The 72089-nt window shown below is 34.7% G+C and overlaps 7 protein-coding genes and 2 pseudogenes across 9 annotated transcripts; 3 read left to right on the forward strand and 6 right to left on the reverse strand.

Moving 5' to 3' along the window:
• Positions 1-275: 275 nt before the first annotated feature.
• On the forward strand, positions 276-8490 carry LOC143561061 (beta-glucosidase 40-like; annotated as a pseudogene). The gene is made up of 14 exons (XR_013140226.1): positions 276-455; positions 2065-2149; positions 3382-3448; positions 4343-4401; positions 4516-4591; positions 5953-6024; positions 6109-6196; positions 6285-6539; positions 6612-6727; positions 6820-7055; positions 7246-7277; positions 7748-7850; positions 7931-8039; positions 8123-8490. The product of XR_013140226.1 is annotated as a beta-glucosidase 40-like (transcript).
• Positions 8491-27238: 18748 nt separating this feature from the next.
• On the forward strand, positions 27239-28021 carry LOC143561043 (beta-glucosidase 40-like). Its single transcript, XM_077049200.1, has 4 exons — positions 27239-27372; positions 27454-27677; positions 27845-27876; positions 28004-28021. Exons 1-4 carry the CDS (start codon positions 27239-27241, stop codon positions 28019-28021), a joined length of 408 nt encoding a protein of 135 aa, XP_076905315.1.
• Positions 28022-28107: 86 nt separating this feature from the next.
• LOC143561044 (putative mitochondrial-processing peptidase subunit beta, mitochondrial) lies at positions 28108-31775 on the reverse strand (annotated as a pseudogene). The gene is made up of 4 exons (XR_013140223.1): positions 31047-31775; positions 29055-29217; positions 28835-28971; positions 28108-28116 (listed from the first exon to the last, which is right to left on the reverse strand). The product of XR_013140223.1 is annotated as a putative mitochondrial-processing peptidase subunit beta, mitochondrial (transcript).
• Positions 31776-33011: 1236 nt separating this feature from the next.
• Positions 33012-34787, reverse strand: LOC143561045 (uncharacterized). The gene has a single exon (XM_077049201.1). The coding sequence runs from the start codon at positions 34785-34787 to the stop codon at positions 33012-33014; it is 1776 nt and encodes a 591-aa protein (XP_076905316.1).
• A 1915-nt stretch (positions 34788-36702) lies between these two features.
• LOC143561032 (putative mitochondrial-processing peptidase subunit beta, mitochondrial) lies at positions 36703-40480 on the reverse strand. Its single transcript, XM_077049192.1, has 9 exons — positions 39904-40480; positions 39154-39318; positions 38946-39083; positions 38716-38867; positions 37985-38093; positions 37734-37832; positions 37593-37646; positions 37291-37398; positions 36703-37096 (listed from the first exon to the last, which is right to left on the reverse strand). The coding sequence occupies exons 1-9, from the start codon at positions 40477-40479 to the stop codon at positions 37010-37012; spliced, it is 1488 nt and encodes a 495-aa protein (XP_076905307.1). The 5' UTR covers position 40480; the 3' UTR covers positions 36703-37009.
• Positions 40481-42114: 1634 nt separating this feature from the next.
• LOC143561046 (uncharacterized) lies at positions 42115-45526 on the forward strand. Its single transcript, XM_077049202.1, has 3 exons — positions 42115-42449; positions 44178-44322; positions 44463-45526. Exons 1-3 carry the CDS (start codon positions 42120-42122, stop codon positions 45524-45526), a joined length of 1539 nt encoding a protein of 512 aa, XP_076905317.1. The 5' UTR covers positions 42115-42119.
• A 1304-nt stretch (positions 45527-46830) lies between these two features.
• Positions 46831-50048, reverse strand: LOC143561062 (NF-X1-type zinc finger protein NFXL1-like). The gene is made up of 2 exons (XM_077049215.1): positions 49997-50048; positions 46831-49849 (listed from the first exon to the last, which is right to left on the reverse strand). Exon 2 carries the CDS (start codon positions 49837-49839, stop codon positions 46855-46857), a length of 2985 nt encoding a protein of 994 aa, XP_076905330.1. The 5' UTR covers positions 49840-49849; positions 49997-50048; the 3' UTR covers positions 46831-46854.
• Positions 50049-60538: 10490 nt separating this feature from the next.
• Positions 60539-61951, reverse strand: LOC143561047 (uncharacterized). The gene is made up of 2 exons (XM_077049203.1): positions 61631-61951; positions 60539-61534 (listed from the first exon to the last, which is right to left on the reverse strand). The coding sequence occupies exons 1-2, from the start codon at positions 61949-61951 to the stop codon at positions 60539-60541; spliced, it is 1317 nt and encodes a 438-aa protein (XP_076905318.1).
• Positions 61952-71355: 9404 nt separating this feature from the next.
• Positions 71356-71979, reverse strand: LOC143561048 (uncharacterized). The gene has a single exon (XM_077049204.1). It carries the CDS (start codon positions 71977-71979, stop codon positions 71356-71358), a length of 624 nt encoding a protein of 207 aa, XP_076905319.1.
• Between the last annotated feature and the right edge of the window lie 110 nt (positions 71980-72089).

The raw sequence follows: 72089 nt of genomic DNA on the forward strand, positions 1-72089 counted from the left end.
GTTTTGTATGCGCCATGCGCATAGGTTTTGGCTTTGTGCCTTCATAATGTGTTTCTCTTGTGGGTTGACCCGCCTTGCTCGGTGTTGAGGCGGGTACATACCTCTTCAATATCTATTTTGGACTTTGTTTAATATATTTGTATATTTTTTCTTTTTTTTGGTTGCCGTATCGTTGCCGTACCCGTATCTTGGATATTTTGTTTTTGCTGTTTCCCGTAACCCTAACGTCCTCGTATTCTGGTTCTGTACCCGTTCTTGTGCTACTTATATGAACAATCTTGTTGTTCATTTATAATTTAATATTTTTTTCTTTATTTCCGTAAAGAACTCAACTGTCTATAAATTCTCACAAAACTCGGTGGAAACACACTACAATATCTTATTCATCGTAGTGTTGCACAAATGGTGTTAAGAATGAAAACTGTTGTACTATTCATCGTATAGATCACCCTATAACTTCCCCCTTAAACGTTGGTTTTTTTTATTGTATTTAAACAATTAAAATTTTAAATTGGCTTAATTGGACGGTGCAATTTTTTTTTAATTTTTTTAAATAAATAATGGGTTTTAAATTGGGTAATTGGGTTTAAATATTATAATACAGATTTTTCGAATATTTAATAATTTCGGGACTGCGTGGGTGATTGTGTCAGACGGTCCCCTCCAACCCCCCTCCCCAGTGCCAGCCCGACTTGTTGTTTGATAAGGAAACAACCGATGCCCGGCTACAATCTTACTCAGAAAAAGTTTGAAAACACTCAAAATTAGCATGTTTGTAAACATGCCAAACCCGAGCGGTGGTAAGCTCGCTCGGTTGACTCATTTAAATAATAAAGGACCAACTTTTAATGTTTACACAAAGTTATAGCGTATCATACGTCCAAATTTTTTTTATTTTATGAATTATTCATTTTAAAATAAACAAACAAACGGACGTATCTAGTAAGATACTATTCATACCAAAAGCGACTATTGTTACCTGCTTTTATTGAGACTCCCAACTCTAAAGATAAATTCTACATTCCGTGAATTTTAAAAATATGCATATTTTTTTTGTTGATATCAATTGATAAAAAATACAAAATTTTAAAAAACAAGTTAACTCGACACAACATCTTAACTCTTTAAGATAAATGAGCCGAGCCTGAACCCAAGCTAACTCGGCTTGGGCCGGCTGGCTCATTTAAAACCTTAAGTACTTAGCATCATGTGTTCATATAACGTGTACTAACTTGATTATGTAACAGAATTCGAGGACTACATGAGTTTCTTATGCTCGGTACCAAACACTAATCCAGAAGTCATCAAGACCGCAATTGGTGAAACATGTGCGCATTCCTTCAACGCACCATCGGACCTAAACACCCCTTCACTAACCATTTCATCACTCACCGGGACACGGTTAGTAAGGAGAACTGTCAAGAACGTTGCTAACGAGCTAGAGACGTACATGTGTGCAGTGTTTCCGCCTACTGGGGTGGCGGTGGCGGTGAATCCACCATGGTTCACTATAGCCCCACAGAGTACCCAAGATTTGGAAGTGATAATGTTACACAAGTACAAGATTCATTTAGACATGGTGAGATTGTGTTAACAGGAAGTATGAAACATGTTGTCAGGATACCCCTATCTATATTCACTGTCTCGGTTTCCTAATCGTATCAACTCAAATATGTTATGATTTATCGACGGGCGCATTTGGTCCAATGATATCCTGTTGTGTTATAAGGTTGTTTTGTCGTTTAGAGGTCAAGGATTTGAATCCCTAGTGGACATTGGTGTAATATTATTAAACGTAAATTGGATTGTCATTAAAAAATAAAATAATATAAATTATCATTTTTTTATTAACAAGCAGAAGATATTACTTTTACAATGGTACCTAAGACTAATGACATCTACAACAACAAACTAATACAAACCGTCACTTTATATTTCAAACTTTTTTGAAAAAACACAACTTTTTTTCACAACAAACCACATTAAATAATATTAAACGTGTATTTACATAATATGTGTGTGTGTGTGTGAAGGAGGTTTCCACGTACATCTATACATTGGATGTTTTCATGGATGTTTTGCTGATGGTATTAACAGAAAAAGCTTTCCAGATGGTTTTACTTTTGGAACTGCATCTGCTTCTTACCAGGTTTGTTCTTATCATTATTATCTTTGCTAAATAATTTTAGTATTTGATTTTAAACGTGGCAAATTTCCTTCTGAAAGTATACACATAAAGATCAATCCATTGAATAATTCCTAAAAGCAAATAAACACTCTAAATTAGTTAAATTTTTGGTTCACTTTTTTTTTGATTTTACGTCCCGGAAGTTGTGGAGCTACTTAGCTATTCATTGGGTCATGCATAGTAACGTTTTGATTCCAAGATCCATCAAAGTGGTTTTAAAAGAGGTTTTTTTGCAATTTGAAAAGGGGATAATGTCGTAACTTGTTGTTCGTTTGCTTTCTATAATATATAATGATGATGTTTAAGAAGATGAAATGAATTATAAATGAAACAAAATTGAACTAAAAAATCAAAAAAAAGAAAGAAAAAAGATAAGTTGAAACCGTTATACAAAGGCAAGGTTTAGGAGGAAGTAATCTTGAGCTCAAGTTTCACATACAAGAAGGAAAAAAATTTTAAAAAATATGCGTTTTACAAAAAAAAAAAAAGAAGAGTAAAATTATACATATGTTTATAGTGAATTAAGTATTGACGTTGCGTTTAATGGTTATCCAATCTAACGAATAGAAACCTAACTGTTTTTTTAACTATACATATTATTATGTGGGTAAAAGATTAAAGATCTAATACAATCATCCGTTATCATACATTATGTATTCGACTGTCAACATCCTTCGATGCCAAAAAAACACATGAGCCCTAAACTTCATCATCTTCGTCGTCTCCTCACCTAGGGTTGAAATTCATCATCGTCGTTCAATATTTGAACTAATTCTTCAAGTAATCCATCTGTTTTTCATATCAATTTTTTGTTTCTATGATGTTCTATTCGTGCCTCAATCATCATAATGGTAAATGACATGTTAAACTTTTGAAATTGATTCATGATATCATATCACATAATCTCAAAATCATCAATCTGTGTCCAACTAAAATGGTGAGTCAAGGTTTCCATTTTTTCTATTTTAGAATTTAACCCGTGTAATATTCGTTTAAAACTAGTAAATTATATAAATCTTCTAACTGCGAAAAACTACAAGAAGAAGCTCGCTTCTTAATCAACTAAACGAAAGAAAAATAGTGTTGTCCGCTATCAACCGTACATAAATTAGTACTTTGTGTTTCTTATATGTCTAGAAACCACATCAAAGGGCATCATACATCTAAACTTCATTGCTTTATTTACTTGACAGTATGAAGGAGCCGTGAAGAAAGATGGAAGGGGTTTGTCTATTTGGGACACATTTGCTCATACACCTGGTATTTGTTATTTGATATTATTATTATGCAATTATTCTTATTTATAGTTTGGGTAGCACGAATACAACACGTGTATATAAACATATATACTTTAAATCATGTAACACATTAAATTTAAACGAGTCGAGCTGGTGGCTAGCTTGTAATAAATAGGTTATGTCGTGGTGTAAATGGTGGATGACCTTATAAGATACATTTTTTATTCTGTTAATAGAAGGGTTGATGTATTGACATGTTTAGTTAATATGGTTAAACATGTTAGTCCAGTCAATATTTGTTTATTAAAGGAATAGAAATAATTAACTGAAATTGTTATTATTTTGTGGCGCGTTAGGAATTGTCACACACACACGCACGATGTTTAATGTGGTTTTCGCGAGTTTTAACCCTCCTATAGATATGTGTTCTAATTTGAGTGTCATAGAACAAATAATAGGGTTTTATTTAGTAAAGAAAAACATTTTTAAAGGGTTATAATTAAACAGGGAAAAGATCAAATACAATAATACCTTAACGTACATTACGTACGCGAATCCCGTTTTTCACAAATCGATCCATGAAATCACATCACAGCATCTCGAAATCGTCAATACATATCCAATTAATCAATAATGGTTCACCGAAAAAAACAGTTTTGGATGGTTAATCGATCAATTTTTCACTTTTTTCACGAAAACCGTTTTTGAGCTTTTTATGAGCGTTTAGTGTTTGGGTGAGCGTTTTAGTATTTTTGCCTTGTTATTTGCCTTTGAGCGTCGCATACCTCTCGTACGTTAAACCATTATCGTACAATATCTCTGCCCTAATTAAGCAATACACAAGGATGAATATGATGAATCATTCTTGTATTTACACTCAATGTAGAATTGCATTTTTGACCTTGTAATCTTGCAGGTAAGATAGCTGATTCTAGCACTGGTGATGTTGCAGATGATCAATACCACTTATATAAGGCAAGTACTTTTTAATTTAATTTTGTTTTCTATTTCAAAGGGTTAAGTGTTAATATCTACACTATCTTCCTTTTAAGCTTTTGAAAACCTAGTGTTTGGATGGTTCAAATGCAGGATGACATAAAGTTGATGAAGGATATGGGCATGGATGCATATAGGTTTTCAATCTCTTGGCCAAGGATTTTCCCTAGTAAGGAATTTTCAACTTTTTATAATAATCGTTTTGCACGATTTTGTATATTTTTTTTAAATTTAACGTAAGTTTTTCGGCGTTATATTTCAATTTGCATAGTCAAGTCACCGTCAGAACGAACCGAACACGTGCAAATTTGTATACGCAATTCAATATAAATTTTATCCAAGTCATTTTCATATCTTTACACATGTGGGTTACTATAGCAAATATAGCAAATGAATCAAACACATTGGTTGATTGCATTTTGGTCTAATTTCAATGTTCTTGTCTTATTAGTTTGTTAGATTTTGATAATTATGTATTTCATTATCCCTTTAGAGATATGTTGTACTTTGGTTTATAAATGTCTAATAGGTTTTTTTTTAATGAATAGTTAAATTTATAGTATACATCAAATATCAACTTTTTATTATATATAACACAAACGAGTTATGTCTAGATAATGGGTAAGCGAGCAACAAGCTGCGCCGCTATCCCCTTTTGAATCACAAAGCCTATTTTACTAAATATAAATCCATGGTTCCTCGGGCTCTGCGAGTCACTATGGACCACCTTCTGCACCCGTTCCAAGAAGCGAACCACCTCGGGAGCTAGGGATCCAAATGTGTCGAAGGCAAATGGAATGAACATGTGCTGATTCTCCAAGCACGCTACCTCATGCTTAGCAACCTTCTTAGATTCCGCTCTCAAAACCACATGTCTCGGTACGAAGCCACTGTCTAATAGGTTAAAAAAAGGCACATAAAAACTTAAACACATTTCTTCATCTATCTTCAAATCTAATATTACATTAAAAATTAGGTATATTGGTTTTTATTAGTCACAACTATCTCATGTTGGTCGTTGTCGGTCTCAACTAACGAATTGGTTGCTGAAGGTCCAAACTTTTAACGTATTTGTTTCCAACGGTCCGCGACTAACGGAATCCTACCACCGTTAGTTGTAGGTCACCAGAAAAATGTTTTTGTGTTTTTCTTCCGAAAAGTCCCTTTTTTTCAGAAAACACCGCCACCGCCAACGTGTCTCTGGTAACTTAACATGGGCATCGCGCATCGCGATGGTCTAATGGCTTTGGACATCGAGTAGCGCGACACCAGCCATTATCGGGCTTTGTGAGGTTCCATCGTGTATCGTGATGGATCTAGGGTTTACCCGTCGCGTAGCGCGATTAACTTGAAATTTCAGAATTTTCATTTTAGTCCTTAAACTTTGTAATTTAACACTTTTAACTCAAACTTTAATATGAAAAATTGAACATGTTACACTTTCTATATTGTCAAATCTTGTTATTTGTAGCTTTATTTATTTGTTTATTGTAATTTTTATGATAAGTGTTTATGAACGATTTCCTACAGATGGAAGTGGTCAAATCAACCAAGCTGGAGTCGATCACTACAATGCGCTTATTAATTCTTTATTAGCCAGTCGTATGTATATTTTTAAATATCTTAAATATTTAATATTATTTTATTTTTGTTTTCTTTTATTAAAAGTTTGAAATGAAATGTTAGATATTGAACCATATGTGACACTCTATCATTGGGACCTTCCTCAAGCATTGGAAGACAAATATCATGGCTGGCTTGACACAAGAATCATGTAAATATTAAAAATTTTTATTTTATTATTTAAAAAAATATATATACTTATTATGTTATTTTGCATGTTATTATAATTTATAACACAGAAACGATTATGCGAATTATGCGGAGACATGTTTTGAGAAATTTGGAGATCGGGTCAAGAACTGGGCGACATTTAATGAACCTCGTGCTTTTACATTGCAAGGTTTTGCAGTCGGAATACATGCACCGGGCCGTTGCTGGAACCTTTTGGCTCGTTATGTTTGGGTGGAAACTCGTTTACTGAACCGTATATTGTCGCTCATAATGTCCTTCTTTCACACGCAGCTGCCTTCGATATCTACAAAAGAAAATACAAGGTAAAATCGTTATTAATCAAAATCAGATAATATAATATCATATAATATAAACATGTTTTTATTATTATTCAGGCCACGCAGAACGGACACATTGGGATTGCATTTGATGTCATTTGGTACGTACCGGGTACAGACAAACCCGAGGACATTGAGGCAACACAAAGAGCACAAGATTTTCAATTGTGATGGTACATTTCTAAACCAATATTATTTTTTGAACTTCTCTTACTATATTCTTACCAATAATCATAAGATATATAAAGTTTTTATACAACATTAGGTTTCTTGATCCTATAATGTTTGGAGATTACCCAACATCAATGAGGACAAATGTTGGGAACCTGTTACCAAGATTTTCAAAAGTTCAATCAGATCTTCTTAAAGGTTCACTTGATTATGTCGGTATAAATCACTACACTACATGGTACGCATGGGATAGTTCGGATAATTCGACAAGAAACATTTATGAATTACTCGACATTCCTATATCTCCAGATGCGGGCGCCTTTATCTATCGTAAGTCATTTGAATATATATCTTGTATTTGTGCTATAGTTTATACCTAATTTCGGAAGCCATACCTTTTTAAGGTTATATTGTTGAGTTATACATTTTCAAGAGTATGGGCTATGTAGTATGTTTGTATTTTCGTCTAACACAAATAACAGTATGTCTAAAAGCATGATTTTTTTGTGTCTTTTTTCAGCAATTAGGGACGGGGAAGCTATTGGTGATCGGGTAAGCATATGTTTACTTAGTACGGGCTAACTTGTTTCCGTTACAATATTAATATACTTTATATGTGAGAAAATACCATAAAAACCTACCTACTTTTTGTTTTTTCTTTTTATAGAAACCCCTTAACAACTTTTTGCATTAAAATCTTTCTACATGTCAATGTTGAACATACCAATACGTACATAAATTCAATAAAACACAATATACGACATTACATTCTTACATGTATATGGTCTTAAATTGTACGTAGTTTTTAAAACTAAGGGATAAAAGTTGCAACATGAGCAATAGCGTATTTGATTATAAAAAAATGTTTTAAAGTTTTGTTCAAATTTAACATGTAAGGGATGTTAATGTGAAAAAAAATAATAAAAACAAAAAATCTAACTGTTGAAGAACTTATGTAAGAAAAAGCAAAAAAAAAAAGTACATAGGTTTTTTTTAAGGTATTTGTCCTTGGTACATTAAAGGCGAATTCAGAATGGTTATACATAGTGCCTGAAGGGTTTCGAGACTTATTAAATTATGTCAAAAGCAGATATGGGAAGCCTCCGGTGAAAATCATGGAAAATGGTAACCTATCTACTTTTGAAATAACATTTATGTACAACATGTACAGCATGGTTATTCGATTTTGTTCCCATTTTCGATAGGGATGGACGACCCGAATGACCCATCAATCTCTCTCGACGATGCACTAAAGGATGAAAAACGGGTCAAGTACTATAATGACTATCTCACAAACTTGCTAGCTGCCATAAAGTAAGTCCGTTTGATTTGAATATTGTACTTCGAACCATCTGAAAAAAGAAGATAATGAATGAAGTTCTTGTTTGGTGTAACAGGAAGGATGGGTGCAATGTGGAGGGGTATTTTGCATGGTCATTGCTGGATAATTTTGAATGGGCTGAAGGTTACATTCGGGTTGCATTTTATTGATTATAATGACAAGCTCAAACGATATGCTAAGGATTCCGCTGTTTGGTTCAAGAATTTCTTGACTGCTGGTTAAAGATTATAACTCTTTCATATCATTTGCTGTTGGAGCTGAGATGGAGTTTCTATTTGTATTTTGAATAAGTTTGCTGGTCAAACGCGTGCCTTATGTGTTGTGTTCTGTCTTATGTATTGGTATTTCCGTTTCTTGCGTCGTTCATGTATAATAAACCATCACTTTTCAATTTGTACTAGTGAATTGCACTTTCATTTGGTATCGAGATCGTCCAAGGATACACGAGCCCTTAGTATCGGGATGTTGTCAACGTCTAGTCAAATCCATAAAAGAGGTGTTTTGTTGCTTTTGTTGTTTTTATATTTAGAAAGCATAAATATAAAGTAAATAAATAAAAATGATAAATGGTTTGGAAAACAATTGCAAGAGAGAATCACTAATCCATTACAGAATTTCAAAAGAAATATTTACAACTATTAATTATTTCGGGTTCTAGGAGTTAAAATATTTGAATAAAACATAATAAAATGAAGTTTGGTTGTATAAACTTAACTTCTTATACAAAGTCAAACCAGCCAAAGCCTTGGCTAAGTTGGCTTTATGTTAGCACATAAAGAACCCAAAAAATTAGCTTTATGTATGTGTACCCAACATACAAGACCCCTGGGTTCATGGTGCTTCAAACCGACACCCTAACGAACCTATATAGCCAGAGTTCCTATCATGTGAGGGGGGCTTGTGAATTAGGACTTGGGTTTATTTGGGGAGAAAAGGGACAAAACTGTCCCTCACGTGAGGGGCACGCTGATGGGTTTAACGACCAAACTTAACGGGGTTAGTGAATTCGGGTTTAATTGCAAGTGAAATGAAACCACAGGGGCGAAAATCGCAAATTTGAAACTATCGGACCAAAACCGCAGATTTGGACAAACCACAAGGACGAAAACCGCAGTTCACTCTAAGTAATTTATCTTATAAGACATATTAAATTAAATATATTTGAATGCATATAAAAAGTATAAATCAGGTCATAAAACATATGTTTCTGAAGCATTTTGGTCTGAGTTATGAAAGAAAAATTGAAAACTAAATATTGATCTTCTTATAACTAAAACCCTTTATACTACACAAAAAAGTCATATAAATAAATGACAGATAGTTCATAGAGTAAATCGTTATACATATAGATTATAATTATACTATTCAACTTCAATGATTTAATGTTAAACACCAAGATATATATGTATAACATTTAATGCTAAGTAAATCGTATTCTCCATGTTTGTAATATTTATACAAAATGTTTGCAGAAATTAAGAAAATACATATTTCATGAGTTCAAATGCATATGAGCAAATTTTAAATCCAAATTTGAAACAATCTTATATAAAAAATTATGCACTGTTGTTTGAATCCCTGATTAAAAACAATTTGTAGTTTATCATACAAATTCAAATTCTTCGACAATAATGCACCTTTATTTTTTTTTAATTTGCAATTACTTCTGAATTTCAAATTTTATTCTAACAAGTCTGCAACTTCAATTTTGATATTTCCTTATTTCACCATTAATGTTAACGAATGAATCAGCTATTATTTACATTTAATAAACATAAACTTAGATTCATATATTGAAATAACTTAAAAAATAAGGACCATATATAGAAATTTGTTGAAAAATGGTGAGGATGGATATGAGATTGACAAGTGACAAAAGTTGTAGTCTTTTATTAGAATAGATAGATATTTTATAGTTTATTTCCATAGAGAACTCAACTGTCTATATAAATTTGCACAAAACATGGTGGAAACACACCACAATCTTATCCATCATTGTTACATAAATGGTTATGTTAAGAATAAAAACTATTGTACTATTCATAGTACTTGTTCTTCATGGATGTTTTGCTGATGATATTAACAGAAAAAGCTTTCCAGATGGTTTTACTTTTGGAACTGCATCTTCTGCTTACCAGGTTTGTTCTTATAAGTATAATAGTATATGATCTCAAATGTGACAAATTTCCTTATGAAAGTATACACATAAAAATCAATCCAATGAATAATTCCTCAAAGTAATTACACACTCTAAACTAGTTACATTTTTGGTTCACTTGTTTTCATGATTTTACGTACCGGAAGCTGTGGAGCTGCTTAGCCGTTCATCGGGTCATGCATAGTATTATTATGATTCCAATTTCCAAGAACCATCAAAGTTGTATTTAAAAGACTTTGTTTTGCAATTTAAAAAAGGATAATACGCAACTTGTTGCTCATTTGCTTTCTATATATAATGATGATGTTTAATAAGAAGAAATGAATTTTAACTAAAACGAAATTAAACTTAAAAGAAAAAAAAAAGATAAGTTGAAACCGTAATACAAAGGCTAGGTTTAGGAGGAAGATGTTTTGAGCTGATCAAGTTCCACATACGACAAGAAAAAATTAAAAAGAAATTCTCGGTTGTTTTTATAAAAAATGTAAATTATATATGTGTTATAGTAAATTAAGTATTGCGGTTGCGATTAATGGTTATCCAATCTAACTAATAGAAGCCATTCTGTTTTTTCACTATACTTGTAGCCACATATTATTATGTACTTAGTGTTGAAACTATATTAGAGATTTATGTGTTATGCTGTAAAAAAAATTAACTTCTGTATCATAAGAGTTGAATAAAGTAAAATAGTTAGTATTTTAGAAATCGAGTTATGCTAAACATAGTCTCTTCTCTTGTTAATTGTCATTATCATGGTTGTAAAAATCTCTATTAGGCGCCGATCAATCCCAAATTCCTAGTTAATCGCGATGATACAAAACTATAACAACCTGATGTTAAGCTACAACAACTATATATATGTACAGGGGCGGACCTACATAGTAGCCGTCGGGGTCCCGGGACACCAATGTTTTTTAAAATTTATTTAGAAGCGATATAAAAAAATTTTGAAGGACCCCATATAAATTAACATTTGGACCCCATATCAATATTACCATTCTAGTCTGGTGGAAACCCCCTTCCAATACCACACGAATGACCCGAGTTCGAGCCTTGCTCTTTCCCGTTTTTTTATGTATTTCGTTTTTAAAAAATTACTTTATATTAATTTTAGTTTTGACTTTTGGCCCATGGGTTTTAAGTTTTAACATATCCCAACCCAAGTACCTAACCCAGTAACCCAACTCATCAGACATTCAGACTAACACCCTCCTGGCCTCCACACACATCTCAATTCTATTTCTCAACCCCACTGGCCACTGCTTATCCAGTTATCCCTAACTCACGCCTCTCCTCTCAGTTTTTCCGGCCAGCCTCCGCCCATCTCCGTCCATATCCGCCAGCCTCCGCCTCACTCCAGCCACTGTTCACCCCTCTTTGGTCTTATAAGTCTTTGTTTCCTCTGATTTTGTCTCAAACTAAAGGTAATTTTAGGGCTAATTAGTTGATTGATTTTATATATAATTATACATTTATACTCATGTTGGTTATTGTATGTTGTATATTGTTGTTAGATTGTGACTTAGTTTTCTTAAAAACTTGAACTTTAGGGTTAATTATGCAAGAATCATTGAAAAGAAAGTTTGAGCCCTCGTCTTCTTCAAGTAATACATCTAAGAAAATTGATTTGGAAGACCTTCCATCAGATTACGTTCATGTTTTTCGGGTATGAATTAAAAGTGTATGTTTCATCTAGTTTCTAATTTAGATTCTTTCTACTTACTCGTTTCCAATGACACCATAGTTCCGTGTTTTATTATGTTCCTCGCCTCGACCCGACCCGAATAACGACCGACCCGAAAAATTTTGTAAACCGAAAAATTGGGACCCCATCGACAAAAAATCCTGGGTCCGCCACTGTATATGTATGGTCTTAAGAGGGTGATATTTATTGTTAACCCATATTAGAGATTCATGGTATAAATATTGATCCACACCTTAGCCAAAACCATTTTTTTTCCAATTTGATCTGTTCATCCTTTGATCCGGTTGAACCTTTTGCATTTTTCATTAGCAATCAACCAATATTAACAAAAGTTTCCTAACAAATTATGACAGATACAAGGAAACTATACAATTTATACAAATGCAATATATGGCAAAATAATTGACTAATATTTTTAACATTCTTTATCATTTTTTTTTGTCATAAGTTAAGAACATAAAATGAGTCTAGAACATCAATTTTCACAAGAACACGCGATAATCAATTTTTTAAAACATATTGATTCGATCATCATCTTTATTTATTTGAAAATTATTATTATAACGATCACTTGAGGCATGAATATACAACTTGTTCGTTTAATTAAAAAATAAACTATTGTGGATATATATTGCTTATTGTTTTACTATTAGAGTTTGATAATAAAATAATAATTATTATTATATTATAATAATAATTGTTAATTATTATAAGTAGGAACAAGCTAGGCCTTGTGCAAAGGTTGTTGGTTCGAACCCTGAGTCCACCCGGGTTTTCGTCCCACCGTGTGTTACGACAGAGAGTTGTGCTCTTGTGGTGGCACGACTGTCAAGTGGCAGTCGGCGGTATTTCCCGGGGAACGCTTAAGCCAATGTAGGCTCATTTAAGACAAAATAGTCTGACTAGAGTGGAGCATCAGGACTCCAAATTTGGAAAGTATGTTAGCCTAAATACAAAAAGTTGTCGTTTTAAAAAAATTAAAAAAAATAAAAATTAGAAGGGTTGAAATAATGGTTAAAAACACACATGGAATTAGCCATCTTAAGAAGATTTAGACATAAGGTTGAGATCAAGAAAATAAAAGTAATTTAAATTTTAAGAATTTATTTAACAAAACTACGTAATTTTGATGAGTTTTGCACCTAAGGTTAAACGACTAAGAACGTCGTATTCACTTTTTCTAAAATTTCAAAATTCTACTTTGCCCCTGATTCAATCCCAATTTTAATTATATACAATTTATAAATTAAATTTGTTACAATATAGTTGACTAATAATTTTATCGTTCTTTATCAACAACTAGTTTTAGAGCCTGTGTAACACACAGAATGATCCAAATTATAAAATTACATAACGTATATGGAAAAATGTATTACATATGTATTATGTGTACATAAATTGACTTTATTTATATCACAAAATGATTTTTTTAAATGAACTTAATAAAAAAATGCACGTGCAAAAACATACCCGAGAACGCTCCGTACCCGAGAATGCTCCTTCTATTGAAAATTTCATTCTCAATATCATATATGTGTTCAATTGAAAGAGAACATTAAATTGTAATGACGGATGTTCTTCAATAACTATGTTTTATTAGCTACACCATGAAAAAGATTTTGATATTTTTCAAGGGGCTTCTATACTTTGTCATAATGATAAAATAAAAAATAACATGTTAACCCTTTCAATTTTGTGAATACTTTGCATCACTTGAGCATAGTTTTGCATGACATGTTTCTCATACAACGTTTCGATCACAAATGAAAGAAAAGTTAACGTTGACACAGAGGTTTCAAATTTGATAATAGTTTAAATCATAGATAGACCTGGGGTTGGCATGTCGGAAGTGTTCGCTATCTTTTCTTAAATTTTAATAGTAGATGGAAAAATAGTTAACTTGTCAAATCCCGAACCTTTTGATTATTTCCAAAATGCTCCGTTCAGTGAAAACAGAAGCGACACTTTTCAAACGAACAAATGAATGTCCTAACGAACAAGTGATGACCACGACGAGTAAATGAATAAATGAATGGGGAACTCAACCCCTTAATCATCCCACGAGACCATAATATCCCCGTTTAGTGGGAAAAAAAAAGGCCACGAGTCGTTGCGAGCCCCGTTCAGTGAAAACAGAAACAACACTTTTCAAACGAACAAATGAATGCCCTAACGAACAAATGATGACCATTGCAAGTAAATGAAGAATTGAATGGGGGAACTCAACCCCTTTGTGACATTCGTCAAATTTGAGTCTCAAGTATATATTCGTTTTGTAAATTTTATTTTATAAAACCGATCCAACATTTTTAGAACCTTATTTAATTATCATATAATATTATTATATACCTCGATCATAAATAAATCGATGTTTGTCACACTATAGAATCGTTAAGAAAAAACATAAGGGGTTTAAAATGATTTTCGTAATCTCGTTACAAGCTTTGGAAACCTTTAAACTTGTATTAAACCATTATTAGAACTTGAGGGGCCAAAATGTAACTTTTATATACCATCCATATAAATAGAATAAACCCTAACCCTAAACATAAACCCCCATCTCTTTCTCTTAACTCCGGCCGCCTCCGGCGAGCACCACCATTCCGGCCACCACCTCCAACACACACTCACACAACAACACAGCCGTCACCACCCACCCCCTGCCGTTTTCCGGCGAGCCCGGATTTCCGGCGGGCTCCCGACGCCATATCCGGCCCGTTTTCCGGCAAGACCACCCACCACCTCCAGCCGCACCACTAACACTCTCCCATCTCTCGTCTCGGCTTTTCCGGCAGCCCGCAAACCTCCTCCTCTCCTTCTCCGGTAACCCCATCACCTCCGGCACCCTCTCATTCCCTTTCCCTCGTTTTTCTGGCAACAGTTTCGGTGGCTGCAGGCTACAGCGCTGGTTCAGGGCGGTAACTCTCAGCGACGCGGTCGCGTGGATATATTATTTGCTTGATTTCGAGTTCGTATGACCAAGTTATGAGCAAAACAAGAAAGGGTTCGTATTCCGGCTGTCGGGTCAGTTTTCCTGCTGACTGTTTGGTTTTCCGGCGACGGTGAAGGTGTTTTCCAGTGACGAAAACAGGTACAGATAGTGGAGTTCAATGAGACGGTCGCGTGGATATCTTATTTGCCTAAATCAGAGTTCGTTTGTTATGGTTTCGAGCTATTCGACTATTTCTTTTTGTAAGTATTTTAAAGGTTATAAAACTTATAAAAATTAATATTAAATATAAATAAACTTTTTCGTATTAAAACCGAACACCGTTATAACCTGTTTTCTCGGCTCGACTCGTTAAACTAATATAATATATATATGTATATATCGTAAATATATAAATAACGAACATAACTTATTTAAACACCCGACACCATCTTTTGGGTAAAGTTGTTTACATAAAAGATGTACATTTTTCACATGATAAACGTAAGCCTTAAATAAAAACCTGTTAATTTGGAGCTTTCGGTGGTCAAATCGATCCCGGTCCGTTAAGGGGCATTTTAGTCAATTTTGGAATAATTCGAATACTCTATCTTCTGGTTAGAACTAGCTTTCGGACCAGAAGAACTTTATGCTCGTCATAATATCTTGAGTCTAGTGGTCAGAACCCGACTCCAGACTCGCAGTTCGGATTCTGAACAGTACCAGCTCGCTTAAATATTGTATATTTCATAACTCAAGTGCTAGACATCCGTTAGACCTGTTTCCAGCGGCTACGTTCTCGTTTTTAATTGTATATTATTCCCTCAAAGTTTCAGGTTTATTTATTTTCTGACCAGTCAGCTCGCTTAACCACATCCTTAAATTTCTCGTTAACTTTATAATTTCAAGGTGAGTACTTTCATACCCCCTTTTCCATCTTTCGTTTTGGGGTGACATTTCATACTTATTCAAATCAAATGCTTTAATTACTTGCATCTTAAACCCACAAATGTGATTGTAAACCTTACTTGAATAATTGCTCGATTTGGTGTTGTATGCTTATTTGACTATGTGTTTACAGCTTTTGGATGGTGAAACTATAAATCCTATACCATTTGGCAATGGCAAGGTGTCGTTAATGTATGCTATTAACGATAGCTATAAATCCTAGACTACTCGGCATCCCCTTGTAGCTAGGTGGTGCTAATGTAAGCTTATTAGCAACTGTCATAAAATCCTAGACTAATTGCCAATAGCTAGGTGTCGCTAACTTGTTTAGCGATAACTATTTATTCCAGTTTATAGCTCTTATTTATTGTTTTGTATACAAGTTTTGTGGATTTTAATACTATACACTTATATGCTCAAACTTATGAATTGCTCACCAACCTTTGTGTTGACAAACTTTATTTTATGAAATGTTACAGGTTTGACTTTTGTTGACTCGAGTGCTTGACGGAAAACGTTACCAAGACCTTTAGGATATTAGCAAAACAAACAATATAATTATTACTTGTATTCAGTTTGTTTGTGTAGACGAGAAGTGTTGTTTATCGATTTGTTGAAATAAAATGAGTTAAATGAATATTTTCACTTTAAGTAGTGTCTTGTGTATTTGTCCAATCACGTTGCACCCCGGCATGTTCCGCCTTTGGTCGGGGTGTGACACCCTTAATCATCCCACAAGACCATAATATCCCCATTCAGTGAAAAAAAAAGCCCATGAGTCGTTTCGAGCCTCGTTCGGTGAAAACATAAGCGGCACTTTTCAAATGAACAAATGAATGCCCTAACGAATAAATGATGACCACGGCGAGTAAATGAAGAATTGAATGGGGAACTCAACCCCTTAATCGTCCCACGAGAACATAATATCCTCGTTCAGTGAAAACAAAGGCACGGGTCGTTGCGAGCCCCGTTCAGTGAAAACAGAATCGACACTTTTCTATCGACTTACGCAATCAGTGAACTGTGGTTTTCATCTATGTGGTTTGTCCAAATCTACGGTCTTTGTCCACTATTTTCGTCTCAGTCAAATTTGCGATTTTCGTCATTGTAGTTTCATTTCTCTTGCAATTAAACCTAAATTTATTAACACCGTTAAGTCTGGTCATTAACACATCTGCGTGCCCCTCACGTGACGACCAGTTTTGTCATTTTTCTCCCCAAATAAACCCCAGTCCTAATTCGCAAGTCTCTTCACGTGAGGGCTGGGTTGTATTTGGGGAAAAAGGAAAAAAAAAATATACAGGGAACAAACAGCCCCTCACCTGAAGGGCACACTGATGGGTTTAGCGATCAGACTTAACGATATTAGTGAATTCGGGTTTAATTGCAAGTGAAATGAAACCATATGACGAAAATTGCAAATTTGAAACTACTAGACTATAACCGCAGATTTGGACAAACCACAGGGACAAAAACCAGAGTTCAATAAAATGAGTATTATAATAAAGAAAGAGTGAAAAAACATGTATAACACTGACTTAACGATTAAATTTAACAGAGTTAGTGATTTGAATGTAATTGGCAAAAATTGTGAAACGTGGATGATTCATATGCAAACAATAAACTTTTTAGACTAAATTCCCATTATTTGTCAAACCAAAAGACGAAAATGACAATTTATTCTAAAAAACGTAGAAATTAATTATGCTAAACTTTGTTATATATGATAGTGATTGGTATTTATTATCCTTACAATTTAACATATATATAGTTTACTAAATTAACCGAAAAAATAAATAAATAAATTTAAAGCATGTATTATAATTTATAAATTTATATGACATTTTACAATAATAATAATAACAATAATAGATAAATTGATTGATTTTAAAAAAATGGATCGACTTTTAACCATATATTTATAAGTTAATGATTAAAAAAGGGTTTTTTAAAATGAAATCATATTCGAGTTTTGTTTTTTTACAATATTTAATAATATAGATTATAGTATAACATGTTAATGATAACATTTGAAATTATATTTTTTCAATCTTTAACAAACATGGTTTGTTGTTGAGTTTTTTTAGATTTCACCATGTATTTTGGAATATATTAACATACATAGTATGTTAATATTTGTTTTTATAAAAATATATAAACATAATATAATTATTGTGTAAAAGGAAAGTGAATAATTATTGATTTATGACATATATTATGGTCAATTAATATTTTATTTTTGGGGTGAAAAGAGATATGAGATTTAATCAAAAAGCGACGCATGTCACAATTATTTTCTTTTATTAGAAGAATATGATTTTTTTTCTATAAATCAAGAACCTAGAATGTAGTTTGAAAATCAATCTTAACAAGGACACGCAAATAGAACCAAAAAAATAATCAGTTTTTTTAACATGTTGATTAGATCATGACTCTTTAGTTATTTAGAAAATTTATTATTATAACAATTTATCATTATATATATATTAAAAACCAGTTTTTCAAACACTCACAGATTTTACTATTCATCAAGTTTGATTATGGACCACACATTACCTATCATTGCTTCAATACTAGCCACACACGTCTTTTGTCATAACTCAAGTTGTTGTGTCTTACATCACCCTTACCACTATCATCATAATCACCCTCGATTTCTTCTCGATACAAACACGACTAGAGAGAGAGAGAGATCAGAATCTCTGATTTATCTCCAGTCTCCATCGAAAAGTTTATGTTGGTTCCCAACCACTGATTTATCTTTGATTTGTTTTACTAACTCGATCTGTTGTTATTTTCTAAGATCTCAAAGTTTTTTGGTTTACGATTTGTGGTAATGGCTGTGATTTCTTCAGCTTCGCACGCCGTTGAAAACATCTTACGTTCATCGCTCCAGAATCGTTCAAGCTCTCACCTGCTGTGTGTAAGGTAATTTTCTCCAAAAAATAAAATTTTAATGACTTTTTCCTGTGTTTATAGCTTTTGCCTTCCATAGTTTTCATTATTTGAGTTTTTGCTTTTGTTTTGTCTACAGATGTAGATGAATTTTATGCAACCGCAATCCAGGTTTGTTATGGTGTTCATATGCAATTAGGTTTTGGAAGTTGATTGATTTTGAGTTATTTGAGAAGTTTTGTAATGATAGGTTTGATTTTTGGGAGTTATTTTAACTTTCAAATTTATAAGAATTTTGTCATCTTTGGAAGAAATAATTTACTACTTTAACTGCATACAAACTGAAGCTTTGTTTTTTAATTGAAACGAGCATGTGTTTTTTTTCATATCAAGAGAATTACAACTAGCTTTTCTGCTGCTAAATACTACATATTTGAATTACTGCAACAGCAATGGTGATAAAAACTTTTAAATACTGATCTTCATTTTAAGTTAATAATGGATTATTTTAACTTCTACATCCAGTGTTGAAAATACTAAAATGGCTTTGAATCATTCCAAATGAGAAAAAAAAGACATGGTAATATGTGACTAAACAAGGGCCAAGAATATGTTTAAGCAATTGTTTAAATTTGACCATCTTCTTTTGGGATTCTAATTATGTGACATTCGTCAATTTCAGGTTAACCCTGTTAACTCAACTCCGTCAATTCAAACTTAAAGATCATTGAATCTATAACGCACACCTCATCACATTTAAACTAGGGTTTAAATGACGCTTGACAACAACTACATGTGTAGTCTTTCGGGAATTACACCGAAACGCAAACGAGTTGACGCAAACAATTGGTGAATAAACGAAAAACGTCAAAACAATAATTATGTGATAATTACATGTTAGACATATGTGTTACTTGATTATATTATGTGTGATGCTAGACAAGAAACAAGAACTAGTTAATTAAGCTAGAAAAGTAACAATTAAAAGTTGAGGGACTAAAGTGTAACATCTTGTTATTATTAATAATATGTAAAACCCTAACTCTCTTCTCTCTTTCCCTCACAATCGACGGCAGCCCCCCCCCCCTCTCCTTGCGATTGGCTCACACACACACACACACATATTACTTGATTTTTGATCTTGTCTTTCTCAATTGAAGCATCCTACACCCGTTTCTAGCCATCTTCTACCTTCCTCTTGATTGCTTTGGTGTTTTTGAAGGTATAATTATAAACCCTAGGTCCGAAAATCATATGTATAGTGTTCATATGTTTTGTTTGATTTGATGATGTATTGATTGTGATTTGATAACTAGAATTGGTGTTATTACATGTTAATCGTTGGTGTCTTTGATTTTGAGTTCAAATAAAACCTTAATCATGTATGTAGTGTGTAATTGATGTGCACGGATAGTGGTTATGGTGTCTAGAATGTCATATGAATGGATTATGGTCCATAGATAGTTAATATGTTGAGTTTGGATGCAAACAGTTTCTGGACAGATTGTGTTATTGATGTTCAATTGACTGTAACGGGGTGTGAATGTGAAAATTGGTCGAGATAATTGATACTACAGTGAACTAGGTTGAGTCTAGTTTCTAAAGAATATAAATTTGCAATTTTTGAACGTGAAAAAGTTAACTTTTATGATTTTACAAAAACGTTGTGCAAATCTGAATTGTGAGACCTGCTGTTAGGCTGATTTGTAAATATTATATCTCATGAACTACAAGACCAAATGGGTTGGTTTCACTTCTGGAAGTCAACTTGTTGAGTTAAGAACCTAACCCAATTGGTCTTGCATTTGTTGGATTTTTCATTTAACGGTAATTACAAATAACATTCTGTTGCGCATGAATTTGACTGTTGTGAGTTTGCTGTAATGTTTTGATCATTGTGAGAAGTTTATGTGGAATAAAAATACAATAAAATATGTTTTGGAAACCTAACACATGTGTGCTCTTGTGATGATTTTTGATGAATTAATTGATGAGTTATGATCTGTGAATTAGAGTAATCTTTACTAGTAGTAATCTGTCTCGGTAAAGTTAGCTGCTGAACTTTGTGAAAATACATGAAAAGTGCTAGTTGCTAGTTAATTGTTATGTTTTGACCAAATTGCCCTTGCGGGGAATAATTGCTAGATACGTACGCTATTAACACTTGACACGTAAGTAGTTACTCACACGTGTAACGTATCACAAATATGCTTGTTAATTCACACACGACTCACAAACGAACACGAAACGTATTTTTGTGCTTAGGAGTTATGTGCCGGGTCTAGAGACTCGAAAATAGTTCTGATACTTAGAAAAATCTCATTTTTGTGTCTTAGAACGCGAGTGAGGATTTTTCTGTGACGCACATCTCTCGGACTTTGGTTTTTAGTAATCTTCGCAAACAGTGAGTTTCACTTTCCCCTTTTAAACTTTTTAAACGCTTTTCACTTGGGGGAGATAACATACTCCGAAACGCTTTTAGATTTTGTTATTAGATTATATATCACTTGTAAAGGCTAAGTGGCAAACGAAACAACTGAAGTCCTACACATCGAACCGTTTAATATTGGATAATAGCGAGTCACTGCTAAGTAGTACTACTGGGTTTGACAAACCCCACTCAACGCTAAACTCGACTGGAGGTCGAGTGGGTGTAATTTTGGCTAACACATTACCATGGTCTGGATGACCTGGTGGCAAGGCACTTGATAAACAGTCAGCTTCGGTGTCGAACACTTAGTAATACTTGTTGTATAGGCTAGCTACCTATCGATATATGATTGATTTAACACTATTTGGTAAACGCTAAACGCAAAACGCAAAACGCTGAACGCTGAACGCAAAACGCTAAACGCTTTATTTTATATAAACTTGTGAACTCACCAACCTCGTGTTGACACTTTTAGTATGTTATTCTCAGGTAGCCGAGGCGGGCGCGCGGTATAGGATCATGCATTGCTTGAAAACGCTTTTGTTTATGCAAACTATTTTAAACTGTTATCATTGGGTTTTAAGTCGTCCTGCGTGACGCAACATTTGTTTTATGGTTTTTACGCTTCCGCATTAATTACTTGTAAACGTTTTGTGGTTTGAAAACTTTGTTTTATGGTTTGATTATAACTAATGAATCCGATCCTGTTAGTTCACACCCTCTGACAGTAAAACTCCGTTAGTGGATTTTGAGGGTGTGACAAATTATCACACATCTCAGTCAATCTTTAAAAATCCAAAATGCATTCTTTTGTAAGTTTAAACTTAACATTTGATTTCAGTTTAATCCAATGGCCCACATTGAACTGAAAGTTCAACCGAGAGCTTGAGGTTATGCTTTTATTGAGGTTTGATTCATTTTGTAGCTTTTACTTTTTTTTGTCTTCACTTTTTAACAAACTTGGTATTATTACAAATTAATTTTTTCAACTTTATAGAATTTTTGTTTCGTTTATTATTTTAGGTACAGCTTGGAGAATACGACTTATGTTGGGAAGCATCCAGAGCTTATGGAGAGGTTAGGTGCTTTGACTTTTGTCGATGGCCACATTGTGTACTTGTATAGTGTCTTGATTTGTTCACTTTGAACCATTGGTACAATGGTATCAATAATGAATAACTAATGTGTTTTGTAGTAGTTGGATATCGCTATTATGTTTGGTGTATTCTAAAACTATTGTAATAGTCTATGGTTAATGATTTACTCTAACATGGGTACTCTAACCCGCCGCAGCGCGCGGGTAAAAAAACTAGTTCTTTATCAATAAGCATTTTTTTTTTGTCATAAATCATGAACGTAGAATGAGTCTGAAAACCAATCTTCACAAGAACACGCAAAAAAAACTACAAAATTATAAATAAATTGTTTTTAACATATTGATTCGATCATAATCACTATCTTTAATTATTTAGAAACTGTTATGATAATAATGTATCATTCTTATAAACCAATAAAAAGTATTTTATTTATTTAATTTTTGGTTATTGATAAGGCAAGAACATAGAATGTACGGAAAAAAATCAATGTATGTTATCTTTAATTTTTTAAAAACTATTATTATAATAATCACTTGAAACATGGATATACAAGCTACTTTTTAAATGAAAAAAATATCATCATAAGTACTATTGTGGATATAATTTACTGTTTTATCATCAGAATTTGATAATAATAATAATAATAATAATAATAATTGTTATTATTTTGATAAAAAGACAACAAAGGAACAAAAAGATAACTCAAAGAAAAATAGATACAAGAAGAAACTAAGAGAGAGATAAGTAAACTTATACAATCTATACTTTATAATAAATAAATATTTTATTGTGTCACATGTCATTCTTTGGTGCACTCTTACTCCAACTTTCCGCCTCTCTTCTATTAATTATACATTAAACATACATAATTTTTAATCATTTTGATTTCCATAATTGTGTTTACAAAACGTATTTTATTTAAGAAGAAATTAGGTTTGCCTATTAAAATTCTTTTATAAATTGAAGATTTTTTATTATTTTACTTCTCTAACATGAATTATATCGGTTTTTATATATATAAAAACATTTACAGGTATATGAATCATTTTAGCCCTTAAAACTTACTCGGGTTCATTGTTAAAATTTTTTATATATATAAAAACATTTACAAGTATATGAATCATTTTAGCCCTTAAAACTTACTCGGGTTCATTGTTAAAATTTTTTATATATATAAAAACATTTACAGGTATATGAATCATTTTAGCCCTTAAAACTTTACTCGGGTTCATTGTTAAAAATATGTGGATCTTTAACTGAACCCATCCCACATTCTTTTTTCTCTATAGCCGTAATCTATTTCTTTTTATCCATATATTGCTGATCAAAACCATATCGATTCTCTTTTATTACACATTCTTCGATTAATCAAGAGCTTTCTTCCATTTATGACAGGTTCGTTTTGTTCCAATTGTACGAGTTATGTTCTCATAATACTATCCTACTTTAGTTGTTACCATATTTTTATTGTATCATCTAATGATGTGCCGAAAGAAATACTTAGAGATTTATGATTTATTTTAAGTTCGTGAATTATAGTTGCAATTTAACTTTGTACTAATTAATGTAATACTGAACTTTTTATATCATTCTTTTTAAGTTATTCAACCCGTGCAAGACACGGGTACCTAACCTAGTTTATATAAATATGATATGTTACAAACTATTTGACTATTATTTTTATCTTATCATTCTTTATCAACACATTTTTTGTGATAATATATACACTGGATTTCGAAGTATATATTCAACGTTATTAACTAATGAATAAATGAATGACAAAATTCAAGGTTTCCATTTTTCAGTTTTACAATATAACCCGTGTAATACTCATGTCAAAACTAGTAAATTATATCAATCCACTCTAACCACGGAAAATTACAAGAAGAAGCTCGATTCTTAATCTAATTAACTATACGAAAGAAGCATAACGTTGTCCGCAATCATCATAGAAGAATAAGCCTAACCGTACATAAATTAGTACTTTGTGTTTCTTATATGTCTAGAAACTACATCAAACGGCATCCTATATCTAAACTTCATTGCATTATTTACTTGGCAGTATGAAGGATCCGTGAAGGAAGATGGAAGGGGTTTGTCTAGTATCTACTTGGGACATATTGCTCATACACCTGGTATTTGCTTCTTTGATAACATGCAATTATTCTTATTTATAGCTAGGGTAGCACAAATACGACACGCGTATATATTTGTGTTAAAAAAATATCAACCAAAATCCAAGCATACTTTAAATCGTGTAACACGTTAAATTAAGCGAGTCGAGCTTGTAATAACTAGGTTATACAGGTTACTAGCTTGTAATAAATAGGGTTTTTTTGTGTTGTAAACAATGGATGACCTTATAAAATACATTTTTTATTCTGATAATAAAATGGTTGATGTATCGACATTTTTAGTTAAAGTGGTTAAACATGTCAGTCTAATCAATATATGTTTATTAAATGGACTAGAAATAACAACTGAAAATGTAATTATTTTGTGACGTGTTAGGAATTGTCACCCTCTATACACACGCGCGCGCATAAGGGAGGGTTCCAACGGCAATCACATTTAACTTGCAAATTGATGTTTAAAGTGGTTTTCACGAGTTTTCAAATAACTTGGTAGTTTTTATTTGAACCAGATAAATGTTCTAAGTTGAGTGTCATAGAACAAAGAATAGGGTTTTATATAGTTAAAAAAAAACAATTTTAAGGGGTTATAAGCAATACACAAGGATGGATTTTTGACCTTGTAATCTTGCAGGTAAGATATCTGATTTTAGCAATGCTGATGTTGCAGTTGATCAATACCACTTGTATGAGGCAAGTACTCTTTAAGTCTTTAATTTTGTTTTCTGTTTTAAGGAGTTATAAGTGCTAATATCTACTCATGAATATCATGATGCAACAATATCTTCCTTTTAAGCTTTTGAATTGAAAACCTAGAGTTTGGATGGTTCAAATGCAGGATGACATAAAGTTGATGAAGGATATGGGCATGGATGCATATAGGTTTTCAATCTCTTGGCCAAGGATTTTCCCTTACTAATTTTCAACTTTTTGTAATAATCGTTTCACATTTTTTTAAATTGCAACGTAAGTTTTTCGGCGGTATGTTTCAATTTGCATAGTTGAGCCACCGTCACAACAAACCGAACACGTGCAGATTTGTATATGCATTTCGATATAAATTTTATTCAAGTTATTTTCGTATCTTTACACAAGTGGGTTACTATAGCAAATGTTCGTACCGTAAATAATCAAAATAAATATCTACCGAGTTCTCACTGTGTCCTTGCCGCAACGCATTGTTTGATTGCACTTTGGTTTAATTTCAATGTTCTTGTCTTATAAGTATATTAGATTTTGATAATTATGTATATTGTTCTCTCTTTATAGATTTGTTGTACTTTGGTCAAATAGGTTAAACAAAGCACATATAAATTTAATGTATCCCTTCCTCTATCTTTAAATATAAAATTACATTAAAAATTACTATATATTTTTTTTAAATTTTTAATTAAATAACTTTTATTTATCTTATCATTACTTTTTCTTTGTCTTTAACCCATGATCATTTTTTAAAAAAAATATTAAAAAATTAATAGGGTGGAATAATAACTTTTTAAATATATAGAAAAGTTAATAAAACACCTAAACCACTTCCTACATTACAAAAACCATTTTCACAAAAATAAATAAAGGATAAGGATGTGAATGTTGTTACAATTTCTTTATGCTTACTCTAAGTACTCCGTGTTCTACACAAATCCTCAACCAACCTTTTATTCTTCTTACTTTATTTTATTTATTTCAGTTGTAATTTTATACCTTTGTAGATTGTCAACAATTTATTTGCAGCTTTATTTATTCTAATGATAAAAAGTGACTATGAACGATTTCTTACAGAGGGAAGCGGTCAAATCAACCAAGCTGGAGTCGATCACTACAATGCGCTTATTAATTCTTTATTAGCCAATAGTATGTGTATTTTTTAAATATCTTAAATATTTTATATTATTTTTTTAAAAGGTTGAAATGAAATGGTAGATATTGAACCATATTCAGTAGGCAGGAAGGGCGCGGAAGCTACCGTTTTTAGATTGCAAGCAAGCTAGCGAGACTCTCCTAGTAGCGAAGGAAAGGGACATTCGGAAAGCGACTAGTCGCTTCTGGCGAAGCTTCTAGAAGGCCGATCTCTACATAGAGAGACCCATATACCAGTCATGAGCGAGAGCGAAGCCTAGAGAGGCGCAGGGCAGTAGCTTCTAGGACGAAGCCGAGCCACTAGTGGAGTGGCCAAGGAGGCCTACTATACTGATACTGGATTAGTAACCGGTGAAATCCCCAAATCAAATTTCAGTGAACTATTGAAGCTATTAGTGTTATTGATCAGACAAGTACCAAGGCTTTCGGTATACTTCTTTCATTTCCGAATTTGCTTGCGACAAGTCCTAGCATTAGTATGAGTTCGTTGACCGCGTAAGGGTGATCCATCTTGATGACGAATTCCACGATAACAAGAAATAGAAATTAATCACTCTATCATTGGGACCTTCCTCAAGCATTGGAAGACAAATATAATGGCTGGCTTGACACAAGAATCTTGTATATATTAAATAACTTTACTTTATTTTTTGAAAATTAATTAAATTTATTATGTTATTTTGGGTGTTGTTATAATTTATAACACAGAAATGATTTTGCAAATTATGCGGAGACATGTTTTGAGAAATTTGGTGATCGAGTCAAGAACTGGATGACATTTAATGAACCTCGTACTTTTACATTACAAGGGTATGATATCGGCCTTCATGCACCGGGCCGTTGCTCAATACTTTTTAGCTTGTTATGTACGGCAGGAAACTCAGCTACTGAACCATATATTGTCGCTCATAATGTCCTTCTTTCACATGCAGCTGCTTTCGATATCTACAAAAGAAAATACAACGTAAACTCGTTATTAATCAAAATCAGATAATAAAATATCATATTTTATAAACATGTCATTTATTATCCAGGCCACGCAGAACGGGCGCATTGGAATTGCATTTGATGTCATTTGGTACGTGTCGGGTACAAACAAAACCGAGGACATTGAGGCGACACAAAGAGCACAAGATTTTCAATTGGGATGGTACATTTGTCAACCAATATTATTTTTTTAACTTCTCTTACTATAATATAGATCATAAGATATCTTATGTTACCACATTAGGTTTCTTGATCCTATAATGTTTGGAGATTACCCAACATCAATGAGGACAAGAGTAGGGGACCGGTTACCTAGGTTTTCTAAACTTCAATCGGCTCTTCTCAATGGTTCACTTGATTTTGTCGGTATAAATCACTACACTACATGGTACGCGTGGCATAACTTCACTAACATCATTGGTGCTTTTCTCAACGATTCTATTGCGGATTCGGGGTCCTTTACATTTCGTAAGTCATTTAAAAATATATCTTGCACTTGTGCCGGTTTAAACCCAGTTGCAGTATGCTATACAACTCAACTTTCAAGAGTATGGGCTCTGTAGTTATTTGTATTTTCGTCTAACACAAATAACAGTATGTCTAAAAACATGATATTTTTTTGTGTCTTTTTTCAGCATTAAAGGACGGGAAAGCTATTGGTGATCGGGTAAGCATATTTTTATATAGTATGGGCTAACTTTTCACTGTCAGAAATTAGTATATATATTTTATATATGTGAAAATATCATAAAACCAATATACCTTTTGATTTTTTGTTTTTATTATTCATGTAGCAATCCCTTAACTTTTAGCATATTAAAATCCCACTACATGTTAAATTTGAACAAAAATGTGATCATATTATAACTTTAGTCCCCAAATTAAAACAATTAGAACTTTAGACCCACTATTTGCACGAACATTAGCTCATAAAGAACAAAAAATCATTTTATTTTTCAGTCAAGAGCATAACCGTCAAGAGCATAACCGTCTTAATCAAGTAAAAAAGATGGTTATATCAAATTTTCAGTAACAGGATTGGGATCATGTAGAACTATTTTGAAATTGAGAACTTTGAGAACCATTTTGGACCACAAAAAACCCAAAAATAAAAAAATTCATAAAGCAAAAAAATGCAAAAATAAAAAAATTCATAAAGCAAAAAAACGCAAAAATAAAAAAAAGTAAAAAAACCAAAATTCTTATTTTTCATCCCGGTTTTATAAAAAAACGTCTCGGTTTTGCTATATTATACATATATGTATAATATGTCTATATATGTACATACATGTTTTTTTATGATACACATATGTACAATTTAAGGTAAATGATAATGTACATGTGTACATTACGTAACTAGATATTAAATGAAATTATACATATGTGTATAATACGAAGTTTTTTTTTTAATGAAACCGGAATAAAATATAAGAATTTTGGTTTTTTTACACTTTTAAAATTTTTGTTCTTTTTTGTTTTATAACTTTTTAAAGGTTTTTTTAGTGGTCCAAAATGGTTCTCAAAGTTCTCAATTTCCAAAGGGTTCTCTTAGGATCCTTACCCTTCAGTAACATTGCAAATATTTATCCAAAAAAAAATAGTTCTCAAAAACTATACATACATACCTCAGAACCAGTGAATATTGCAGGCTCCTTTTCTACCAACTGCGTTGTAGTCAACGGATTGGCAGATAGTTTTGTGAACATTTCTTCACCTGCTCTACAAGATCCTCATGCTTAACTGCTCCCAAAGCTGATATTACCTGTAATAGATATACAAAAATGACATTTTTACATTATACTATAATATTAACCAATGAATTGCTATCATATTCAAGCTGAGTACCAATCTGTGGGGAGTGAAGTGGGTTGCCATGTAATCTTGCATATTTCCTTGTTATCTTCTGAATGTTTTCAGCGGGCCCGAGAATGGTCCTCCCAAGGGGAGTGTGTTGGAAAGCGGTAGCATGCAAATGGTCAAAAATGACTTCTTCGGGGTCTTTGGCCACCTAATAGCAACATTGCGAAATAACATGATACATTTTAGTACAATAGATGATATCAGATTATCCTATAGCAAATAAAACACTGGCAAAATATATAATACTTCAAAAAACAATTAGAAGAGAATAAGACCAAATTGTCCCTCATGTTTTCTAGCGGTTTAGACACATTGTTAAGTATTTAGTGGATGAGACACGATACTGCTTTAGTGTGCACGTTGTCATTCCAAGTAATTACAATCTTTTCTACGGTGACAATCGAGTAACAGTAGCATTATAAAATATAAATACCAATAAAAGTAAGCTCAAGTTAAAATGCCTAAACTGAAAACCGATTCTTGTTACAAGTAATGGATACACTAACTTTTCGCAAGTAACGAAACATGTGTGTATTGCACCAGAACACTTCATTTTCCAAAATGGCGGCATTTATAGGTTTGTTTAGTTATTATTACAGCGTTTAAATACTACGACATACCATTGATTTCTTTTTAGATATAGAGACCAACTGATTTGCAGTAGTGAATGCAAAAATATCAAAAAAGGCACTAACACCAACCGCGCTCATTGACTTCAATTCACGAGCCGATAAGTGTCAAAGTAAAGAGGACAACAGTAAACTTATATAACCAATATAATTGTTTCCAAAAACCGGTTATATAAATTTCTTGTTACTCTAGTCTCTATTTACTTGCAAACGTATCAGCTAACAAACGTGATTCAGTGGGCCCTGTTGGTTTCATAGTCATTTTGATCCGTTCTACATTCACTATTGCAAAACGTGTAGTCTTTAGGCGCAATACCTACATTTTTCATTCTAAAAGTGAGTCAATGAGGCCAGTTGGTCTCGGTGTCATTCTAATCCATTCTACATTCACTACTACATGTTTATACTAATTTCATGTTTCTCTATTTACTTAGTAACTTCAAAAACTTATCAGTTAGCAAATGTGACTCGGTTGGCCCGCTTGGTCTCAGTCTCAGTGTCATTCTAATTAGAGGTGCAAACGAGCGGAGCCACTCGAAATCGGCTCGCTAAAAAGCTCTATCGAGCCCGAGCCTAAAAGTAAGCTTATTTAATAAACGATCCCGAGCTTGAGCCGGCTCGCGAGCCTAAATGAGCCTGTTATTTTATATTTTTTTAAATACATATTTAATAATTATTAATTAAAATATATATATAATGTTATGAAAAAATAAATGAAAATAACTAAATAACATATATTACTATATACATAAAATTATAACTGAAAAAATAGATAAAAATAATTATAAATATATAAAAAAAATAATTAATAAATAGTAAACGAGCCAAACTCGAGTTTGAAAATCAAGTCACGAGCCGAGCTTAATCAAATCCGAGCCTAAAAGTAAGCTTGTTTAATAAACGAGCCCGAGCTCGAGCTTCACTTATCCAACTCAATCCTAGTCGCGAGCCTAAATGACCATTTTATTTATATAATTTTTTAAAATATATATTTAATAATTATTAATTAAAAAATATATAATATTCTGAAAAATAAATGAACATAACTAAATAATATATATTATTTTTATACATAAAATTAAAATTGAGAATATATATATATATATATATATATAATTTTAAATATATAAAAAAACAATTAATAGTAAACGAGCTGAGCCTGAGTTTGAAAATCAACTCACGAGCCGAGCTCGAGCTTTGAAAATAGAGCTCGAAACGAGTTTGCACCCCTAATTCTAATCCATTCTACATTCACTTAAGTCTTAACTACATATAAACATATCATCTCTACATACAAAAAAAACAAGCATCAATCCTACATTGGTACAATATTTAAACAATGTTATACCTCTTCGATCTCCCGAAGAATATACTTCCGTGTCGGCTTAATCAACCACTCATGAAACTCGGAATCCTGGACCACATCCGCCAAAATCTCGACCGCCTTCGCCACATCCCTCACCATCACTTTCATATAAACACTCGTGTTCTCCCGACCCGTATACCCATACAAATGCCCACCCATATTCTCAACTTCCTTTTCCAACTCCCTAATTGGCCTACTGTGGGTCCCCTTTAAAAACATATGTTCTACAAAATGCGCGACGCCGTTTGTGGCGTCGCTGGTCTCGAACCGGGACCCGGAGGCGATCCAGACGCCAACGGTCGCGGTTCGGGACGCGAGGTTGGCCCCCGAGGCGACTCGGAGGCCGGTGGGGAGTGTGGTGAGGTGAGTGGATGGGAAGGTGAGGATGGGTGTGTGGTTGGTTAGTGTTGGGTGTGGTGTGTTGTGTTTTAGGTAGTTAGGGTTAGGGTTTTGAAGGCGTTTGAGCTTTGAGTTTACTTGTGAGGATATGTGATCGTACAGCATTGGCGGTGTAGGGGTGTCGGAAGTCACGGCCGCGACGGCGGTGGTGGAATGGAGTCTGGTGGCGGTGGTTAGAGGATGGTGTGAGCGGCGCGTGAGGTAAAGGAGGTGGCGCGTGGACATGGTTGTAATGTGATGATAATTGGAAGTGAAATTGGGAGGTAAATAAACAAGTGAAGTAAAAAAAATATTAAAACAAGGCAAAAAGTGCTCCTTATTATTATGCTCTGTGTAAAAAATAAAAGGAGAGTTTTATATGTTTGAAAGATGTTACGCGTTATGACATAAGATTGTAGGGGCTAACGATTCGTGTCTTAATAAGTTTGAAGCAACGCGTTTAATAAAAATATCAAACATGAATACAACTCGTTTAACTACTTTATATGACTTGATTATAAGATAGATTTATCTTTCATATACCAATAAAGGAAAACCATGGAGTCTAACCCACTAATTTCGATTATTTAAGAAACCAAAAAAATCACATACCGCATTTTTTTTATTAACAGGTCTTAAACAGGTACACAATTGTAGCCCTTGAAAATCGGCCGATATTTGATCAATTTGTTACGGTGAAAGTTTTATTCAAAAAGTTAGAGATGCTAAAAAGGTAAATATGTAAGTTGAAAGGGAAAAAAAATGGTCCACCAACACATCCCACAATCATGTGTTATTTTTCAAATATACACAGATACATCAAATTTTATAGATAAAAATTTCAATTTTAACAGATTCCAACTAGTAGGTGTGATACTGACTAGCAATTATTTGAGGATTAATTGACGCCTGAAGTGATTTTAACAACCATGATAAGACTAAAGAAACTCCTTGTTTTATATTTAGGGATGGAAAAAAAATATCGAGCCATACGAGAATATATGAAACATCCAAAATAATATTTTGGGGGTGTTGGATGAGTATGGGATTAAGTGATGCCCTACTGGATTACCATAAACCATATATCCAAATTTTATACTTAAAATTATAAAATTTAAATTTCATTTCTCCTTTCCCTTATGACTCAAGTAAATCAGCCTTAGTCAAATTAAATGTCTAAGCAAGTTTAAGAAGTAAAAATCTTTTTTTCTACTATGATTACTGGCTCAGCTTCTATAAATAATACATCTAACACAAAATGGATGCAAGAAAGAGCAAACAACAAAAATGACTATAATCATTTAATGAAAAGAAACTATGAGAAATCTCTAGGAATCCACCTTAATATAGGAATACGATTAAAATCAATACAAATAACGACGACACTCTCGCATTTAACATAAGAAAATAAGTAGTACACATACCATAATACAAAATAAAAATAGACAATGAAATAATGTAACAAATATTACTTAAAGAAAAGAAACTGTTTATCATTTTCAAATGTTTAAGAAGAAAGATGCGGAAAACAATCACGCAACTTATCAATAAATGGCAACTCATCCGGATTTAGCTTGGGAGCACGCGATCTTGAAGGCTATCGATTATGTCCATAGTCTCACCAAGAAGTCGGGCTGCAGTATGTACACTGTCTTCTTTTTTATCAATGGCACTTGTGTGACATTTCATTGTTATGACTCGGGGTAAGTTGGTGAGACAAGCAGCCAGTATGTGAGAAATCATTGACGACAATTGCACAAACAACTCCTCTTGGCTAATCTGATCAATGTCGGCATGGTAGGAAAATAGGATCGTTTGGGTGATACGGTACATTAAGTTGGCAGAAACCGACATGTACAGTGCCTTATCGTGATCATCTGAGCCTTTAATATTCTTACTTTCCGCCTTAGTGACTATGTTTTTAGCTGTATCACTAAACCATTGAACAATCTCTTTTGTTGCATTAACTCGAAGATCAGGGTTTGGCAACTTGTATCCTAACCATTTGTGGTAAACTTCAACTTCTAGCCACAACGTTCTAGCGACCTTTTGAATGCTTACATACTCATCGGTGGCATTGAGGGTTTCCATCACATGTGTTACATATGTAAGGCCTTCGCTCACGCTCTTTAACAAGCTATCGACAATGTCTTTTTGGATGTTAGGAAGAGATATGGCGACGGCTGTCAGGGTCACGACAGGTAAGCTCCAGCTGTCCACATATTTTTCTTCGGTTAAAGGCGGGACTTGAATCACTTGATACATTTCATACTTTCCAACTCCTTCAAAACCACTATATTCCTCTAGAAGCTCTATAAGATTCTTTGGCTTGTTCTTTTCAGCCTTTTGGATCGCATGGTTTGCAGATTTTGAAATGCTTTTCAGTGTTCTTTCAGCAAGCTCTATATCATCTTGAAGTTGCAAAACATACGGGTCGAGATCTTTGTTATGTTGTAGCTGAGCAGGTCTCTCCACCAACACATTATTTAACCACTTCCGGCAACGACGACAACACAAGATACCAATCACAAACAAAAGTGGGATTAATGGTATCATCTTACATGCTACGACAATTGCTTTTTGGACTCCTATACAGAAACCCAAAATCAGGACCTTTAGATTCTGGATGACAATCTTGCATCTGCGGCTACTAAATTTCAACGGTATGCTACTATGTTTCCACACGGATAACTTGTGAGTATAGTAGCTCTCTACTTTAAAGACACTTACATGGTTCCAAAACCATTTTATAGACACTTTAAAGGTTAAGGATGTAAAACATCGACAAAGAGGAGCGATTGTACCCAATATTACTCCGGTAAATTGTGTAATAAGAATCAAGACAACTGACCACTTATAATCCGACCCATAATAGTTAATACGTGGTATTGTGTAAATCATAGTATTAACATGTATGTCGGTGCTTAAAAGACATATTACCCCGGAAGCAGTGGTCGTAGCAGAGCAAACTGCTATAAACTGTGGGCTACCAGTTCCCGCCATGATCCAGTGGTTGCTCACATACTGCTTTAGCTTCTCAACCGTTGGTTGTTGCAACTCCAGATCCTTCAAAGCTCTTTCATGACACACTTTGTATTTGGATTCTAATATTTGTTTTGACTTTATAATCATTAAAGGCGAGCATGTGTATATCATCAACAAAGCGAGTAACATAGCCACGTAAACAATTGCTATCTTCCAAGTGTTGAAAGTTAAAATAGCGAAATAATCATCTTCATAATTTTGAACCACACCGGTTCCTATCTGAATGCATACATTCACAACCAAAGTGATTACTAAAACTCCCAAAGCTACGACGTTTGTGAGAAGTTCCTTACTGTCCATGGCTGCTAAAGAAGGCAACCATCAGGTGCACATAAATGCCATGCTTCCTAACTTTGCAACCTGGTCCACATCTTTCGGCATTGAATTATTTAGATCCATGGGAAGCTTCATTGTAACAGCTATGACAGTGAGGGAAGCAGCATTCAGAGTAAAGTATTTACACGGAAACCATCGTTTTTTGGTTTTTAAACCGTGTAACAGATCAGCCAGCATTGGTAGGATGCAGAAAAGAGAAGCTATTGCTATGTAAATCCCAATCCACTTCATAGGTTTACCGAACTCGTCTTCTAGTTCTGTTTCGGACATTAACTTCTTCAAGAAAGCTAGAAATCCATCTGGAATGCTGTTGCAATTAGATGACAGATCTTTCTCAATTTGGGAAATTGAAAAGGAATACATAATTACGCTCAAAAGCTGCCGTAGGATTTGAAACAAAATAAAAAGGATTAAGGTAAGGTTTAAGTTACGTTTCGTTAAATGTATGATAAGATTGTGTTAAATAAACAATGTCATCATATCCTGTGTGAGGTGGTTGTTAAGGTGTCTAGCAAGTCAAGTAATCAACCATCACAAACAAATAAAGAGTTATAGCTCGATCAGACTCATTTTACGCCGTACAAATTTCTAGTACGTGTGATTAGTCTTTTGGAAGAAAGTAAGACCAAATCAACATAATAAAGTTAACTGTGACCAAGTCCGAATCGATGACCAGAAACAAGATAGAAACATGTGGTTTAGAAACGCACACGAACTGCATTTTGTTGACTGGAATGTGCATTATTGATGTTAACTGGAATGTTACTTCTTCAACACATGTGACTTGAGGCATCACATAATTAAATTAAATGAAATATTGATGTGGAAGGGATATATATTCAACTGGAAAATGTGTGGACATAGGAGGATATCTGGAAACTTTAATACAATTGGCATAATGTAGTTAGTCAAAGTCATATTAAAGTATATTACATACTAATTTCAGGAAAAAAATACAAATAGGTTATCTAAACAGTCATTCTTGAAAGAATTTATCTAGTTAAAAATAATTTGTTTTTTTTCTCATGAAACATGTCATCTGATGTGGGCAGTGTTATAATGTTAGTGAAACATGTTATAATGTCACTTGGATAATACTGATTTTCCATATTTATTATTATTATTATTATTATTATTATTATTATTATTATTATTTCAAAATTATCCAAGTCATTTATTTAGCTTGAGAATAATCTTCTTCTTATTTTTTTCAATATTATCCAAGTTTGTTATGAAAACCAGTATTTGTATCCGTGTATTGTGAGAAAACGGGTTAATTAATGATTACGTGTTTGAAAGTCACCGCGCGTTGCAGTGGGAAGTCGGCTGGTATCGGTTTGGTTGGTTATGATGAAATTTTTGTGTCAAAAGTTTCATTACAAAAAGTTGAGGTACCAAAGATGTAAGTTGAAATAGGAAAAGATTCATTACCAAAGTTAAAGAGGCCAAAAGCTATATATGTGAAACGAAAGTTGAGGGGCCAAAAGTAAATATATTAAAGTTGTGTGGCAAAATTCAAAACAGACTAAAGTTAAGCGGAAAAGCAAATTAGTTAAAGTTGTGTGGCAAATGTCAAAGAAACTAAAGTTTCCAAGTTGGGTTTAAAATATATAATTAACGGATTTGGTTGTTTATAACTAAAATGCTTAAATTTATAGTAACACTGGTTAAACATTTGTACCAATGATTAAATCTGGTTAAAAAAACCGAACCCGAAAGCCGAACCATAACTGATTGATATAAAATCCAGTCAACTGAGAAATCTATAGTTTGATTATAGCTTTTCGAAAAACTAGTTCTAGTGGTTTGATATCGATTACAAATATTTTTGTAAACATTGGTCAAAAGCGGCCTTAACCACAAAACTTCGGTTAACCAAACCACACAATGGAAATCGACTTAAACGAAACCGATTATGGTTATTCGCTACAACTATGTGTTCTTTTATGAATTGTTATAAGACGATAATCAAACCGAACCAACTCAAAACCAAAATATAACATTAGGACCTTTCAAAGGCATCTATTTTAGGCATCTAGCTATCAAAAACAAAACTAACATGCAATTACTAACATGGTAATATGATATCACAACTTCAACCAAAACATCATACAGTAAAGGCGCAACACATTGAACATTTCAAATGTATAAACCGAGGTTCACATCATGCGTTGATACAAAAGACCTTAATAACAACACATGGAAGTGCGGCTACGAAACCAGTTGTAATCTGGCAATAATTTTACTGGCCCGGATGCTGCAATTGCTATGTCCTGCAATTCACACAAGTTTTAAACAAATAATAAAAATAATAATAATAATAATAATTTTAGTTCTTTTTTATGTAGTAATTACACTTTCTTTGAAAGTGATATTATATATTCATATCAACTTGGTAGTAATCGTCGTTAATATGGCGAGTGTATATTAACACTGTCCATAAAAGTTGTGTAGAAAGAGGAATAACCTTGTCATATAGGAACTTGTTAGCTACACGTTTGACGGTAGCAACGTCCACTGCATCAATTCTGGCAAACAGTTCAGCAAGCGTGATTCTACGCCCGTATGTAAGCAACTGTAAAATAAATATTATAAGAAGTTAAAAGACATTATTATTAAGAATATTAATAATTATTAGTAAGCATAGATGAACTAAAAGTATTAAATAAATCTTCAATATTCTATTTTTTGATTGTGTGTAAACAAGAATAATTATTACAAAAATAACTTCCAAATATTAGAGTAAATGATATTATGTATCGGGTGTACCTGACGTCCGATTTCTTCAGCAGTGGGCTGTTCTTTACAAAATAAATATTTAAGCTGCAAATAACGAAGAATCCGTAAAAATTTAAGTTGCGAATAGTTGCAGATGATTTCATGATCATTAACTACTAGTGCCGAATTTACCTGATTTTGAGCACGAATAACATCCTCCTCTGTGACTCGGTAACATAGTTTGCTTATCTCTTGCATTATTACAGAAGCCAAATCATCTAAGCAATCTGGCTACATAAAGAACTAAAAGCATTAAGCTAGCAATAAGTAATAAAAAATTCACCTATGATAATTAATATTAACCTTGCATTATTAATTATCATAAGTAAAGTTGCATAAAAAGTAAAAATTTATATGCAAATATTTATAAACTTAAAACTCACTTTACCAACAGCATAGAAACCAAAAAGCCCGGTTTCTTTATAGTGACTGTTCACAGCCATCACACTCTCAGCAATTTCATCTATCCCGACAATCCGAGCCAGCTGTGAACTGCGAGTCAAATATATATATATATATATATATATAGGATTAGGATCATGTGAGAACTATTTTGAAATTTAGAACTTTGAGAACCATTTTTTACCACAAAAAAACTCTTTAAAAACAATATAAAACAAAAAAAAACGCGAAAATAAAAAAGTAAAAAAACCAATTTTTTTTATTTTTTATCCCGGTTCATAAAATATAAAAAAACTAAAAAAATATATCGCTCTAGCAAAATTATACACATATGTATAATACTTATTTTTTAAACTTTATACATGTTATTCTTTATATACATATGTACAATTAAGATAAACGAATGTACATTATGTAAATCGAGATTAAATACAAATACACACATGTGTATAACTAGATGTTTTTTTATGAGACCGGGATGAAAAATAAAAAATTTTGGATTTTTACTTTTTAAAAGTTTTCGTTTTTTTTTTCGTTTTATAATTTTTTTTTCAATATTTTTAAGAGGTTTTCTTGTGGCTTAAAATGGTTCTCAAACTTCTCAATTTCAAAAAGTTCTCTTAGGATCCTCACCCTATATATATATATATATATAGTTACAAAAAAATATATTTTTCAAACATATAATAGGATTAAAGATAACGGTACCAACCCGATATGTTTGCCAACATCTGTAACTTTGTTCCATGATCCAAGCATAGTTCGTATGACCAACAAAGCGATCGAATCAGGATCCGTCCATGATGCTCCTTTAAACACAACACCAAAATGAGCAAAATCCATATCATCGTCCCTCTTACGAATCTGATTATATTTACGGTTTCAGTTACTTGCATAATGTAAAAACTAAAAACTTCAAGCCATAAAAAAATGTAACACCACCTCAGAACCAATAAACATTGCAGGCTCGGCTTCCACCAACTGCGATGCAGTTACAGGATTAGTCGATAACTTTGTGAACATATTATTCACTTGTTGTACAATGTTATCATGGTTAACCGCCCCCGAGGCTGATATTACCTGTAACAAATCATATTCATAATATAAACTTTAAAGATGGCATAATAAAAATGTTATTAGTTAAACTAACCATTCTGTGTGGGGTATAATGGGTATAAAGGTAATCTTGAAGAGCATTCTTTGTCATATCCATGATGTTTTTAGGAGGTCCAAGAACAGTCCGACCGAGGGGACTGTGTTGGAACGCAGCAGCTTGCAAACGGTCGAAAATTACTTCATTTGGCTGTGTCATCACCTGAAACCGACAATGCACGTAGAGACATATAAAAACCGTTGAAACTGTCTGAACCGCCCAAACCGAACTAAATCAGCCAGTTCAGTACGGTTAGAGTGAACCAGTTCGGTTTACAGTTTGAAAAACCAAGTAAACCGAACAGCCGAAATATTAAAAAGTATATAACTTTTTTAATATAAATAATTTAATAAAAATAAAATAATTTTACGCGCATAGAAATCTAACACTTAATATACGTACACGTGTTTTTAAATAAAACGCATATATATTATTAATTTAACCGAATTTGTGCTGCTAAAAAATTTCATTATTTTTACGCAAACTCTTTAATACTCGAAAGGTAACATGCTTTAGTTTTTTTAAACCTGCCATTTTACTAAACTTTCGAAAATCTAACAGTTCGGTTTACTGGTAAACCAAACATCCAAAATATTAAAAAAAATAATAAATTTTAGTTATATAAATAAAAATCATCCCGAACCGCCAAAAGCAAACCATTTTGGCCAGTCCAGCCGACCCAACCAACCCGACCGATTCAGTTTAGTTTTTCATTAAAAAAAAAACGTATCGGTTCGGCCCAAAAACCTCGAACAACTCCGTAAGAATCTCGTTACGCTCATCTATAACCGCGTGATCATCAAACGTCGAGTTCTGCAGCATATCCGACATAACATCAACCACATTACACACATCAGCAGCCATCACTTTAGCAACATAAACTGTATGTTCTCTAGAAGTAAGCCCACATAACTCACCTCCCATATTCTTAACCTCCTCAATAATATCACAACCAGACCGCTTCGACGTGCCTCGAAACACCATATGTTCGACGAAATGAGCGACACCGTTAGTCTCTTCGGTTTCAAACCGTGAGCCCGTGTCGACCCACGCGCAGACGGTGGCGGTGTGGGAGAGGTTGTTGGACTCCGTGGCGACACGGAGACCGGTGGAGAGAGTGGTGACACGTGTTACTGAAAAATACCGGTACTGAAAATGAGTACAAATGTGTTTAGAATATTGTGTTGACTTTTTTGGTACTGGTACTGTCAAAAATATTTGAAATGATGAAAGTGAATGGTACGGATACCGAGAACATGAAAAAGTGAATACTGGTACTGATAGAGCTCGGTGAGAGCGCCTAAAAAGGCGGTGCGTGGCCATGGGTGGTGTAAATGTGGTTTAGATTAGAAGTGAGATTAGGAGGTTAATATGGTGACAAAGATTGCCGGCCATGGCCTGCTTCGGTTGTCAGATAGCCGTACCGGCTAAAATAAAGTCGATCAAGTTAGTTAAGTTTGAGAGATTGAAGAAACCGAAGCCAGCAGGATGGCGGGAACGCCATCCTGGGTGTCCGGGTACAAAACTAAAGAAAGGGGAAAGCCGGTGTCAGACGATTTTGAATTTCTCGATCTCAATTTTTTTAAAACTTAATACTGGTACCGTGGGCAAAAATTTGGTTAATACTGGTACTGATCTCAAATTTCTCGATCCAGGTTTTCTTAAAAACTTAGTGTCGTTACTCGTACTAAAATGTTCGTTTTCGTACAGGTTTGACAACAGTACCCGGTATCATTTGTTCATCACTGCTACTCTGTTCACATAGTTAAGGTTGTCTACCAAATGGTTGTGGTATAGCGGTATCACTGTGCATGCGTGTGTAGAAAATGGTATTTTTTCATATAGTTGATGGTTCACAACTAATAACCAACCCGATTACTCGAAACATACCGACCCGTTTACCCTAAACCATACCCATAAACATTTTTATTTTTTGTTTATTTATTTATTAATAAATGAGAATAGTGAACTGGCAGATTATTTAATTACCAAGGAGAATAGTAGGTGATCTACTAATTTTTAGCTTCATATGCATATTAAACTAGTTATTAAAAAATACACTAGAAACCGAGTATTTATCCCCAACGAGCATTAGTCTAAACCCGAAACACAATTTTACAATCAGATACGACTTAAATCATCAATACCCGTTAGAGGCGTTTTTCGGGTTTGTTTTTGAGTTGAATTCTTCTGGTTTCAAAGTTTTAATTTTAGACCTGAAACTCAATTTTACAATCAGATACGAAACTTAAATCATCGATACCCGTTAGAGGTGTTCTTCGGGTTTCGAGTATATAAGAGAACAAAAAGAAAGTAAAAAAGGTAAAGTAAAGAAAAGCTACAACGCGAAAACTAATATCATATTTTTAAACAAATATCCAATTCGGGTCTTTCGAGTTAACCCGATACCTAAAAGTCAGACCAAAGAACCAATCCGAATTACTTCAATTCTGGTTTGGGTTATCCTTTTCCCGGGTTTGAGTATTTCAAGTCGGGTCAGTTTGGATTCGGTTTTGGGCTAAAAACAAAACTTCGGTGTTTGGATTTTTGAAACCGTTCGGATTCAGTTTTTAAGTTTTTGATTTGGTTTCGGTTTTGGTTTTTTTCGGTTTTTGTCATTTGAGTTTAAAATTTTTAGACCGAAAAGAAAGTTGGCCAATAATAATAAATTTAGATATAAATAGTTTTGTTAGTTTTTAATAATAGACTATTTTATATTCGGCCAAAGGTAATTGAGTTATATATTAAAAAAGTTTCTTATAATTACTTACAATAAAAATAATTGTAATCTAAAATTTTGATTCGGTTCGGTTTTTATTTCATACAAAACCAAAATCGAACCGCTAGTTCGGTTTTTACAAAAACATATAACCAAGCTGTCAGTTTTTATTTTAATTCGGTTTTTTAGCTTGAATTTTTTGGATTTTTCGATTTCGAATCGGCTGTTTTCACACAACTTACACATGTACACGTGTACCGGCTTATTTCACCCGTGGTATTGCTATTACATTACAAAACCCGAACCCGGTTTCCAAAACAAACCGCTCATATCATATCACATCCAATTAACACTCACCGTATCCAATTTCCCCAATTCAATTCACAATCATCATCATCCAATTCTCTCAAATCAACTTTCAATTCAAACACCAAATCAAAACCCACTTAACCCAATCCAATACCCATCTAATCGCATCTTCTCTCAACCCAATAACCCAATTTTCACCACCCAATTCGAACTGTACCAAAATTTAGGGTTAGGGTTTGCAATTCGATGTTCTGATCCAAACCCGGTATTTTTCGATCTGGGTTTTGATTATACTGTCATTTAATTTGTGGGTTTTGGTTTAATTTGGAATCTAGGGTTTTTTGGCGCGTGATTTTGGGATAAGGTGTTAATTCAGTTACCGGTTTGGTGAGTTTATTGGTTAATCACTTAATTATGATTTTGTATTGATTTTGGTGATGGGTTTATTTATTTGAGCTTGAAAGATGTGATTTTTATCTGTTTAGTTGAATTAGCTGCTGAGAGTTATGATGGTTATTAATATTAGATGTGATTTAGTTAAAATTGTAATGAGTTTAGTGGATTTTTAATTATATATACTGTAGTGTAGCCATGCATGCAAACACTGAAAAAAGTATATGGTGTGTACATTTGTACATGTGTTACGTATTTGAACCGACGTTTAATCGCGATCGTATTTACTAGAATTTAAGTATCAGTAGGTTGCCCGATACAGACGTATGTATATACATAGCACGTACTGCGTGGACTTAATTATTATTATTACTATTATTATTATTAATACTTAATTATGAGTTTATTGGTTAATTACTTAATTATGGTTTTGTATTAGTTTTGGTGACGTGTTTATTGGTTTGAGCTTGAATTAGTATTTAGGGTTTAGATTTTAGTGGAAAGATGTTATTTTTATTTCTTTAGTTGAATTAGCTGATGAAAATTATGATTTTTTTTATTATTTTTACATGTGATTTAGGTAAACTTGTTATAAATTTAGCTGAGTTTTTACATGTGTTATTTTCCTAATGCAGCAATGCATGCAATTGAATTACATGCAAACAGTTATATGTTATATAACAGCTGCATATTTGTCACGTATTTGAATTGGCATGTAATCGTTATCGTACTTACTAAAAATTGAAGTATCAATAGGTCACCGCCTGTGTACGCATAGCAAGTACTGCATGGACATAATTATGATTTTTATTGATTTTGGTGAAGGGTTTATTGTTTTAAGTACAAGTTAGTATTTAGGGTTTGATTTTAGTGGAAAGATGTGATTTTTATCTGTTTACTTTAACTAGCTGCTGAGAAATATGATGTTTATTAATTTTAGATGTGTCTAGTTAAAATTGTTATGAATTTAGTGGATTTTTAATTTTTATATACTGTAGTGTAGCTATGCATGCACTTGAATTGCATGCAAACACTGAAAAAGGTATATGATGTGTACATTTGTACATCTGTTACGTATTTGAACCGACGTTGAATCGCAGTCGTATTTACTAGAATTTAAGTATCAGTAGGTTGCCCGATTCAGACGTATGCATATACATAGCAAGTACTGCATGGACTTAATTATTATTATTGTTGTTATTATTATAATTATTACTATTTTTATTACTATGATTTCTATATTTGTTGCTATTATTATCATTATTATTATCATTAACAGAACTACTTCTGCCATACAATTACATACCTTTTTCTGCATAGTGGACTAATCTATAGTAATAATTTTGGTGAAATGTTTAGTGTTTTAAGCACACAAATCAACACTTAGGATTTGATTTCAATGGAATATTATGGTTTGGTTTTTATCTGTTTACTCGACTTAGCTGTTGAAAACCAGAAAATGATATAGGAATTACGTATTGAGCTCCTTTAGAATTGAATTGAGAATCGCCCGCTCGTATCACTTGTGAAATTACAGTAAAAAGATTATGGTTTACTCTGCATTCTGTTGATTTTGATATGCCTTGTGTGCGTGCTTCAGGCTGTTATGGGAACTAAACGACCTATTGACGAGGACCTCCAAGAGTTTATGAAACACCCGAAGCATCTTGATAACGGGAATAAGCCTGATTCGTTTGGAGAAGAGAAACCGGCGCTTGAAACATCTCTAAACGTTGTGATTGCAGGTTAGAATAAAATCATAATCAGGCGTTACATGCGTATCTTTTAGTTATAATATTAGTCAACAATATCTTTTATTATTCTTAGTTGCTTTATTGCCATTATTATTAACACGTAGATGACGCCTATAGTTTTCGTTTTATAGGTGAAGGTGATGAAAAGGTGTTTGAAACAAGCGCAGACTTACCTTTAGCAACCGACATCACGGGCCACGAAGAAGCTTCTGCGCCTGGTCCTGGGCCCGGTCACGGTCCTGCGTTTTGTCCGAATCTTTTCTCGGAGTTCTATGAATTCAACTTGCCAAGACGACCGTTAGTTCATTATGATGACACGTATTCATCTTTATTAGATTCCGACCCAAGAAAAGAAGTTCCCGTTGGACCCGAACATCAAGCTGACGTTCCCGGATACAATTCCGATTCATCTCGAACCTACACTTTTAACGAACGAGAGAAAATCTTGACGGGCATTTGCGTCATTTCAAATCACGAGGGCGAAACCGTAATTCCGCAAACGGATTGTGAATGTGCCGACAACGGTTCCGTTAGATGCGTGCAACAACACGTTACCGAAGCACGGGTAAATCTAAAACAATCTTTAGGGCTCGAGACGTTTATTAATTTAGGATTTGATAAAATGGGCGAGGAAGTATCCGGTAACTGGACCGAAGAGGAAGAACAGCGTTTTCAAGATATTATTTACTCGAATCCCGTTTCTCACGGTAAACGTTTCTGGGAGGTGCTTTCGGTTGAATTTTCAACGCGTACGAAAAAGGAACTTGTTAGTTATTACTTTAACGTGTTTGTTTACCGGAGACGAGCTGTTCAGAACCGATCACATTTACTAGCAATCGACAGCGATGACGATGAATGGTGGGGAACCAAAAGAGGGTCTTTCGGGTCGGTAATAGACGATGACGATCTTGTTGTAGTTGGACCTTTCGTTGACCATGAATATCATGATCATGATTGTTCGTCCGAAGACGAAGTAATGAATGCAAGTACGTCGAGTAATATTCACAACGAGAAAGTTACGAGCGAAAACGGGCCAGAAAAGCCCGTATCAGACAACATGTCGAGATCCGAATCGTATCTGCATTGGGACCCGCCGTATTCGACAATGGGCTCGACGAAAGGCGTTGCCCTATTACCAACGTGCAGCATGATTGAAGAAATCTTTGGGTCTTCGAAAACCAGTAAAAGCACTTGACGAGTCAAAAGTCAACGGTCAACTGCACGACAACCCGGATTCCATTGTATTTTATTGTATATTAATTTTGTGGTTTTGAGTTGTATTTTGTTGTTGTGTTATGAAGTTATGAACAACCCACTAATGTTAGATTGTACCTTGACAAGATTTGGGCCTGATCGTAGACATCGTGGGCCCAGCCCAAAAATCTGGTTCGGTTTGGACGGGCCGGAGCCTGTTTTAATGTTTCTTGTGTCAATATATATAGTATGTCAAAACTAATGTAAATTTAGTGTTAATTGTTATTAGGATCTTTTTCAAGAAGGTAGTAAATATTATATTAATTATGAAAATTATTATTTAAAATTAATTGATAGTTAAGTAAAGCTTAGACTCGGACTTGTTTATTAAACAAGCTTATCATGAAGCTTGAGTTCGTTAACTGGCTGATTTTTAATAGCCCACGAGTCGGCTTGACTTGTTTACACGGAGCGTGTTTAAAAACTACTAATTATATTTGTATTAGGATTAATATGTAACAAGAAAAATACTGTTAAAGCTTAATGTATTTGATTAGTTAAAACAATCCGGACAGTAAGGTCAAAATAAAAGTACTTGATAGGATTTTCATGCAATGATTCAGAATGCTTCTTGTGAAACTTGATATAAACATCCTTCGTTCGTTAGGCAGATTCGCTCAACTTTCATTTCAGCCTGAGGGAAGACTGCAGAGTACATACTTGCCCTGTTGCCCATAGCTTTTAAACCAAATAGGTTCCGCCATGGCTAAACCATTTACTAGTTTTAGTAAGCAAGTCGCCTCTCGTAAACGACATAATATTACTTCTGCAGCAACAGTTTCAAGGTGTCTGGTTTCAACAAAAACATGAACATATATCTCTTAAACCAACCCATAAATAATCAACCAAAAACAAAATCAAATCATTCAAAATCATATATCATGTATCATATATTAATAAATATGTTGAATAAAACTGCCTTCAACATCATACAATAACAAGTTCAAAGTAACTAAAGATATAGTCCAAACATTCCCAAAACAGCAAACCATTAATAAAGCAAAAACACATACTAAAAAAACAAACATTTTAATAATAAAACTAAATCTGGCAGAGCAGCATTAAGTAAACCATTAACCATAAGTTTTTACTCATAAGCCTTTTCCCAGTCCTCCACAACATCATCCTGTTTCGCTACATCAGAACTCGTTGCAGACGGGCCCGATTCATGCTCTGACTCCAAAACACTCCATCTATTCGCAGCCACAGCAGTAGTAACAACCGCACCTTCGTTCACCATTCCGAGTCGGCCCCACCGCTCCACGAACTCTACTGCACAACAGCTTTCTTCCACGGGTTCACAGCCGAAGTCGCCCAAACGTTACCTGACGAGTTCGACGACGACGACGACGATAACGTTGTCGTCCCACTGTTAACAACAGCAGCTCCATAATAAACAGACCCATGATCCAACCGCCTCATGGCAGTCGCAGCTCTAGCCGGATCACTAAACACCGCCAACGCATTCTTATCATTCAACCACACGAGCTCGCACTCACCGCCAAACCTCAACACCAACGCGCTCACATCCGCATCACTCGGCAGATCAAACAAAGCCACCACTAGCCTCGGGTCCATATCGACCAACGGATCGAAACTAGGCGGATGCGGATGCAACCCTTTCGCACCAATAACCCGACTCGGCGCCTTCGACTTCGGCGTCACATGAACCACAATAAACCGCTTCGGCTCCCAACCCGCAGCACTTATCGAAAGCTTCCACCTTTCAGCTATCACTCTAACCGCGTCCCGCTTCTCTTTTAACATCGGACAAAACACATGTACCTTCACCCCACCTCGACCTCTACCGCCCGCACCAGTAACCAACATTTTACATCGTTCTTCAACCGACAAAACCCACTTCGAATCCCGTCTAAATAAGTCACCCAACACGTCCGAAACCGCAGGATTCTCACCGAAATGAATCGCTTCTAAACCGTTCGTCACACCAAACGCATCCGCAAGAACCTTCTTACGCTCGGTTTTCGCACACTCGTCGTCACACATTAGCTTCCGCTGTCCAAGCGGGATTTTTTTCCCGTTCGCGTTCGCTTCAACAGGTTGAAGCGGCACCGGAAGCTTCTGAATCGCGGAAGCTTCTAAAACCGAGTCAGCACTGTAACTACTCGTGTTACCGCCCGCATCACACGAAACGGTCGCGGTTATTCTACCGCAACCGCAACCTATCGTAACCGGAAACTCACACCGTACATCCAGACACGTACCGTACGGGTGACAAAGAGACGTGCACGTGTGTCGACAGTCCCGACGCGGCGCACCACACGTCTGACCACACGACGCCTTACCCGAAGCGAACCCAGAATCACACGGAGCCGGGTGACACGTGCGCAGACATGCGTGCATTCCACACTGCCTCGTTTTCCCACAAAGTTTATTACATCTGATATCTTTCGAACCACACGGTATGTTCCTAAGAACAACATGTCCACCAATGCATTCTTTTGGTATCGGAACCGAACAAGGCGGACAGTCCCCAAAGTGACAACTGTGGGACGACGTGTGACCGCACGGTTGAGGAACTGAGCATGGATACTGACACGAAGGCGGCGGTGTACCACAAGGTAACGGAGGTGGGATTGAAGATCGTCCACACGCACACGTCAGGTCGGTGAATATCCTCTCCGGGCAAGGTGGGCAGTGACCGCTGTGACATAACAATCCACAGTCATGCTGCCCGCATCTCAGCTTCTTCTCACACGGTTTGGAACACAGATGCGGGTCCAAACCGTGTGAAACAACCGCACTGTTAGCGTTCGAGAGCGGGCAGCATTTGTCACTGCACCGGTGTCTCCCGCAGCTCTTTTTCTGCCCGCAAGGCTTATCGCAACTAAAAGTGTTCACACCCGTCGTGGTGTTGAAACATTCGACCGACCGAGAAGTCGACCCGCACCGACATTTTTGCGTAACCATTACACGACACGGCGCGCAGGGTCCCGGATGACACGTTTCTTTGCAGCCGTGTAACCCACACGGTAACGTTTTACCACACGTCTGTTCACAGGTCGGTATCGGATCCAAACACGTACGTCGCTCTTCTTGTAATAACGATTTCCCACAATAACAAGACGTAATCTTTCCCGGTAACAAATCACATTCCCCACAAACACCGGGATGACACGTATCTTTGCATAAATGGTTTCCACACGCAAGCGGCTTTTCACAACGCGAACTACACGAAAAGATCCCGTCTTCGTCCGAATTTACCACCCCTTTCACCGACATCTCACCGCACACGACTAACTCACTCGTTTTCCTACAAAAACACGACGCGTCGATGCGAACCTCACAAGAATCACACGGACCCACATGACATGTTTTCTCACAGTAATGTCGAAGACACTTAAGCGGCTTACCACACCGCTTCCCACACGTCATAAGCACAACCGATTTCTGATCCGAGCATCTTAACGTAATCACTTCTTTCCCACACGGGCAAATCCTCGGTGGCGCAAACGCCTTACACAGCGGGCAGGGTCCCGGGTGACACTGCAGCACACATTTATGCGAACAAACATCGTCATTATCTCTCGAACCCAACCCCGCAATTTCCTTCTCAAGCGATCGCCCACACGGTTCGCCACACGAGTGCGGCGTCAAATACAAATCCGAAGGCGGGTCGAGCCGCTTCCCACAAAAACACGAGTACCGAATCTCCTTAGACGAGACCAGCTGCACCAACTGGCACCCGGGGCACCGCCAATTAAACCCTTGATTCTTTTCGGCCGATAAATCGATCGAAGTCGGCGCTCGAGCCCATTTCTTGATGCAGTGCAAATGAAATATCGAATAACAACTCGAACAAGACCATATCGAAGCGGATCGTTTGACCATATCGTAACAGATCATACACTCGATCGTACCCTTTGTTAGCTTGTCTTGAATCTCCTGAACAAGCTGCGGCTTCGAAACCGACCCCGGGTTCGAAACCGAAACCCCCCTATTCGTGTCTGGTTTTCGTCTCTCTCGATTATTATTATTATGCCTCCTCTGAACCCCAACAACATTATTATTATTATTATTATTATTATTATTATTATTATTATTATTATTATTATTATTATTATTATTATTATTATTATTATTATTATCTGGGTTTGGGTTAGGGTTTGATGAAGATCCTCTAGGAATCCATTCTTGCCGACGAGGAGGAAGCCTTGGTCTATTGGTGGTGGTGGTGGTGTTATTATTATTATTATTATTATTATTATTATTATTATCTCTTCTAGAGCTCATATCAACCCACCTGCAGTATTATTATTGGTGGGATTAGATTATAGATAAGCCTAATTTGAAATAGCAAAAACCCTAATTAATTTGGGAATAATAATAATAATAATAATAATAAGAAGAAGAAGAAGAAGAAGAAGAAGAAGAAGAAAGAAAAAAATACCTGATTGGATCTGAAAATGATTGTATTGTGAATATGAATATGGATATGAATATGTAATGAAATCAGGGAGCAATGAATTGTTTGGATTGGTAATGAAAGAATGGGTCGGTGAGAGTAATTATAGGTGGTGGGATTAGGCCTTGGGAATCAAGCCAATGAACGAAATCACTCACCTACTTGCATATGCGTGGTCGCCAATCAAAGAATAATATTAGCTCGGGTGTAAATTTATGACCGGAACCGTTAATTTACGACACGATACAGGTTTTAACAAGTTTGGTTTTGAGCTTAACATGTTTTATGTTTTAAACATGTCGACCTGTATTATAAGACATGTTTAAATTAACTTGTTAACATGTTAGTAATTTGTATAGATTTTTACTTATAAAATATAAATATTCTTTATGTCTTAAACCTAAAGTCATACTGCAAACGACATTTCACTAATACATGTTAGAACCCAAGATTAATATTTTTTTATGGATGTTACAATTTGCTTCTATGGTTTTTTGTTTTCAAGTATGTTATGGATTTGCCGTGTTTTGTTTCAAGTATGTTATTGATTTGTGTTTTTTTTGTTTCAAATATGTTATGGACTATCGACTAATTAAGACTTTTATGCTCGTTTTAAAAATTTTGGTTCCGTTACACATATATTATTCATTGTATCTTTAAACAAATCCTTTAACACATATTAGCAGCTTAACCTGTGTATTACTAAACAGGTACGTGTTCATGTTTCGAAAAATTACACGATTAGTTAACGTGTCCTGTTCGTGTTTAGCACCACAGATCATCATGTCGTGTATTATCATATTGTATCAAACATGTTATGACAGCCCTACGACCAATTATACCTGATGTTCATAAGTAGATGGTATTTTTTAGCGGTTTGCTAAAACATCGTACTGCCGGTTTTTTTAGAAATACCGATTTTAAATTCAAAAGATTTTTGATTTTTTTTTTCTGTCAATTTTTTTTTAAATGACTTTTAACATAGCGGGATAAAACTGAAACGAGGAAAAAAGGTAAACGATGATTCGTTAATCAACCAGTTTTGAATCATACAAATCCAATGTTGGTTTATTCGCATCTTTTGTAATTGACTAAATTCGTATACAAAGTACAAACTTTCTATCTGACTCGACCATTTTTCATGTATGATATTTGGTTCAAGTGATTATATTAATGTACCTTTTGGGTTATATTTTGAGTCGATATTGCATTTATATTGAAATACAAAGTAAATTATTCAACTCGCTTAAACCTCTCAGTACATTCCGTTTTAACCGGTTGTATCATTTTTTAACTAAATTCCATACTGAGTAAATATTTTTGTTTTAAGATATTGGTAACAACCTATACATGTGATGGATAAAAAGCCAATTATGATATTATGTGGAAGGTAGTTTATTGCTAAAGTAATTCACTTTGATCGGATCGGAGAGTAACTATTATGTAAGTTTCGATGTTTTATTTAGTATATGTTTATATGCTGTTTAAGTGGAGCTTTTATATCGGTATATGTAAGCTGGTCGATCTGGGGGTGTTTTGCAATATAAGTGAGATAAATCAACCCGTTAAAAGATAAAACTTTAGAGATAAATTGACCCGAGTTTCTCATTAAAGATAAATATAACCCGAATCGACCCGTATGAGATTAGGCATTACGTGAACCAACCTGTTAAGGGATTATAAACATAATGTGAATCGACCCGTTAAGAGATACATGACCCGTGTGGACCCGTTAAAGGGTAAAACATAACCAAGATCAACCTGTTATAAATAAAGCATCACCCGACTTTGAACCGTTGGATAAACCATACCCGAATTCAACCCTTATAACCCGAGTTCGACTCGTTAAAGATAAAGATAACCTGAATCGACCCATTAAGTGATAAAAATAACTCGATTTCAATCCATTAGATGAACCTTACCCAACTTTTAAAATTTTATTGGCGATATAAGTGGTATTGTATAAACCATACCAAGACTTTTTCGGTGTAAACAAGCTTCTTTGAAACACATTATTTAGGATTGTATAAACTAAAATTCATGTATATCTGACCCGTTTAGATTGTTAGACACCTTAACATGATTTGTTTTCACCTTTTGCTCAATCTCACCTGATCCGCTTTGATTAGTTTGATTAGAATTGTTACCCAAACGTACCCGTCCTGAATCAACCCAATAATCAAACATGACACGACCAGTTTTTATCAAAACTATTATTGAATAACAATATATTATTACAAATGGTTCTATCCATAATATATACAAACATGGCCTTATTTTGTGACACCAATTAAGCAATCAAAAAAGGTAATGAAATATTTCAAACGGCTAGTAAAGAGAAAAATAAGCATAATATCTTTTACTCCCCCTCAAGTTGGAGCATGTAAATCTGTAATGCCCAACTTGTCAAGTAAGGCGCGGAAGCGGTTTGTACCCAACGGCTTGGTTAATACATCGGCAAGTTGCATCTTTGTATCAATTTTCATGGTTTGTATCTCTCTGGACTCCACACGTTCTCTGACAAAATAACAGTCCATTTCTACGTGTTTGGTTCGTTCATGGAAGATGGGGTTGGTGGCTATGTGTCGGGCGGCTTGATTGTCACAAAATAACTGTGTCGGACCGTCTTGGAAAACATCTAGTTTTTTTAAGAGCCATCTCATCCATAATATTTCGTTTACTACGGCTGCCATAGCACGATATACGGCTTCTGCGGATGATCGAGAGACGACCGATTGTTTCTTGGATTTCCAAGATATGAGGGCGCCTCCCAATAACAAAACATAACCGGTTCGTGATCTTCTAGTAAAAGGACAACCAAGCCAATCCGAGTCACAGTAAGTGATGAGACTCATTCCGCCTTCCTTCGGTAGTAGTACCCCTTGACCAGAAGTGGCCTTTAAGTATCGAAGGACTCGGTGTGCGGCTTCTAGGTGACTTTCCCGAGGGTCGCCAACAAATTGGCTTAGGATATTTACGGCGTAAGTGATATCGGGTCTTGTAGCTTGAAGGTAAAGGAGCCGTCCAATGAGCCTCCTGTATTGATTAGCATCAACACGTGGCTCTTTGTCACATTTATCCAACTTCAGGTTCTGTTCCATTGGAAATGGGCTAGGACGACAACCTGTCATTCCCGTGTCTTGAAGAATATCTAAAATGTACTTCCTTTGGCTTAGAACAAGTCCGTCGGTAGTCCGGGCTACTTCGATGCCCAAGAAAAACTTTAAGGGACCAAGATCTTTGATGCTAAACTTCTGGTCGAGAAAAGCTTTGAATGCTTGAATTTTGTTCAGATCATTGCCAACCATAATGACGTCGTCGACATAGATCAAAGCGGCAATGAATACATCGGTCTTCTTGAAGAGAAACAATGAAGGGTAGTCCCTGGTTTGCTTAAAACCGATTTCAAGTAAGGAATTTGTAAATTTTTTATACCAATTCCTTGAGGCTTGTTTAAGCCCATATAGAGATTTCTAGAGCTTGCAAACTCTATTATCTTCACTCTTTCCAAATCCTTGAGGAATCTTTATGTAAACATCCTCGTGTAGATCTCCGTGTAAGAAAGCGTTGTTATCATCAAGTTGGTGAATTTGCCATTCTTTCTTCACCGCAACAGCCAATAAACTTCGAACAGTAACTAATTTTGCCACTGGTGCAAAGGTTTCATGGTAATCTATCCCTTCGGTTTGTGTGAAACCTTTTGCAACAAGGCGGGCTTTGTATCTCTCAATGTCTCCATTCGGTTTGTATTTTATTTTGTATATCCACTTTGAATCAATAGCCCGTTTTCCTTTTGGCAAATGTTCAAGCGTCCAAGTTTCGTTTTCTTCTAGTGCTTGGATTTCTTTCTTCATGGCATCTATCCACTTTGGATTTTGTACGGCCTAGTGAAAATGTTTTGGCTCATAATTGGAAGTTATGGCCGACAAGAAAGCTTTATGATTATTAGTAAACTTGTTATAAGAAATAAAATGTGCTAGAGGGTGTACCGTTGAGGATTCTTGATTGGAGGAGGGTTGCTCATGGTCTATAGATGGGGGTAGCTGGACTTCATAATCAGCAAGGTGCTAGGGCCGAGACCTATTTCTTCTTTCCTTTGGTGGTTCAACGTTCACGGTATTGGACCCAATGTGTCACACCTCGACATAGGGCCTAGGCGTGTGACCACTAGTTGGTACCTGTTTTGTAAATACATCAGAGTTGCGGGTTTTATTTAGCGGAAGTCTTTAATAAAATATTATTATATTGAAAACTTATTAAAAGCTCGGGTTTAAATACCTGTTAATGTTTCAAATACATTTCTTTATAAAAACATAAATCTTTTATAATATTTTCAAATAAAATATCTGAGTCATCAGATAGCATCTAATGACTATAACTCCAATCTTTTATTCCTTCTTACTTGTCTGTTCTAACCTTTCTTGTTTCCCTAGGTGGGAAAATACGTCAGCACAAAGCTGGTGAATAACGCTGACTCTAAAAATATCTTTTCAATACCTTTTTGAAACCAACAATAATACCTTTGTGACTACTCATTAGGCACCCAACTAAATTGGGATAAAATTACCCTAAGTACCATGTACAATTAATTATATACACAATCTCTGAACAGCCCCGTAGACCTTCAGAGGCATGTTGATGATATACATGGCCTCGGGGAACTCCGAGTCACCATGTATGTTTGGATCCAGACACATGTATACTCTTAATCAGAATGTCCGTTTCTCATTATTGTAACACAAAGTTTTTAAGGATTCGTAAATCCTATGCAAACATTCTGACTCAGTATAAAAGGTTTGGAGAGTATTCACCTTTTCTGTTTATAATCAATTTCTGATACTGATTCCTGTTTATTGATTGGTTACCTCGGACCTATAGTACGAGAATAACATTTGTATAAATAACTAGATCATCGATCTACCTTCGGACCTTTAGTCTGTTTTGTATAGCTTTAACCTTTATAAAATCATTTAAAACATTTGGACCTTTAGTCCTCTTGTTTATTTTCCAATTATATACTCTGTTTCTTCTTCAGGAAGAAACGTTTATACTGAGTTTCTTTTTCAAGAAGAAACATTAATTCAACTATACTCTTTTGAATATTATATTTCTTAATCATAAAGAAATATTATTTTAACTATAACCTTTGCTTAGAAAAAGTTATATAATACTTAATTGTAATCAAGGCTCAACTATACCTCCGACTATAGTCTAAGCCATTTATAATAATAAAATAATAACTTAGGCAGAACCCCTTACCTCGCACGGGTATTCGGAGTTAGATATTCCAAAGCTTATACGGGCAACACTTCTACTCTATATGCACGTTTATCGAGGCGTTCTTGATCCACCTTTCTTGGTACGTAAAACGAGGCAATGTTCGGTCGCCGGGTCGTGCACGTTCTTCGAGACGGAATGTCGGGTTACTTTTGGGTGGCACGCACTTCGAGTAAAACACCTGGTATTTAGCACGGATTACGAGGTGATGTTTGTTGGGTCGGTGGCACGCAAAACGATGTTTGGCACGCAAACCGAGGTAGAGAGTGATTTCTAGAGAGAGAGTGAATGTGGTGTGTGAGAAATGAGCTCGTGGCCTCCCCTTTTATAGCTGAAATATTGTCCCATCGCGGTACGCGAAGGGATCCTTTCTCATAGTCATCGCGTATCGCGATGACACATGTCATCAGGCGTTGCCACGTGTCGCCACGTGGCCTGACACGTGTGACACCAGAGTGTGACACGTGTCCATGAGTCATCACGGCCCATCGCAGTACGCGATGGCCGTCCTCTTGGACTCATCGCTTAGCGCGATGGGTCGCTGGATATTATTTTTCAGTTTTAGTCCCTCGTCTTTGATAGCTTGTCATTTCTAGTCTAATTCTCGTTGTCAAAAATACTAAGGCGGCTCTTAAAGCGGCTCGCGGCGATGCGAGCGTGCGAAGTGCGCCATCAAAGCGCCACATTGCGCCCAACGCCCTTCCCCGTCGCCGTCGCCTTCGCAATCGCCATCGCCATCGCCATCGTCCTCGTCCTTGCCCGAGCCAGAGCACGTGCGCGTCAAGTGCTACGCACCCTCCGCTAGGACCACTTATGTGGGATGGATTCCATCTTCCTTATTTATACCTTAGTGGAATGCTTCTACTTTTTACATCTTCCAATGTGGGATGAAATTTCTTTCATGTAAGTAAACTTAACTTAGGAAATATTTTTATTTCCTTATTTTTCTTATATTTTCTTATTTAATATTTTTCCATGACTTGTCTTGATATTATTTTTGATCCCTCAACTTTCCTAAGTTGTCAAATTTGGATCGAAATTTTGGGGATGTTACATCCTCCCCACCTTGGAATGAATCTCGTCCCCGAGATTCGTTGTTTGAAGTGTGAACAGTTCTTATGTCTTGGTTGATGATTAGATCCTATCTAATCTAATTCTTTTGTTACAATCGAATAGCTAGGGTCTTTGTTTTGTTGTTAACTTACATCTTTGAATGATGTAACCAGTCAATGGTTCAGAATGTCATTAGTAAGTGTAATTGATAAACACAGTGATCAGTTGTGTTTAACTATTTATCTTACCGTTTATATTATAAACATTTACTGATGTTAACTACATTGTTGTTTTGATTCAGTCTGTCGAATCTATTCCACTAAGTTATTGTTCAGATTCAATCTATCGGATGCATTCCATTCCTTGATCCTGATCAATGATGTTCTCTATATTCCAACAGTACTCCTGTACTTTGACTTTAATCACATTTGCTACACTTAGCAATTGTATTTTCTTGAATATCTTCGAGTTCTTTTTCTTTGACTTTTTGATCAACCTTACTAGGTAGATAGTATAATATTCTTTTAGTCGTATTGCTTAAATGTCTTTGTGGTCAATCACGAACTCCTTTCGATAGTATATTGTCCTCGTATATTTAGATATCTTCTAACATTGATATATCATCTTCCTAGATGATAAGTTTTCTCAATGTTTTATTTGTTCTAAGTTTCGAATGAACTTTTCAATATTTGAACCTCTTGATTATCCTTTAGAGGTAATAAGCATTCTTGTGTATTAACACGATTAATATTTTATTTATAACTTAGGGAATTAAATACCCTCCTTTAATTACAAAACTTCTCGTTTAAGAACGAGTTACAATTAATATACAAAAGTTAGCTAGTCTATCTTGACATTTCTTTGATGTGATCTTGTCATTAATCTTGACTAGCTTTTCTTTTCGGGCATTTAGTTTTAAAGTGACCCGTTTCTCCACATGTATAACATACTCCTAGCTTCTTACGACATTCTTCTATTGTGTGTCCTGCTCTCTTGCAATATGCACAATTGTTTGTATTTTCTAGTCGACACTTGCCAGTATGTTTTCTTCCACAAGTCTTACATGCTGACTTGGGAGTACTTTCTTCTTTCTCTAACTTTCCGGAATCTTTTGTTTTCTTAGTTTCTTTGTTATTCTTCTTTTCTTCTTCTTGATTCCTTATCATACTGTTGATTAAGTATCCGGCCAATTCCATAGCTGAATCAACTGTTTTTGGCATATTGGATCGTACCATATCTCTTATTTCTGTTGGTAGTCCATATATGTATCGAGTTACTTTATTATATTCAAGAGTTACTAGATGTGGAACCAGACGGCAGTATTCTAGGAATTTAGTGTTATATTCCCTTAGATTTGTGCCAACAACCTTGTGATTCCATAACTCAGTTTGAATTCGATCCATTTCATGAGTTGGGCAAAATTTCTTTAACATAAGACCTTTGAATGTTTCCCAACTTAGATTATACATTGTTTCTCGACCCTTGGTTTGAATCAGGGTGTTCCACCATTCAAGAGCTTCTCCCTTGAACATTTATGAAGAATACTGGATAGCTTCCTCACCGGTGCATTTGCTTATGGTGATGATTGATTCTTGCTCTTCTAGCCATCTCATAGCGGCTATACCATCCGAGTCTCCATGAAATTATTTAGGATCGTAAACTTTAAAATTCTTAAAGTTACATCCCTTTTGGATCTTTCGTTTCTTGTTCCTTGAATCATTAACAGATGTGGAACTATCATGAGGTTCTTCCTTTATTGAATGAACAGATCTACTTCGACTTCTCTTGTTAGATTTTGGTTGACTTTGACTTGTAGATAAGTCATTGATAGCTTCCTTAATCATCTTTTGAATTCCCTTTATATATTGAGCGGGAATTTCATTATCTTTATTATTAACGTTATCTTAGTTTTCAATTTTCTTTGGAGGACTGTTGTGAGAGTTTGCAATTTCTTCTCTTGACATACTACAATAAAATTTTAAAAGATAAGTCTAATATTTGAAGAATTCAAAACATATTTTTTATTTATCTTATTATAGTTACAAGAGTGCATATTATTTGTTACAATTATACTCTCTACAATTACTAAGGTTCTATTTCTTCAAGCGGATGATTAATTTCTTAATTTTGCTATCTTTCTTGATATCCTCCTTTTCTTTTTCTTCCACTTCCATCTCTTTCATTGTTTCTTCCTTTTGAGTGCAAACCAAGTAAGGATCTTGAGTTGCCGGAAAATTAAAATACTCTTTACCGTGAGGATCTTCTTCCGGATAAGTCTTTACTTCTTTTTCCTTTGGCATTATTGGTTTCTTGGATCTACTTGATCCTATTCCATATATATATTTGGAATTATTTGTGCTAGCGGAATGTCAGAATCATATGAATCCGAATCTTCCTCCATTTTTGTTTGGCATGTACTTTCATCGTTAGATATAGGAATTGGGAGAAAAGACGTTCCCATAAATCCTTTTCCTTTACCAGTTCGAGGCTGGCATGATCCTTGTCTAGATTGAGAATCGGACATCTGCGCGAGGTTAAATTTAGGGATAGGTAGACGCTCCTATCTTATTTGTATTGTTATATCTTATCCGTATTAGTTATGAATGATTTCTTGATACTTTTCAACTAAGTATCTTGTTTGCTTGAATCAATATTTATATAATAAGTTTTCATAACTTATCCTTAATCAAAGCCTAGGTATAGTTAAATACCTAATTCATTGATGGCTCTGATATTTTATTTGAAAATATTATAAAAGAGTTATGTTTTTATAAAGAAATGTATTTGAAACATCAAGGGGTATTTAAACCCGAGGTTTTTAATAAGTTTTCAATATAATAATATTTTATTAAAGACTTCCGCTAAATAAAACCCGCAACTCTGATGTATTTACAAAACATGTACCAACTAGTGATCACACGCCTAGGCCCTATGTCGGGGTGTGACACAATGGGCTCACTAACCACTTCTGGGCTGGGTGGGGTTTCTTGACTATTAAAAAGTGGACTAGGAATTGTTGGGCTAGTACTGGAGCTTGTAGATTTAGGTGGTTGGGTTTGAAAATCAACGTTGCATTCTTGGTTTTGGTTAATGAAATCATGGTTGGGTGGTGGCCCATCTGAGCTAAAGTCATTGGATGGAGGAGATGGGTCGAGGTCTAAGGTGTGGGTAGTTTCATTTGGCTCATTACTATTTTTGTTACTTTCACATTTTTCTTGTTGTATTTCTTCATCCCACCACTTGGGTGGAATAAAAACTTCTTCATCCTCAAAATTTTCATTTTTAAAAGGAAATAAATTTTCAATAAAATTGAAATCCCTAGATATTATGATTTTGTTGTGTTTAGCATCATATATTTTATACCCCTTTGTCCCACGCGGGTAGCCCACAAAATTCCCAGCTTACCCCTTTCCACAAGTTTATCACCTATTGTTTCCATGCTTTTAAAATAAGCGAGACAGCCAAAAACACGCATATGTTCATACTCGGGTTTTTGGTTGTGTAAAATTTCATAAGGGGTTTTGTTGTCAATAACCTCTGACGGTAAACGATTTATTATATATGTAGCCGTTAATATGCATTCACCCCAAAAACGGGTGGGTAGATTAGATTCAAAACGCAAAGCCCGAGCAATTTCTAAAAGATGTCGATGTTTTCGCTCCATCACACCATTTTGTTGTGGTGTATGTGGACACGTGGTTTCTAAAACGATTCCTTCTTTAGAATAAAAATCAAGCATGTAATTAGATGTGAACTCCCCCCATTGTCACATCGGATCTTTTTTATGTTTTTCTCAAATTGGAATTTTATCATCTTATGAAAATCAACAAGGCAAGTGCTAGCCTGGTTCTTGTGTTTTAGGAGAAAAACCCAAACGGCTCTACTAAAATCGTCAACAATTGTTAAAAAATAATTTGCTCGAGAGAATGAAGGTGTGCGATATTTACCCCACACATCACAATGTAATAAGTCAAAGCAAGCATTCGTTTTCGTAATGCTAATAGGAAAAGGTAATCGAGCAAACTTGGCCCTAACACAAGAATCACAAAAATCCTTTTGGTTTAAACGAGTATTTTTAAGAAAATCAACAAATGCAAGTTTAGAATTTGAAGCATGACCCAATCTATTGTGCCATGTGTCCACCGTTGTCATCATAAACTTTCTTGTGTCCTTCGTCATTCCCATCTTCTATAGACCTTACTTGCAATCACCCACTCCAATCAATGTCCTCGAACTCAAGTCCCGCATGACACAAAAGTTAGGAAAAAACGTTACAGCACATTGAAGTTCTTGTGATAGTTTACTAACGGATAAAAGATTGCATTTGAATTCGGGGAAGTGAAAGACAACCTTTATGGTTATTCCATTGGGTAAGACATGTTCACCTCTCCCCTCTACGGCGATCGAGTCACCGTTTGGTATGACAACGGGTGGTTCATAATGTTTTTTAATCTTATTTTTAAGGAAAAAATCGTTATAAATTATGTGTTCGGTGGCACCCGAGTCAATAACCCACTTACCTCCTTGGCCAATATTACCTGCCATGTTAGCAACCGGCGCAGTTTCTTCTTTAGTTGTGTTCACCTTGTCGCCAAAGATCTTCACAAATTGTTGGTATTGCTCGTTTGTTAAACCCGGTATTTTGCTAGTCTCCCCCTCGACGCAAGCGGCACTTGGTTTTCGTTTTTCTTGTTTCCCTTTACCCGACCACCATTCCGGATACCCAATACGCTTGAAACAACTATCTTTATTATGACCATCTTTACCACAAAAATCACAATGTTTTACCTGTTCACCAAAACTGTGTTTGCCATCTTTATGAGAGAACTTGTTTTGTGATGAACTTTGGTCTTTCTTCTTTGGTACAAAAGCTTGAAAAGCCGTAGAGTCGATGGTTGGTCTTCTTTGGCTTGAGATGGATCTTTGTTGTTCATCATCGAACACAAGGTGGTAGGCTGTATTGAGGGATGGAATGGGTTGCATGGCAAGGATTTGTGTATGTATTGTTCCGAACTCGTTGTCTAACCCAAGAAGGAATTCATACAATCGTTCTTTGTCCTTGAGTTCACCGAGTTTCTTTCCGATCCCGCACTTGCATCCGTTACAGTTGCATACGGGGATCGAAAGCACATATTGTATTTCGTCCCAAATGGAACGAAGCTTTGTGAAGTAAGCGGAGACGGATGTCCCCTTCTGCTTGATAGTGGTTAAAGCTTGTTTCAATTCATATACCCTTGGTGCGTTGTCTTTTCCGAACCGCTCCTATAGATCGGCCCAGATTTCTTGCGCCATAGAGGCGTATTTCACACTCGTTCGTATTTCTTTCTCCATAGCCGTGTTCAGCCAGCCCTTAAGCATAGCGTCACACCGTATCCAGGCCATGTAGGTAGGTGAGTCAGGTTCTGGTTTCTCGATTGACCCGTCGTTGAACCCGACTTTGTTCTTGGCCAACAAGAAATTTAACATTTCTTGAGACCAATCCTTGTAATTCGCATCAGTGAGGACATCGTTAACGTGTAACTTCCTCGGGTAGTCGGAAGCATGTATGTAATATGGAGAAGTGTGGTCAGATGCTCCTCCATCGGTCTTCTTTCCATTGTCGCCAGCCATGGCGGCTGTTTTAGGGTTATGAGAGAGACAGGTTAGTGTAAACGTTTAAGTGTTTTCTTTATAGGATCCTATTAGGTAGGCTCTGATACCATATCAAAACTATTATTGAATAACAATATATTATTACAAATGGTTCTATCCATAATATATACAAAGATGACCTTATTTTGTGACACCAATTAAGCAATCAAAAAAGGTAATGAAATATTTCAAACGGCTAGTAAAGAAAAAAATAAGCATAATATCTCTTATTTTGATTGTTGATTTGCTATTGTTTATCCTGTTTTTCTCTACTATTTATTATGACTGTTATCTTTGTTACCAAAATTAAAGCATGTATTGTATACTGCTTGAATCAGGTTTAAACATATTGAAAACCTGTAATAATTTAAAGCATGTATACTACTTTTTCCATCAAAATACCCACTTTAATCATACATTTTTTTTGTATAATCCAACGAACACTAGCTAACTTCAAAAAAAAGTTTTCAGGAGAGTTTGATGTCGTGAGGCCTAATTCATCAAGTAATGTTTCACATAGGCTTAAACCTAGAAATATGACACATGAGTGAGATTCGAACCAGTAACGTCAAACTAAAGTAGCCTTTAGGTAAACTGAAGTAACTAGAACCATTTATGATATATTTTCTTACGGCTCAATTTATTGGTTTTTCATGTGAATTAAACAACACTCCCAACATGAGGTGGAGATAAAGAGTAGTCGGAAAGTTAAATGGACTGTAAAGAACTATTATTGATCCTCAACTAATTAAATAGTATGAACGTACAATTCAATGAATAATTTAATTATTAAGATTATGGTATCAATTACCAGGCATGATAATTTACATGAACCGAGTGACTTGCTAAGTCACATAAACCAACTGTCAATGCTCGAGTGAAGATTAGTGTCCAGAAAGGACAATCACATATTGGTAATGAGTCTACGACATGCATAAATCATGATAGACCAATCGATTCCATGGATAAAATCCTCGAAAAAGAGCAAGTGATAAACATGGTCAAATCGAGGTATAATAAAATTTTATCTTTAAGAGACGATAGACATGATGGTTCTAGAAAAATCTCAAGTACCAGATAACAAAAAAGTTTCAATAAATTATTTCATGTCTAAAAATATATGGAATGGAAACAAAATCGACGTCGATGATAAATTTGTATATAACAGCGCTTGAAATAATAGAAATAATGAGGATCAATAACTAAATTCTGCAAATAAGTGAAATATGAGATATTAGTAAAAATGAAAAGATGCATATAACATAAAACTAAATTCTGTCACAAATGTATTAGTTTTTAGAAAAATACTGTTAAGGCTTAGACGTATTTGATAGGTATTGAGCAAGTCATTCAGTAATTGAATTCTTAATTGAATTTATATTAATATTTAAATATATATACAAATAAAATAACATAAATAAGCTGTTTGGGCCTAAGGATCCAACTGTTGTACTAGGCTTATATTATGATTCTGGGCCTATTACCCTAATTGTGTGCTTCAAAAATATCTTGTAGCGAATAAATAAATGGGCATTTACATATTTCCTCTTTCTAACATCCTTAATTACATATTTCCCCAAAACTAAAAAAAATAATTACATATTTCCCCTTCCTAACACATATAAAAAGGGGAAATATGTAATTGATTTTTGGAGTTGGGGATATATGTAATTAAGGGTATTTAGCAAGGGGAAATATGTAAAAATTCCAAAAATGAATAGTTTCTAAAGCGGTTTTCGAAACCTGCTTTTCACCGCGAAAACTTGTTACCATAAATTCACGGGACTTCATTAGTATCCTGCTAACCAATATTCATGCACGAAATAGCTCGTAACTTGAAACTCAATCGAAGTTGGTCTGGTTGTACAAGAGCTCCCAGCTAACTCAGCTTCTAAGCTTGGGTCGCTTGTTTAATATAACCCAATTTTTTATATTTTATAGGGAAAGAAACCTTAAATTTTTTAAACCCGACTTTTCATTATAATCAGGTCCATTTCACTTCAACACCTTTTTTTTAAGTTCTAACAATCTACTTGAACCAAAACCACCGAGTCAAACCGGAATTCTAGTTTTCAAAAATATCTTGTAGCGAATAAATAAATGGGCATTTACATATTTCCTCTTTCTAACATCCTTAATTACATATTTCCCCAAAACTAAAAAAAATAATTACATATTTCCCCTTCCTAACACATATAAAAAGGGGAAATATGTAATTGATTTTTGGAGTTGGGGATATATGTAATTAAGGGTATTTAGCAAGGGGAAATATGTAAAAATTCCAAAAATGAATAGTTTCTAAAGCGGTTTTCGAAACCTGCTTTTCACCGCGAAAACTTGTTACCATAAATTCACGGGACTTCATTAGTATCCTGCTAACCAATATTCATGCACGAAATAGCTCGTAACTTGAAACTCAATCGAAGTTGGTCTGGTTGTACAAGAGCTCCCAGCTAACTCAGCTTCTAAGCTTGGGTCGCTTGTTTAATATAACCCAATTTTTTATATTTTATAGGGAAAGAAACCTTAAATTTTTTAAACCCGACTTTTCATTATAATCAGGTCCATTTCACTTCAACACCTTTTTTTTAAGTTCTAACAATCTACTTGAACCAAAACCACCGAGTCAAACCGGAATTCTAGTTTTCATACATCGAAACGTTCGTTACTCGTTGGGTTTGTTTATGATTTGTTAAGTATAGTGACTAATTTTTTTAAAATATATATATCATCATTATTTAAAAATTGGCCAGGTCATAAAGTCAACGTCGACTTAAGTCGGTCTTATTTCCCACAAGATTGGGTTTTATGAATTGACATCCTTGAAAGAAAATATGGAAGAATGTTGTTTTAACTTTTTAGTCTATTATATTATAACTTATAAGTCATGGTCAAAGTGAAACTTTAACGAAGTCAAGTATTATAGTCTAGTTTGTTGGTTTGGTTGTTTTATTTATTTATTTATTTTTTAACATATCAACAAACAAATTTGTTTAAGTACTTCGTACAAGGTGACCCAATAACAAAAGGTCACCGTTAGCTGGCCAACCCAGTCATACGAAACCCTTAAGCGCCTTAAGTTATCTCTAGTTTCTGTAAAAAAATATGTTACTAATAAGTTATAAATTAATAATTTTTTATAACTTTCACTTTTGCTCTCGGAAGCAACAATTTTCATGTAAATGTAACAATAACAACACACTATTTCTCTCTTATATATTTATTTTATTTTAGCTTCAAATATGCCCTAATACTCTTAAAGTTTGTTCTGGCCAATCTTCATGTCGCATATGCATTCATTAAGGTCGAGTGTTGTCGGTGTTAAACCACCGACGTGGCATCACTTTTATAGGCTAAGTAGCGGTAAAGAGCGTTAGACACTATGTTGGACGGGCTAACGAGGTGTTATGAGGGCAGTAAGGCATTAACGGCGAAAGGGCGAAGGGGTGATGGCCGATGTGGATGGTGGTGGCGCCCCCAGGCGTTACTCCACATTGTTCGGCTTAAGAGTCGTCTTTCTCGAACATGGTTTGAATATTTTTGTGTTATGGTTTGTCTCGGACCTCCACCTTTTCGATTGAGAGTGAATATTAGAGTTAATTCAATAACACAAACTTAGTTCTACACTTCATGCAAATTTGTTATATTTGTTACTATATAATATACCCTATCTCCACCTAATTGGGTGTAGAGACTTTCACCCTAACAATACCGTTATCAAAATATCGGCGTCGAACCAATACAGTTTGTTTCAGATTAAATAATCGGTAATATTGATACCAATCTCATCCCTATTTTAGAACAAAAACATGTGTTTGGGGACCCATGTATAAGGGCCTCCCAAAATTTCAAATATTAGAGTTCTAACAATTGAATACCTCTCTTCGTTTATTTTCTTGTTCATTTCTCTTGCGTTTCATGACTAATTTTCTTCTCGTGCACTTCCCATTTGATCCAATGCCCGTTACACACAATTCTTTCCAAAAGTAATACTATTATTTGTGATTAATGTAATGCAGCTATTCACAACTTACAGGCATTCTAACACATATAATTTGACTTGATCAAACGTTGAAGCAATGGTCAAATGATTTAAGGCTAAATATTAACCGGTCCTACACTGTATACTTAAAGAAAATTAAACTACTATTTACACACAAAAGTAAAGTTTTTCTTTAAATATATAGTACCAAACATAATACAAATATGATATATTGATACAATTTGATATGATTTTTATGATTTTGTATCTTTCATTGCACTCCAAAAGTGTATTTTTTTTCCAACTTTATATAAATATTTTCTATCGCATCTTGTATAGGATGGTGACAAGAGGCTAGATGGGCGTTGGGAGCAATCAAAGGGCGACTTGCATTGACAAATCATATGGTGGCATGATGCTTACCCAAAAAGTCTATTTTTACAAGAAATCAACTTTTATTTATTATTAACTCAATTATTATATTTTTTTAATAGAAAAACTAACATATGCCTGGTGGTAGAAGGTTTGGGTTATTCAGTGGAACCCATCTTACTCGTGTCATTTTTGGGTGGATATTGGCATGAAGGATTTGAGCCAGGCAAGGTGCAAAGGTTGTCAATTCGAACCCTAAGCCCACCCGGGTTTTTGTCCCACCGTGTGTTAAGCCAGAGAATTCTGCTCTTGTGATGGCACAACGACTGCCAAGTGGCAGTCGGCGGCATGGTTTCATAGAGGAACGCCCAAGCCAAACTCTGAAGGCAACATGAGCCCGGTTAAAACTACATATTCTGACAATAGTAGGGCATCTGGACTCTTTAAATTTAAAGAGTGTGATAGCATAAATACAAAAAAAGTCGTCGTTCAAAAAATGATACATTATCATTATATATAGAGCTAATATCATAATATAAGGTAACCATTATACTTTGCTTCTTTTTTTCTAATATTTATCGATAAACTATTTAATATTTAGTTATATGTTTTTAGTCTATTACATATATGATACATGTGTGTGTATGATATGCTATTAAAACAATTAATTACAAAATCGTCAACATCTTTCATACATATCTTTTCAATTACTACGATCTACTAGTGTATGAAAATAGAAAAATTTCGTTTTCACACTCACAAAAGGAAAATTATAATATACTATTAATAGTAGTATCCAAAAGTATCAATATTTAAGAAATTAGATGTTTTGTTAATTGAGTATAAGGGTGACTTAAAAAAAATATTGGTAATCCGGTTCAAATAGGTAAACCGGTTGAATCGAACACTGTTAACGGTTCATACTTTCATAAATGTATTTTTATTCTTTTTAAACCCGGGTTTCTTTCCTCATGCCGGATTGAATGGTCTCATATTGCGATACCGATATTTTTAAATGACAAACACAGACAAAGCCTACAGAAAAATTCTCAAAGAAGTTAATGTCACGAGACCTAATTCATCTGGTGATGCTTAAATATAAGAATATGACATGAGTAAGATTCAAACCCGAAAATTTATGATGTAAAACTAGAAAAAACCAAAGAACATGACACATGACCATATTGGTATATCAAACAGGAGTTAATTATTCACTTTTTTGTGTAATATGATAAAATCAATCAATATCTTACAATATTATATAGTCATAAAAAGTTTTCTCCTTATTGATGATGATAAGTTTTTTTTATTTAAAATATTGCATTGTAATTATTAATTAACTAGTTTGATTCTCCCGTGTTACGGGAGTTTATTTAAAGTTTTGTTTTCAATCGTTTTGCTATTTTATGATGATTTATTATTTTTTAACGTAGTTCTGTTTTAATTTAATACATATATATTAGTTTGTTATTACATTTTTTAACGTTTAGGTTTTATCAGTTGAGATGTTTAGGTTTTTTAGATTTTTAACAAACAAACATAAACGAACACGAGCATGTTGATTTTTTAAATGTACAAACGTGAACACAAATATTTGTCTAATGAAAAAAAAAGGCGTTGATGTAGTTGACAATAGTGGGTAGTATCGGAAGTTAATCGACGATGGAGATGATAGACCATCAACGGAGAACATGTAAAGCAAATAAATTAAATTAGAGTTTGATGATGAAAGTTTTTATCATTAAATGAGATATTATAACCCATTTGAGGGCTATTAAAGTTTGGTAAAACCCATAACCCGTGAAAATTATTCTTTAAAGTTTAAGGGGTTATTTTACAAATAAATGAGATGTTATAACCCGTTTAAGGGTTATCCGGGTTTGGTGAGACCCATGAACCGTGAAAATTATTGTTTGATTATGAAATAGTTTAACAAATAAATGAGATGTATAACCCATTTAAAGACTATCTGGGTTTGGTAAGACCCATACCCACGAATTCAGGTCAAATGCATGAGAAACCTTCATTTATAAATCAAGCAATCTGGTGACTCTAGAGAATGGGAGGAACAACCTGAGATTGACATCTAGGATTTTATGATAGACAATTATATAGATGGTTAGATATTATATAATCTTCCATTGCTCTATAAGTTGTAAAAAAATCATTTGAAAATCTTTCATTAAAACTAATTTTCTAGACTCAGCCTACCCCAAAAAAATGATAAAACTATATAGAGGATTCTATTATTTATGAGAATCAAATAATACAAATCAATCTCCACCAATTGATAATTTAATATATTTAATGGTTAGACACCTCTTCATTGAAAATCATGTTTTATTACTGTTCAAGCAAATATGAAATATTCTATATGTAGCATCCAAAAAAGAGACTTTTCTAGGGTAAGTTATCAAGAGAATAGATAGAAAGATAAATTAATAAGTGTACACCTTTTAGAAAATAATATAATAAAGTGTGTGGATGTTATACTATTAAACCTTGAAAATTTTACCAAAATACCCACCTTAATCATACAACTTAGAATTTCTATATTCATCTTTTTAAAATTTAGAGTTTTATGAACAGTAATTCTCTCTAAATACTGTATAGAGATCCATTATTCATCATCTTTATAAGTGTGTGTATATCTAAAATAGAAAAAAATTGTAAACTAAATGTTTGTAGTAAAATTAGAGTTTATGAATTACCGAAAATATTATCTTTCTTTAAAATAATACCTCACACACTCTCTAAAGATGAGAACTTATCCAACACATTTGAATCATTAAGCCAAAAACTCTTTAATAGAATATAAGATATTTAATTAAATTATATATGTAGATAGAGCCATAGATGATGTATTATGAATCCTACTTGGTGCTCATCTCAAGTACCCCCAAATCCACCAATTTTATGACACAGTCCATGTCATTTATATCATCAACTACTTAAAACTCACTTAAACAATATGTAACATTTCTATCAGTTACCACCAACCCCCCCCCCCCCCCCCCCTGTTTATTGGGTTACAGAACCCGACTTCTTTCTCTTTAACTACCTCCAAAAGGAGGTGGCGATGTACCCGTATGCTGTGTTGTAAAAATCGCTCAGCGATAGTCGAGCGGAGGAGTAGCGACTAACGATTAATCGTGATTAATATGGATTAGTCGAGATTAATCAGATTGGAATTTATGAAAATTATCAAATATACGTATATATATTCCAAAGTTTATGTATAAAATTCTCAACTTTGACCGATTTTGGACAAATGGGGATTAATCGGCGAGGCGACGCCTAGAGATTAATTGAGGATTAATGGGCGTCTAGTTGGGATTTTTATAACACTGCGTATGAGAATATAACATTAATAGTAGGGAGAATTTTGAAAATAGTCCTTTTTAAGAGAGATATTTTGAAAATAGTCCAAAAAGTTTTGAATTCCCAAAACAGTCCTCCGAAATCTATCTCCCACGTGAGATTGTGATTCGTGACGTGAGTTTTGGTTGTCCTATCACACACTGACACGTGTCACTTCAAATACAAAGTTTCAGATAAATTTGACTTGGCCGATAGTTTTCAACTCAAAATAGTTTTCTGAAAAACCATTGTTTTGGAATGAAATTTGTCCGTCACGTGAGATTTCAAAGTCATCATTATCCGCGTTTTTTTGAAATTCATCTCCTCGGACGCATTCCAAATGAATTTCGTCTACTACGTGAAATTTCAAAAAAGATGAAAAAAAAACAATACTTTCTCAGTGAACTTAGTTTTGTTAGATGATTTTCAAAAAAAATTAAAAAAACGATAATTTTTCAACTAATTTAATCTCCTTAGATGATTTTTATAAAAATTTTAAAAATATGGCAAGTGTTAAAAATGTGGTGGATGGTGGTGGATGATGACGGTGGGTGGTGGTGGTGGATGATGGCGGTGCGTGGTGGTGGTGGATGATGGCGGTGGGTGGTGGTGGTTGATGATGGCGGTGGGCAGTGGTGGTTGATGATGGCGGTGGGTGGTGGTGGTGGTGGATGATGGCGGTGGTGGTTGATTATGGCGGTGGGTGCTGGTGGATGATGACGGTGGGTTGTGGTGATGGTGGTGGATGATGGCGGTGGGCAGTGGTGGTTGATGATGGCGGTGGGTGGTGGTGGCGGTGGTGGTGGCAGTGGGCGGTGGGCGGTGGGCGGTGGTGGATGATGACGGTGGGTGGTGGTGGTTATGATGGCGATGGGTGGATAAATTTACTTTTTCTAATATCTATTCTTTTTATGCAAAAACAGATAAGTTTCATAAAAAAATCATCGAATTAAAATACGTTCTAACAAAATCTATCTTTTCTGACAACACGTCTTTTTATGCAAAAATAGACAATTTTGAAATGCGTCCGAGGAGATGCATTTCAAAAAAACGCGAAAATCATCTTTTTTGAAACCTCACGTGACGGACAACTTTCATTCCAAACCTATGGTTTTCCAGAAGACTATTTTGACTACAAAACTATCGGCCGAGACAGATTTCGCTTAAAGTTTATTTTCAACTTTACACGTGTCAGTGTGTGATAGGACAACCAAAACTCACATCACGAATCCCAATCTCACGTGGGAGATAGATTTCGAAGAACTATTTTAGAAATTCAAAACTTTTTAGACTATTTTCAAAATCTCTCTTAAAAAAGACTATTTTCAGAATTCTCCCTTAATAGTATCGATGCACTCATATTTTTCAGTCAAAACAACATTTTGTACCAACACTGTCTTTGACCCTTGAAAGTACCATTAGTTTTGTTGGGTATCCCCATAAAATAAATACTCCGTATCTTTTCTGATAAGTATCTGCCCAAGTTTATGGTCCTCATCACACTTATATTCGTACCTTTAGTGCTTAACATTACATATTCTTCAATAAAATTCATAGTTAAATAACTTTTTTTTCGAACTGTGAACTTTTATAAACAGCCAAACAACACCTACAAAGCCACCTCCACAACTCGGAAAGAAGCCACCAAAAAGAAAGCAAAAAGGGTAAACTACATGAACGAGAATTTACACCAATTCGACCAATCTATACTTTTACCTTTTGACCTATGTTTGAACCAAAAATAACCAAAAGACTTGATGTCCGCAATTATTTCTTCAATCTTCACATCTTTACCTTCAAAAACTTTCTCGTTCCTAGCCTTCCATATTGTCCAACAAGCAATGATAATAATCCCATGAAACACCTCCTTCTTGTTTGCCCCAATATAATTGACTTTATGAAGCTCCAACAAATCCCTAACCGAGAAACCAAAGATAGGAGGAACTTTACACCAACGACTGATGTGCTCCCACACCACCGCTGCCACCGTACAACCGGTATAAATATGATCGGTCGATTCAATGCTCGAATCACACAAAACGCAGCTTTTGTTCAAGACCGGGATGTTCCTTTTTTCAAGGACGTCCTTCGTGGGAATTCTATTCATTTCTGCTCTCCAACCATGAATATTGCACTTCGTCGGGACCCACTTGCTCCATCTCATAACATAATTGTTGCTATAATCTATGTTATTTACTAAAGATCTTTTTACCGAACTCACCCTGAAAGAACCTTCCTTATCTCCGAGCCACACCCAACAATCCGAACCTCCTTTCCAAACTGCCGAATTCATTAATTGAAAACATTTCTCCCACTCGGTCCTTTCTTGCTCCGAGTTCGGATTTCTGGACCATTCCCAAGCCCATCCAACATACTTCCTTGTCTCCAAAACCGATCGCTGAC

The sequence above is a fragment of the Bidens hawaiensis genome, unplaced genomic scaffold (assembly GCF_021521415.1).
Source record: "Bidens hawaiensis isolate Kalapana, Puna unplaced genomic scaffold, B.hawaiensis_p1.1 tig00020525_1, whole genome shotgun sequence".
NCBI classification, from domain to species: Eukaryota; Viridiplantae; Streptophyta; class Magnoliopsida; order Asterales; family Asteraceae; genus Bidens; species Bidens hawaiensis.

Coding starts and splice junctions, on each gene's coding strand:
- LOC143561062 (XM_077049215.1), bottom strand. CDS start 49,839: ATGAGCTCTAGAAGAGATAATAATAATAATAATAATAATAATAATAAT.
- LOC143561046 (XM_077049202.1), top strand. CDS start 42,120: ATGTACACGTGTACCGGCTTATTTCACCCGTGGTATTGCTATTACATT. Junction 42,450..44,177: donor GATGTTCTGATCCAAACCCG/GTATTTTTCGAT, acceptor TGCGTGCTTCAG/GCTGTTATGGGAACTAAACG. Junction 44,323..44,462: donor TCTAAACGTTGTGATTGCAG/GTTAGAATAAAA, acceptor TTCGTTTTATAG/GTGAAGGTGATGAAAAGGTG.
- LOC143561048 (XM_077049204.1), bottom strand. CDS start 71,979: ATGAATTCGGCAGTTTGGAAAGGAGGTTCGGATTGTTGGGTGTGGCTC.
- LOC143561032 (XM_077049192.1), bottom strand. CDS start 40,479: ATGGCCACGCACCGCCTTTTTAGGCGCTCTCACCGAGCTCTATCAGTA. Junction 38,868..38,945: donor CAATGTTTATTGGTTCTGAG/GTGGTGTTACAT, acceptor AAATATAATCAG/ATTCGTAAGAGGGACGATGA. Junction 37,399..37,592: donor CTGAAGAAATCGGACGTCAG/GTACACCCGATA, acceptor TTTATTTTACAG/TTGCTTACATACGGGCGTAG.
- LOC143561047 (XM_077049203.1), bottom strand. CDS start 61,951: ATGGCTGGCGACAATGGAAAGAAGACCGATGGAGGAGCATCTGACCAC. Junction 61,535..61,630: donor GTGTGAAATACGCCTCTATG/GCGCAAGAAATC, acceptor ACTATCAAGCAG/AAGGGGACATCCGTCTCCGC.
- LOC143561043 (XM_077049200.1), top strand. CDS start 27,239: ATGTCATTTATTATCCAGGCCACGCAGAACGGGCGCATTGGAATTGCA. Junction 27,373..27,453: donor CAAGATTTTCAATTGGGATG/GTACATTTGTCA, acceptor TTACCACATTAG/GTTTCTTGATCCTATAATGT. Junction 27,678..27,844: donor TTCGGGGTCCTTTACATTTC/GTAAGTCATTTA, acceptor GTCTTTTTTCAG/CATTAAAGGACGGGAAAGCT.
- LOC143561045 (XM_077049201.1), bottom strand. CDS start 34,787: ATGGACAGTAAGGAACTTCTCACAAACGTCGTAGCTTTGGGAGTTTTA.